This window comes from Columba livia, chromosome 2, assembly GCF_036013475.1.
Source record: "Columba livia isolate bColLiv1 breed racing homer chromosome 2, bColLiv1.pat.W.v2, whole genome shotgun sequence".
Lineage (NCBI taxonomy): Eukaryota > Metazoa > Chordata > Aves > Columbiformes > Columbidae > Columba > Columba livia.
Window position 1 is genome coordinate 57,941,348 of NC_088603.1, and position 72,089 is coordinate 58,013,436.

At 41.1% G+C, this 72,089-nt stretch overlaps 1 long non-coding RNA gene across 1 annotated transcript; it reads right to left on the minus strand.

The window, feature by feature from the left end:
- Nucleotides 1–7,811: 7,811 nt before the first annotated feature.
- LOC135578501 (uncharacterized) lies at nucleotides 7,812–45,831 on the minus strand. Its single transcript, XR_010470212.1, has 3 exons — nucleotides 45,445–45,831; nucleotides 10,293–10,362; nucleotides 7,812–9,878 (listed from the first exon to the last, which is right to left on the minus strand). It is a non-coding gene; the product is annotated as an uncharacterized LOC135578501 (long non-coding RNA).
- Between the last annotated feature and the right edge of the window lie 26,258 nt (nucleotides 45,832–72,089).

Here is a 72,089-nt window from a genome sequence, read left to right on the forward strand (position 1 = left end):
AAAGAATAATCAAATTTAAGAGCTAGGTTGAAAACTTAAGCACCTAAGATCAGGAAATACAAACGTGCACACTGCCTCTGCAATCCTAATGCATCCACTGGGACCCATATGTTTCGACTAGTCTTTAACAGGAAACTTAAGAGTATGTGTGCTAGAAATTATGAATAAAACAGGACTGTGCTGCTGTGAATAGGGCTGTTGCCCTGTGAGTGTGCCTTGGCCTGGACCTTGCATGTCTACCCTTGTTTTATTTGTAATCTTCATGGGTGCATTTCATCCACACACAGATAGCTGCAGCATTAAGAATTTGCCAGACTGAAAGCCAGGCCGATATTTTTTCACCTATAAGCTTCTCAAAGTCTCATTATTATGAATTTCAATAGCCGTTGAGCAAGAATGCACTGAACGCTTGTGCCAAAAATACATTCAGTAACAGCTTGTGTTTCTGTCCTTTGGACCCACCCCTCACACCAGGGGCTTGGCAGAGGCAGGAAGGTGCCTGCAAGGGAGACCCAGTTTGCCTTGCCATCCCCTCGTCAGGCACCTTCATTAGCTGACCGCAACCTCCTGAACTTTTAGGAAGCAAGAAGTAAGTCTGCTACCACACCTCTGCTTTCTGATTCTAGTGCTGTTGTAATTTCAGGATTTCTCAACTGAGTTAGATGACCTGAACACCAGACGAGAAGGTGCTCCCTCAGGCCTCAAATCCGGTTCCACCCAATTAATGTGCAGACCTTGTAATTTAATCCTCTTCAATATATTATCAAACCCACATTTTATAGGCAATTAGATTTCTTTCTTACCATTCTCTGAGCCTGTTTTGTGAGAAGGAGCTTAACTAGGTGAAATGTAACATGACAAAGACATCATATGGATAGAGGAAGCTGGCTGACACATGGCAGGCTATATTGGTATGAAGGACAAAAGTAAAAGAGAAGAATGACAGAGCAAAGCAGTCACATACAATGCTTCTGAACTACCTACTGCTGTAGAATTTAACTAAAGCAAAGCAGGTTACCAGAAAGACTGGATACACCATCCATAGAAACAGTCAAGGTCAGGTTAGATGGGGCTCTGAACAACCTGGTCTAGTTGAAGATGTCCCTGCTCATTGCAGGGGGGATGGACTAGATGACCTTTGAAGGTCCTTTCCAACCAAAACCATTCTATGATAAGAAGGCAATTAAATATATTTTTGTATTTGAAGAACTTGTGTGTGTTTCACAATAATCAGTATTTAGGTTACATTGAGGCCAGGCAGCAACATTCACAATATGAAGGATGCAATCTTAAGTGGAAAAAAATAAAGGCTTTTCACAAGAGTGCTGTAGCATGGCTAACAGTTACATAGGTATGTTGGTCAAAAAAAATCTCCGGTGACAGACCTCACAGAATTTTATCAAAATATATGCTGGAGCTGCTTAAAGCTTTTCATGGTTCCTCATACCACCGCATGTTTCAAAAAGATAGACACCATCTGAAATCACGATATCTCTGAATCGCCCATGAATGAAACTCCTACTGCTTGAAAGGATGGGCTTAGAGTTTCACATGATTACTGCTAGATGCCTCTCCCAGCGCACAAAGAGCCCCTCACCTCAGTCATTTGAAATTCGAGCTTTGAAATTGGTTCTGTCTTTTTGAAACACTCTGTATATTTTAAGGACTTCCAAAGAAATGATATTACAGTGAAGAACACTTTTCATATAAATAATAAATATGAATCTGAAAAAATCCACAAAAATTTTATTAGAATTTTCCTGAAAAATCGGTCTTTCCACTTTGACAATTTGTACACAAACATCGGTACAGGAGATTTATCTGAAGAGAAATTGCATGGGAAGGGACAAAATTGGGATGTCAGATTTTTAGTTCAAGAAGTAAACATCAAAATAGTTTAGTTTACTGTTTCCAGAACTGTTCCCCCACTTAATCTGGAGACAAAACAGAATGCAGCCTTATTTTAGAAAGCTGTAAACTTTATGGTGGTAATAATTTTCCCTGGACGACTCCAAATAAAGATCTAAATTAGCTAAGCTGAAATTTTATGGTTGCCTCCTGAAAGGAACTTGACTATCAAGTAACAGTAGCTTGAACCTGTAAGTGCTCTTTGTTCTGTTTACTTCACAATATCAATTGACTGAGGAGAGACCTTCTTGGATTTCTAGCCTCAGCTGTTTCAGACCACTCTGCCTGTTTCACAAATATCACACAGTTTTTGAAGATCCACATGCCTCCTCATGATTTGAGGCTCTTAGCAAAGACATCTGAAAACTTGTTGGCTATTTAAGGTCAGTATTTAAGACTAAATATGAGGTTGAGTGTAGCCAGTAAGACTACAGGAAGTCTATTTCCTTAACAATGCACACTTGAAAATGGGACACACATTGCACAGAACTAGCCAAAAAAAAACAAACTCGGAGAAAAAAAGTATTTTGCATTAAACAATGTACATACACTGGGAATTCTAAGTAACAAAGAAGTACCAATAAGATAAGGGTGACTAAAATACTTGAGTTGAATGAAAAAGTGCATAAGCAAGCTCAGACTTCAACTGATCACAGACTCAAAAATTCTGTATGGAAGAATCAAGACAGCAGGAGACTTTGGCTAAAAACACTAGAAGAAAACACAGGGGCTGATAAGGTATAAAACAAGTGTTCAGGATACCATCATATGTTTCAATGATCAAGTGAGAAGAAAACAACAGAAACAAATAATTAGAATGACTCTGAAAATCTCAGCTTTATTTTCCCTTCCTTATGCAGTGGGCATCTAACCTCATGCCAGTTTGTCTCTATAACCACCCCACTCTTCTTGTCTCATCTCCACTTCTCAGTTATTTTCACCCTAGCGAGCGCTCTGCCCTAGTTCCCTTATGTGGTCTTAATCACATCTGCCACCACCACCTTCATTGTAGGTTGAGCTCGTGCCTCCTCTGTATCTTAGTTGAATCTCTTCCTCCTTCACCCTAAGGGGTAGAAGGCATGGGAAAAGTGACATCCTAGCCCACAATTTGAAAGTTGTTTTCCCTTCGCTTCAGGCACAATTTTGGGGAAAAATCCATTTCGGTCACCAGGGCTCAAATCTGGACCACACTTAGTCACACAAGAGCAAGTAGTTTGGGGCAGAGTGATCATAAGGACAAACACTGTCAAGTGTGCCAGGGTGTAACGAGGGCAGTTCGTCTCTAGAGAAATCTGGTGCCCTATTGAAAATGTCTGTTGATTGTACTCTAAAGCCTCTTCCAGAGGCTTTTGACACAGCTAAAAGGAGATTGCTTTTCATGGAAAAAAATAGAATGTTTGCAGATAATTATTCATGACCTCAAGTGTTGGCACTATAACATGGGGTTTGGTGGGTTGATAGGAGGAGAAAACACTGCTGGTGGTTCTTAAAAATATTTTCAGATTTGTTCTTTCAAGTGATTTAAACATAACATTTTCTCCTAATCATCATCTTATAAATAGCTGTACCATGTTAGTCTGAAGTTTTCACAAGGAATTGCTGGATACAAGCAGCCAGAGGCACACACACAGCATGAAAAACACTAACCTGAGGAGTCTGCAGTTGATAAAATCCTCAAACACTAAAAGCAAGCTTATGGGAGGCAAGTCAGGCTTGTTCTCTTAGCTAAGCCTAGGCTGTGCCACCCACAGCCACACAGATTATGCAGAGAACACCCACAACATGCTCTCACTCAGAGTCTGACTGATGCTTTCCTGTTCTTTTATTCTCATAAACAGAATTAAAATTCAGTCAGGCTGAAAGGAACCTTTCACTCTGTGTATGAGAGGAAATAACAATAACTGTGCAGTTCATAAAAACCTTATATACACATGCATGCCTTCACTGATAAATCCAAACTAGAGTTAAACATAGAGGAGACAGTAAGTTATCTTTTCCAGTAGGGAGAGAAATCTGTATGACAAGTTTATTGAAGCATTTTGCAGAAATCTAGGATACTTTTTAACATATACAGTAAGTCCTTATTAAAGGCTGCATTTCACCATAAACAGCAATTTTGGAAGACAATATTGTGCATTCGTCATCAAACATTATTGTTGTTTGCAAACACCAAGAGGGATCCACCTGCCGTTATTTTTTACAATGATATATATAAGAATATCGAAGTAGATACCCATTTTATACAAAAATATACCAGTTTGAAAAATGTAAGCCAGAGAATCAAGATAAGGTGAAATAAAAATTTAAGCCAGAAAATACAGCATTTTTAAGTGAATTTTAAGGCAAACAGCAAATTATTTTCTGAATAAAGTCAATTCTGATAACAAATGTAACATACCTGTCACTTCCTAATAAAGACAGTAAAAATGTCCTGTGGAAATTGCAAGAAGCAAAATATGAAAGCACTTGATTTCCAAAGAAGGCTTTGCCTAGGAACAGAGCATCCAAACCCATAGCATTTTGATTTGAATAAGCTAACACTGTGCTACAGGGTAGTTTTAGTTCAACTATTTCAGCACCCAAACTCTTTTAAACAACAAGTTCTCTGGCCATGAGACACTGGAAAGAGGGAAAAGGGTGGAACATCGTGGGAAATAGCTAAGGAAGCTGGGTCCCAATGGAAGAGGACACAGAGATTTCAAGGTGCAACTCCTCCAGAACATCCTTGCAATGTTTCAAGATCAGCATTATTTTCTTTGCTGAAGGTGCTGTTTCCTATGAGAAAACCTCTTCAGAATTTCCCCCTCCAACACTTTCTCTGGGGAAAACAAAGACATTTTCTGACCTGATACTTAGCTTGCTCTATAATCATAAGGCTTGACAGTAGAAGGAGCTGAAGACCTCCAAAAGTCATACTGAGATATTTTTCCTGCAATCAGTGAAAATCCAATATTGTCCACAGATCACTTTCTTGCAAAGATCAGTCAACAGATCATTAGCATGCACATATTGGTAGTAAAAGGCTCAGATGACATGGAGAAATAAGTTTCTAATCCAGGACTGCAAACAATTGTTATCTGACTACATGCTACTCTGCTGCTGAGGGGTATTGAGTACTTAACATGTAACAGGCTTCACAAAGTAGCTATTTAACTTTTGTCTTGGTGATGATTCACCATTTCACGTGATGCCCTGAAAGCAAGTTGGAGACAGGAGAGCTTTCCATAGTTTCTGTTGGTTTTGAGAAAGCTACTACACAGATTTCTCAGCTTTACCCCGTATTCTCTCCCACAAAGAGAACACACAATTATAATGAAGACAAAGCACAGTCTACATGTACAAACCAGGTTCACCTACTCCCAAAAGCATAACTATGCAAAGGCAAAAGTGAAAAAAAGGATACTTTCAAGTCAATGAGGATGTACTCTGTGATTATGTGCTTTGGGGCCTGCGTTACATCAGGAATTCATCTTCTAAGCATGAGAGGGATTACAAATTTGCTTGCTATGGTAGCATGTGTTTGCCAATTAACTGCATCTAGCTTTTCCAGAAGAAATGTACTGCCAAAATATTCAAAAGATCTCTTGATATAGCTTAAGGCCATGTCTCATACATCAGAGAAGACTGAAAAACCTGTAAATTGCAATACAATTAATAAAATATCAGCTTCAACACACACAAGAAAGTAACGACCTCTAGTTGTATATTTTATTCTGTTGGGTTCTAAGCCATGTCCGTTATCCAGCCTGTGTATTGTATCTTCCTCAGGTGGCAGTGGTATTTGGACACTTGGGCAAGTTCTTACCTTACTGGAGAAGTACCCCGTCGACTGAGTAAAACACTATATTATAGTACAGCAGTATGCGTGACACTTCTGCTCTGCTATCTCTTTGAGTTTTCAGAAAAGTCGAAGTGTTGTTCCCCCCAGAGAAAAAGTTACAGCTAGAATTGAGTTTGCTATAAAGGACTCTGTTATACCCCCATTGATAGTACAGAGCAAGAAATACTACAGAATTAAGGCCCTGAAACAAGTTGCTCCCCTGGTAGCAGAAGGATTGCTGTTACCTTAAAAATCTAAATCTGCCTCTGTCTTTACATAAAATTCCATTTTTTCTAGACTATCTTCAGAAACATCAACTGGCAGATGTGAGACACTGAAAAGGATAATTTCTCAAACATTGTGGCAAAACCAGTTCTGCAACATCTAGCCACAGGAGATGGGACACTCCTAGGAGCAGGAGATGGGACATCAAGGATAAGGTGAAGTACAATTTATATATAGTTGATAACAAACCAGTCACAGACAAAAGCTGGCTAACTGATCCAGGAGGTAGGGGACATGGAAGGACACAGAGCCCTGTGTTCTGATGGGCGCAGCGCGGCACCAAGGGAGAAGCCTCCAGACAACTCAAGACTCTTCAAGGTGGCACAAGACCCTTTGGGACCCTTCTGTCTTTCACAATCACGCCCTAATGATGCCTGCGCAAAAGACCAAGGATTTTGCAAGCAGGCAATCCAGGGGACTATAAAAAGCCCACCTGTGCAAGCACTGGTGGTGCACCCACCACCCTGAGGATTCCTCTGCCCACCAGGCTCAACACAGGAACTGAAACAGACACTGGAGGATGCTGCACAACTACGAACCCCATCATAGACATTGCAGAGCCATACAGGTGAAATCTCTCTCTTTTTCTTGCTTTCTTATATTACTATTATTTTGCTTTTCTTTTTATAAATAATATAGTAACGTAATATTTACAGCCCCACATGTGCTGCAGACTTTTTATGTTCACCAATTGATCCTAAAATAGCATAAATCCTTCTGCCATCAAATCATTTGCCAATCTAGACAAGCTGCAAAATAAATGTCTTTTGTTTATGGACCGTAAGTATCCTCCTTTCCAAAAAAGGGGGCTGACAAATCTGAGTCACTTCTCCCCCCACCCATACCTCTGGGCAGGATGTGACAGCATATTCTACTTTTTATTTATAATTTTTAAATAAAAGCTGAAGGAATAAGATTTGAACAAGTCAACTTCTCTACAGTTCCTATTAAAAAAAAAAAAAAGATATTACAGATAGAGAAGACTTACTGTTAACCTAATTGCATCTTGTTCTTTCCTTTGCCAAAGTAACATCGTTCTACAAAATACATTCTGAAGTACTTGACTCAACGTGATCTTAAAATGTTTAAAGCAGTAGTATAAGCTTTACTTGGGAGTTGCTCCCAAAGCCAATAAGGCTTTTAACTGAAACTTTTCCTCAAGGTTTGACTTCTTTACAGTCAAGAAATTAATCTTCTTCTTGATAAGTGAAAGATTCTGCCTAGAGGTAATGTTTTTTCCTAGCACAAAAGTCACAATACCTAGTTTGGACAGGAGATTATGAGCCACAGTCAACCTCCTTTTATCGAACAGCAGGTAAGTATCGCTTCCAAAACTTACTTCAAGTTCTAGCATGGCAACGCAGGATGGAAATAGTTTCAACTGGTCCTTTCATCCAATTTCTAGTTGCATATGGAAAAATTAGTCAGAATTTTAAGAGTTTTTCTTTTGACAGCTCTTCAAAATCTGATATTCAGAATGATATTTCAAGATAATTTTGTTTTACCTAGAACAGAACAATAATTAACACACAACATTCTTGTTATGCAAGTCAGGTTGTTTTCCTATACAGATGCACTGGTATCCCAGGAACTTCTTTCCAAAATGCCAAAGGCTGAAAGTTTACTTCATCCAGTCAAAACCCTTGAATGAAATTATAGTTTGTTCTTTTTTTTTGTTTGTTTGTTTTTTTTCAAAGGATGTTGCCATAGTGGCACATGCTGTGCTTATAAGAACTGCCACCATAGTGCCATTGATTGAGCAGTGGTAAACAACGAGAGAAGCAAAACAAAATGCAGGCACGGTCAAAACTGTCATTTTATTAAAAGAGATGCTTGATGACATATTCAGCCCTACAAAATAAACACGCTTAGGCCACCATATTTACAGGTAACTGCACAGCGTGAATGAGGACAACTCAGAGTCTGGCAGCAGAAACACAACTTTTAAATAATATTTATGATCTTTAAGGAAACAAAAAGGTTACCCATGAACATATTTGCTCCTAGTCCTAGAAAAATGAGCCAGGAACAATAGAAAAAAATAAACAAAATCTATTACTTTCATGCAAAAAAAAAATTCTAATAATTAAGTTTCAATTCACATTTTTTTTAAAGCTTCAAATGTCATTTATTGCTTAAAATGTCCAAAAATGTTCCATATCAGCTTTTTTTCATGTAGGGGTAAAAAGGAGAAAATTGAACACATACTAAAAATCACCAAGAAGTGCTTTCTCAAAAGTTAGAGTATGCATACAGCTACATTACCATGTAAAGCTTCTGCCTAAAGGATTCTGAAGTTGGCTAATGTAAGAAAAGCAGCATCTCTTTAATCTACTCTTTCTCCACTACCTGTTTGTTTTTCTTGTACTCTGCTGTATTACTACAGTGCCTCAAAAGGAGGCTGCTTAGGACTTTCGTGTTGCTTCCTATGAAGTGCTTCTGCTGTATCCACTACCTGGATTATTCTGCACCCTAAATCACACCACCTTTTACTTCCAAGCCTGTCTTCTCAAACATGTCTTTTCCCTGTCTTTTCTGACATAGAAGCTAGTATCAGTGGCAAATTTTGCCAATTGAAGCTGTACTGTTCTTGACAACATAAATTGACCGTGTGAAGCCATATATTGCATGTATTCACTCACATTAGTGTGCCACGTTTCTGGCAGGCAGTACACTCAGAATTCAGCATAAAGACTGCAAACCAGTAAAGGCTTTTCTATTTTTTGCCTAATAATCTCCATGAAAAAGCATTTGTAAGCCAAAAGCTGAGCCTCAAGCTCTTTCCTTCACTTCCTGAGAACTGGAGGTTTTGGCTGCTAGCTTTGGGATTAAAGAACGGATTAGAAGTTTTTACCACTGAAAATGTCCATGTGTAGTCTCATCCTCTAAAATCTCCCTGGTGAGGTACTGAGTACATTTGTAAAATTTTCTTCCTTCACAAGTTGCAAAGATAGCTGCAAATCAGTTTTGTGGGGTTTTTTTTGTACAAAAGGAATTGTTCTGGTGCAGTTGTACTCAGGCAGACCAAAAGAAGCTTCATACCTAAAATCACTCATCTAGACTCATTAACAATTCCATCCCTTCTGAGGAAAAAAAAAATTGACAGCTTTCATTTCTGCAGCAATTGCATCCTGTGTTAGCTACAGACAGAAAGGGTACATTTTTACCTATGGCAGCCACAATGTGATTGAAATTGCAGCCTAGGTGTAAACTACATGCAGCCCTTTCACTGTTTGTCTCACCTGTATCCTGTTTCTTGATTTGCCTGACCTTTTATCTCATTACAGGCCTGCATTCGTTATTCCTCATTTAATTGTATTTAACTTTCAGAGGATGACACAAAGAGCGTGCAGCCCAGACCAGCTCAGTCAGACTGACTGCTCAAATTACACCGTATCTGCAGAAACACTTTCCCCCTGCCCCCTCCGTCTCCAGGTCTGCTGTGCTAAATCCTGAACAAACTGTGCCAGCTTCATATTGAGGCACTTCAAATGGAGCAAGAAGTAGCACAAAGCTGTCCAAAGGCACTTTTTCCTTTTCATTGTAAGGAGCTCGAGAAGAAGATTGGAAAGACAACAGGGAATACGAACAGGAGAATCCTAATTAGAGTAGGTGTAGAAAAGTGAGCAGAAGGTAGAGAGACTTTCAGTTGCATCTTCTATGGGGATGGGACTGTCTTCCTTGATAAGGTGTTAGTACAGCACTTGCCATGGAGGTGATCCATCTGATGACCTGCAGGTGCTACTAAGTATGCAGTATACATCCCTCACTGCCAGTTCATAGGTGATGCGGTCTTGCTTCAGTGCCCCTCCACAGCTTTGGCTCGTCAGATAGAGATGTTCTTTTTCTTCAGTGTTGACAGAGTCTAAACAGAAAAAGACAAGAATAACAGAGCCAGAAAGGGAAAAAAGAAATCATACAAAGATGTTAAGTGGTCCAGTTAGCATGAGCTGTGGTTTATTGTGGCCATTTGACTGAGGTGTGAGAAGAAGATCAGACTAATCTATTTGCTAGGTTTGTGGATAAGTTATTAGTTTAGATGCTATTACTTAGATGAGCAGTTATACAAGTGAGGTTAATCTTCAGATTTCAATGAGTATGTCAACCACTGTAATAGTATCTGAGTGAAGACAGTCTTTCCTAATGATGTGAGCTCATCCCCACTCATCTGAACTAGTATTAATACTAAACCATAAAGATAATCTATCAAAAAAGTAGAAAATAAAGAGAGAAAAAGAGAAAAGAGAAAGGTATTGATATGGCATGATGATAGGCCTACCTTGAAAAGATAGTTGCTTCTTAATTAGGCAGGCAGGTATAGGTAAAAGGTGGTAGGATATCACTGATTCCTGATAGAGAGGAAAATATGGTAAGTTTGTTTGCTTCCACACACTTAATGTCTGAAGAATTCCTGGCTTGTAGGGAGACATCAGGAATCCCTCTGAACTCCAGAGACGAACCATTTTCGACTTCTGACTTGTGCAAGCTTGCTGCCTTTGTTGTAATACACTGGCTAATTTCCCTGTGAGGTTTGTATTTGTTGTCCATCCAGGAATCAGGAAGTTATTCTTCCACTTAGAGTTTAGTGGGTTTGTTTTCTTCAGATGGTTTGATCAATCTGATCTCCACATCCAAGTCAAGCCAAATGCTACTGATGGAGCCACTACTGAGGGCATACACAGACCTACTTTTTCTGCTCTCATTCCATTCCTTAACATCACTTGTTCTTTTCACTGAACAACATAAAAAATCAAGGAAGATTTTTCCATGTTGTAAGTTTTAGCTGAAAGATCAAAACCTTATCTGCAGCAGTGAGAAACAGCCTGTCCTTATTTACAACTGAGACTTGTTTTTCTCTACACAACTGAAAAATCAACCTTTAACTCAATTTTCTGCTCATGTTTTCATGAAACCTGTTGCCATCAAACAGTCTTAAGGAGTCTTAGACAAGTTGTTTTGGAGACATGGTACTGTGAAGATCTGGATAACAGAAGCAAGAATATTTTCTTTTTTATTTTTTTTTTCCCTAGGCTATCCCTCCCCTACATAGGATTGTACCTTTCTTCCCCGCATATTTCACGTTTAAGTTTCAACTCTTGAGGTCTTCTATAAACCATCTCCCAAATACAAGCCTGTGTCTGAAAGTTTTTATTATATGTAGTCTCATCTCTATTTTTTTTCTTTAAATCCTGACTAAATCAGAAAGCAATGAAACAATCTTATTCACAAGTTACAGCAGAATCACCAATGTAAAAGTGATCTGTTTTTTCGACTTAAGTTTTAGAAGTGTCTAAGCAGAAGCCATGGTAAAGAAAAAGCTAACAGGCAAATCGAAGTTATCACAAATGCACAAAAAAAGCATGGAAATAATTTTAACCATAGTCCTTGTTAATTACTTGAACAGTACCTTCTTAAATACATGCTTCCCAGCTAAAAACTTCATACTTTCAAAATATCAACAGAGATCAATGATATCAACATTTTGCCTTTTTCTACACATCACCTACAGAGCTAAAGAAACAAAGCAGTATCAGAAAAGGAGCCTTCAATCCACGGCATCATAATCCAAGCCCACAAGTATGGGGTGATAAGAGATCCTTGCAAGTCAAGCACTAAATATTTAATATTTCTTCCTGGCTTCTTGGGGGATTTAGAGCAGACACAGCTTAGGCTTTGTGAGGCCTCCAGTGGGTTGCAGAAGTGAAGGATTTATATCCATGTCTTCCATTTAAAATACCTCTCAGGGACATTGAGAGATGTTGTAAGATTGGGAGAGGTGTTTCAATATGGGGTTTATATACAAAATGGTGAGAAAGATATAGTACAATGAATATATACATAATAAAAACTACTGAAACAACAAACATGCATACTTGAAGAAAGTACACTTGTTCATGTCAGGGAGAAAGTTGGAGACAAAGGGAAAAAGTATAAGGAAGACTAATGCCCTTAGACACACAATATAGAAAAGATATTGTCCTAATATACATTCTTATTTATTTTCCCTTCTTCTGTAGCCTGTGTATTACCTCCTTACATACGGTAGTTTCTTTCCATCATGGAGACAATTCATTCCTGTCCTGTCAGGTTCACTTTTTTCTTTCCTAGTGCCTCAAGACACTAGTTGCTGTCAAAGCAGTAACAAAAATAACCCAAGAGATTTTCTTCTGACAGCTCCTGAAGTGTAGAATCACCACATCAGGTATATATATTTGGGGTCAGAAAGCCCAACTTCTGTTATACGACCTCATCCAGTGAGAGCTTTCTTTAAACTCTTGTCAAAAACACGTTTATGATGCCCAGCCAGCCAGGAGAAACACCATTTGTTCTCTCAAGCCCAGCTAACATGTCTTCAATTATCTCCTTACTAAAGAAAAATATTGCACTTCATAAAGCAGCTCTAGATGATGCAGAATTACTGCTTGAAACATAGCATTTGGAACAACACTTTTTAATTTCAATATTGGTATTAGGATACCTTATGAGTCATGATAATGATTCCCTGTTGCCTTCTGTATTGAGCTTAAACAGATGAGGCGTTTCCAGAGCTCTTAACTAAATTCACATTGGAATCAAAACAACATCTGCAGAAAAGCACACAATATAGCTAAGGAAGACCCTTAGCTAGCCTGTATTCTTATACCACGTTTTGTTCTCCCACCCTGTCCTGTAAACATCCTTCCCAAATAGAGTTGTTTTCATTACTTCATAAAATTTATTTTTAAGAAAAATGGGAGAAATTACATCCAGAGCAACAAAAAACTCTGCAACCATCAAGAACTATAGCAGCATTTTTGACCCAATTATCTTGCATTATTAAATTGGTCCACTTTTGCCTTTTATTTTTAAGATATGTTTTTACCTTTGTTGTTAAGGCATACCAATTCACGTCTACAGTCCTGCTAATAATTGCATGGGCAAACAGTTCCACTTACCAGTATCTCACAACAAAACAAACAAAAACCTTCAAACCACTCCACTTGTCTTTGTTTTCATCTACCCTGTCTCAGCTCTGTGTTGTTTTATCCCATTTGCTTTTTCCTTGCATAGATGCTAATTCTCCACGCATGAGGAAGGTAGCATTAGATACAACAGGTATTTGTCTCCCCATCAAACACAAGAGAATTTAAACATAGTGAACTCAAGCTATGTCAGTTCAAGAAAAATAGAAAAAAAGCCAAAAAGGTAAAGTCCACACATTACTCCTATGTGTAGATATTCGCAAGTCAATATCTGCAGTGAAGTCTGCTTTTGAAAACAGAACACCAGGGACCAACTCAAACCAACATAATTAGAACCAGGCTGATTTCTGGTTACCTGTTACCCACACTACATGCATGCACTTTGTAGTTCGCAAATAAAATTCACTGAGGTTGTAAAATGAATCGATCCAAAAATACACACATGCATAAATAATACTGGTTTAATATCACCAGTGAGAAAGCTAGATATCTCAAGACTTAAAAACTCCGAGTTGAGGCCAGTTCCAGCAGTTTCAATATTTGAAATTTACTCAATTTCATTCAACAAATTCTTTCTAATAGGATTTAGCATTACGTACCTCTGTCTCTCTTGCTATATTTTTACACACATATGTACAGAAAAGTATATACAAACTGACATTTTAGGATATTTAACTCCTAAACAAGCATAATTTGTGTAAGATAGCAACAAAGAATAAAAAAATAAACAACTCGCAGGCAACAAATTACCTCACTAAAACTAGTTTACATTTTGAGGTATAAATGGACATACACTTGCCTAGTTTGCTATATACTGCTCAGAGTAGTGGCAAACATGCCTTTACGGGAGCTCAGGGCTCCATGTGGTCCAAAAACCTGGCATCTGTTTTTTTCCAGTTGGCATTTTTCAGGCCATACTGCCTGGCACATCCCTCATTTCAAGTTGCCAAGAGACTGGTGGAAGATTGAGACACCCTGGCACCATGCATTTTCTAAAGCAATACAAAAGAACAGCTATGGTGATTTACAAGTAGTTATACCATCACACAATGGGTTTTTGTTGCATTTTACATGTTAACCAGCTTAACTCCTTCAAATCTACTTTATTATGTTCTAGTCACAGAGTTGAAAAGAGAACAACAAGTAGATGGTATGCACTTGTTTTATTGTGCCAGTATTAATGGATGTTTTTACAGTTTATGTCAGAAAGTAAAAATGTTGTCCAGCACAGCTGTTGACATACAAAGAGAAAGAATAACACATTTTGAAAAGAGAACTGTGTTAAGGAATAGAGCGTTGTGTGAGAATTCCTCTATTCCAAACACATGTCGAACCTGTAGGAAAGGCAATGATTCCAAACAGCTTTTTTGGCACTGTATGCTAACTGAAGAGCTGTAGAGGGTGAATCACACAGCTATCAAATGTCCTAGTGTTCTGCGGCAGTTCATCAGTCCATGACACAGCTGCTTACAGGGGAGAGGCCAGAGCACTCCCTGCAAGTACACCACAGGCAAAGTGTGACAAAAGTGAAGTAGGGAACAAAACCTTAATGGTTTAATGTAGTGCTAAGCCTCAAGCCACCTTCGCCTTTCATATTACACCCTCTTGCAAAACTTCTATATGAACATCTGCTTCTGAGACATGCAATGCCAAGATTTCAGGCTGAGTTTCTTTATAGATATCACATCTGCTGACTACACTACAGGTCTGACTCTCCTCTTGTTTGTACCTTCACTAACCCTGAACCGCAGCATGAGGTATAGAGTAGTACTTCTGGGATTACAAATTGCACTCCAGAGGTTGCGCTCCATTCTTTTCCATTGGTATCTGTTTGTTGTCCATCAGATTCTCTACACAGTAAATATTTTAGATGAAATTACCAAGTGACCTTTCAAAACACTATTCTAAATATCATCCAGTGGTACATAAAATAATCTTAGAGAAGTAAAACACTCCTGTTTGGGAGTCACTAATATTTATTTGTTTGTTTGTTTGTTTTTGACCAAGGTTTACAGAACTGAGACAGTTTTGAGAAAGTCAAGTTGATGGGAACTCTCACATTGACTTGAATCCAAGTCCAGTTCTGGGAAAATGAATTCAAAGGGGAATTTATTTTTATATAAATGCAGCTCATGGTTTTACATCACCACAACCAACAAGCTCATGTTTTTCTGTTGATGCTTAAGGTTTCTTATTAGTCCCCTAGTCTTTGGTTACTAAAATAGTCTGAGTATTTAAAAAAACACTGAATGATAAAGAAATTTCTATGAGAGAAATACAAATAAACTAGACAATTAGGCATTTTACATAAAACACAATTTTTACTGATTATAGGTTTCTCATCCGTTATCTCATCCAGACAGGAAAGGATGCAATAGATAGCCTTCTTATCAATATACTGCTGACATCTTTAATTTTCCTTATTTTTAAAAAGATTATGTTACCTATAATCTATTTGCCAAAAATGGAAATTTATCCAATACAGTGGGTTGACCCTAGCTGGATGCCATGTGCCCAAAGCTGCTCCGTCACTCCCCTTCTCATCTGGACATGGGGGAGAAAATGTAACAAAAGGCTCATGGGTCAAGATAAGGACAGAGAGAGATCACTCACCAATTACTGTCACAGGCAAAACGGACTTGACTTGGGAAAGTCAGTTTAAATTATTTCTGATCAGATCAAAGTAGGATAATGAGAAATAAAACCAAAACTTAAAAACCAACTTTCCCACACCGCTCCATTCTTACCAGGCTCAACTTTACTCCTGATTTTTCTGCCTTCTCTTGCCAGGCGGTGCAGGGGAACAGGGAATGGGGGTTGTGGTCAGTTCATCACATGTTGTGTCTGACACCTCTTCCTCCTCAGCAGGAGGAACCCTACTCTTCTCTCGCTCCATCATGGGTTCCATCCCACGAGAGAAGGTTCTCCATGAACTTCTCCAACATGAGTCCTTCCCACGGGCTGCAGTTCTTTATGAATTGCCCAGCATGGGTCCCTTCCATGGGGTGCAGTCCTTCAGGAACAGACTGCTCCAGCATGGGTCCCCCATGGGGTCACAAGTCACAGTATCACAGTATGTTTGGGATTGGAAGGGACCTCAAAAGATCATCTAGTCCAATCCCCCTACTGGAGCAGGAACGCCTAGGTGAGGTCGCACAGGAACATGTCCAGGCGGGTTTTGAATGTCTCCAGAGAAGGAGACTCCACAACCTCCCTGGGCAGCCTGTTCCAGTGCTCTGTCACCCTCACTGAGAAGAAGTTTTTTCTCAAATTTAAGTGGAACCTCTTGTGTTCCAGCTTGATCCCATTGCCCCTTGTCCTATCATTGTTTGCCACCGAGAAGAGCCTGGCTCCATCCTCATGGCACTCACCCTTTATATATTTATAAACATTAATGAGGTCCCCCCTTAGTCTCCTCTTCTCCAAACTAAAGAGACCCAGCTCCCTCAGCCTTTCTTCACAAGGGAGGTGCTCCACTCCCTTAATCATCTTTGTTGCCCTATGCTGGACCCTCTCCAGCAGTTCCCTGTCCTTCTGGAACTGAGGGGCCCAGAACTGGACACGATATTCCAGATGTGGTCTCACCAGCGCGGAGTAGAGGGGAAGGAGGACCTCTCTCGATCTACTAGCCACCCCTCTTCTAATACACCCCAGGATGCCATTGGCCTTCCTGGCCACAAGGGCACAGTGCTGGCTCATGGTCATCCTGTTGTCCACCAGGACCCCCAGCTCCCTTTCCCCTACACTGCTCTCTAATATGTAATTTCCCAACCTATACTGGAACCTGGGGTTGTTCCTGCCCAGATGTAGGACTCTATACTTTCCCTTGTTAAATTTCATTAGGTTATTCCCCACCCAACTCTCCAGCCTGTCCAGGTCCCGCTGGATGGCAGCACAGCCTTCTGGCGTGTCAGCCACTCCTCCCAGCTTAGTGTCATCAGCAAACTTGCTGATAGTACACTCTATTCCCTCATCTAAATTGTTAATGATTTAGACGAGCAAACCTGCTCCATCATGGGCTACTCTCTCCACAGGCACACAGGTCCTGCCAGGCTTCCCACAGGGTCACAGTCTACTTCTGGCATTCACCTACTCTGTCATGGAGTCCTCCACACACTGCAGGTGGGTATCTACTCCACCATGGACCTCCAAGGACCGCATGGGAACAGCTGGCCTCGTGGTGGTCTGCACCACAGTCTGCAGGGGAATCTCTGCTTTGACATCTGGAGCACCTCCTCCCCTTCCTTCTTCACTGGTGTCTGCAGAGTTGTTTCTGTCACATATTTTCACTCTTCTCTCTGTCTGCAATCATGTTTCCTCCCCACCTCCTTCTTTTTAACAATGTTACCACAGAGATGTTACCACTGTCACTGATGGGCTTAGCCTTGCAGCCATAGCAGTAGGTCCATCTTGGAACCGTCTGGCATCGGCTCTGTTGGACATGGGGGAAGCTTCTAGCAGCATCTCACAAAATCCACCCCTGTAGCCCTCTCGGATACCAAAACTTTGTCATGTAAGCCCAATACATTCAGCGATGAGGATTCCCACACTGACATTAACTATTCTCCCAAAGGAATTTGATTGCAATTACTGTTCTGGACTCTTAGATTCACCCAGTTAGACCAGAAGCCACAACAGCTGCTCATATGCTGACCAAAATGGGACATAATTCCCACAAGAACAAGGCAATATAGAAGAAAATTAGTATTCTCTTTCCTGCTATTCATGACATCCAAAACTTTCTGCATTTCCCTGCCCTAGCCTTTCTGCATGTAAGAAAATTTAGAATCATCAGCAAGAAAACTGTGATGGATCCACATTTCTGAATTTAGAGGTGCTGACTCATGTCTTGAAGGCCTGCCAAAAACTATCTAAAGATCTTGAGTAATCAAGCAAAAGTTCTTCAAACTATTTTTACCCTTTTTCACTAAAGTGACGACTTTCCCTTTTGTTACTCTGTTTTATTAGTGATATATTCTTGGATGTGTTTGTTGAAGTCTCACTTCCAGTAAGCCTCTTTCAAAAAAGTGATTGGATTCAAGACCTGATTTACTGTACTCAATTCAACCTTCAACCTAGGTAAAGGCTTTGGGAAAGCTCTTTTGTTACTGTGACAGGAACAGGCATTTTGCCTGTATCAAGTAGCTTCCCTTGGCAAAGAATTAAAACTTGATACAGTGATCAAATTAAAGGCAACAGATTATAATTTGACCACCACGTTGTTCTATATTTTACTACCTTGCTAGTATTGTAATAAATTAGCTCAGTAACATGCTTGCTCAACCTTTTTTACTAAAAAAAAAAAATAAAAAATCTATAAACACATGTGAAATTGGATTACTCTGCCAAATCATAACACGGGTCATGAACTCTGAAGGTGTATGTAACATCAGGTGAGAGTTCTGCAAGCTACTTGGCTCTGCTTCCAAAAGAACACCCAAGTACTCACATTGGAGGATTTCTCTATAGGATTAAGGGAAAGACTGGACACATTTCCCTCAGGTACTTATTAACGTCAGGTACTTATTAGTGTCAGTCGCCAAAAGGTTTGCTAGCGAAAATATACTTTCTGCTCATCCCTCAAGAAAGAAGGCTCATAAGCATGGTACTTTTAGGCAGGGAGAAAGACAACAGGTCTGGCCTGAAAGCCAGACATCCTCAAGCCAGACATCCTCAACTGCAAGTAAGGTATCATGTTCTCAGTTAATGGAATAAAAAGAAAAATAGCACTAGATTGTAAAATCCCAAGCTCTTTCTCCATTGCAATGCAACATTTTGCAGGTGCATGTAACAGTTTAGTAGCAGCAAGTGCCAAGTAACTCCATGGGAATGTAGGGCCTGCTTTGGGCTTGCTAGACACCTGTTGGTGAGCCATCCAATCTGTGCCCTGAGCTGCAGAGATCTATGTGTAGGGCAACTGCAGTCAGCAAGCGTGTAAAGGACAGGCATCCTAGGGGATATAGCTTCTATGAATTGCTCTTCTTAAGGAAATAGGTGGCTAAGCAGTAGAATTGCTGTTGGTGACACAAGTATGTGTACAGGCATGGTGGATTGAAACCAGCATAACTGAGGGTCAGCCTTTTATAAATGTGAACACCTGGTATTATATTCAGCTTGAAACAGCTTATTCTAGATATCAGAATCAAGCTGACTTACAGAATAAAATTGGATAGACACAATTAAACAGTAATATCAATAGAAAAATTTGGAACCCCTTTATCTCATTGGGTTGTTTTCCTACATAAAAGTTTTTCAGTTGCCACAGTGTATATTTTAGGAGCTTATTACCAGGAAAGTAATATGTTCATCTTTATTGTTAACAGGAAAATTGGGCTGAGCATCAAGACTTTTTTCTGTTGATTTCTTATTTCTAATCTGTGATTAAAAAAAAAAAAAAAAAGAGTTGTACATAATAAATTCTAGTGTAGTTTCCTAATAGTCAGGCTGTGGAAATAGGAATAATGGAGCTATTAATGTTTAACAAAATGGCCATCTAGCTTTTTTGATGGAACAGGGACTACATATGACTTCTGGGTGAGCATTTCAACCCTATTTCTTATTGTAAGTGCAATAAAGTATCGTTATTTTAATGTCATCTCAAAAAAAAAGAAAAAAAAAAAGCTGTCCAGTTAACTGTGAAAGAGTGGAAGACAATGGGGAGGGAAAACAGGTTTTCTGTTCAGACTTTGATAAAAGCATGAAAAGGATTTCTCTGTTCTCAAAGCAAAAAGACATAAAAGGCTGGCATATGCTCAGCAGGCACCAAGATGGGGGAAAGAAGTCAACAATTTGTATAAACAAAACCCACGTAAGAAAATCATCATGATGAAAAATTGTAAACTAATAGCAGGCTTGTGTAAAACATCCGTATTGCCAGAGCTAATTTATTTCCTTTAGCATTAGCTTTATAATTCTTCACTAAGATGGATTTTTATTTTTTTTTTAAGCATGAAAAATATTCATTCTAACCAGTCGAGTTAGATTAGCTTGTGGCATTGGGGATGGTGGGTTTGTTTAGTTTTGTTTTATTTTTACAAAAAAAAAAAAAAAAAGAAAAAAAGAGATTATTTTCTCTCTGAAGCTTAAACTGTGACTGCAATGGGTTTCTTGAAAGAAAGAGATTACAAAAGAGTGCTTGCCATCCTCCATTATTAAGCCATAGAATGAAAGAGAAACACTCTTTCAAAACAATAAGCAAAATAAGAATCCTGGGAGAATGCCATTCTCTGAGCTCATGGAAGAAGTGACAAGGTTTCTAAGACCTGATACATAGTTAACAGATAATGCCATACACTGAGGGGGACAAGAAATAAGTTGGGTGAAGAGTAATAATTCTGAATAGTCTCAAGGGAGTCAGACAAGATCAACTGCTAACAATCAGTCTTAAAAAAGCCGGAGGTTAATTTAAGAGTGAAAAACAATAATATGTATGAAGCATGCTGCCAGGTAGGATCCTGTGAAAGACATCTCAGTAGAGCAAATGACCTCTAGTGAACTGACAGGTCTTTTAGGACAATCCCCAGCATAAGAATGGTCCGTCTGATGTTCAGAAAAATTAGCAAGTGTAGGCATAGGCTGGCTTTATCAAAGAGGGGCTGAGCCCAATGACTTTGTGGCTAGAAACAGGGTGCAAGAAAGGGAGCTACTATTAGTGTGAACTGATCAATTTTGGAATATCTTTTAGAAAATCTTGATCCATACATGCTTCCCAGTAGCAGAAAGACACCAAAAAACTGAAGCAAGTGCTGACTGCAAAGATACTCATGAGGTTGAATCACTTGCTCTGTGACGAGAAGCTGAGGAAGTGAGGCTTTTCTGGGGACACCTGACAACACCTTCCCATTGCCTGCACGGAAATTAAGATGGCAGACTCAAGGTCTTTACAGAGGAGCACTGTGGGACACCAAGAGAAAATGATCCTGAATTGATACAGTGGAGTTTTCAACTAGATAAAAGAAAAAAAAAAAAAAAAAAAAAATCAAACAAACCAAACAAAAAAACCCCACTAAAAGGATAGCTGAACAGGTTGCACAGAGATGTTATGGAATCTTCTCTGGAGGTTTTCAAGACCCAGCTGCACAAAGTCCTGAGAAAGGTAGTCTGAAATCAGCATTGACCCTGCTTTGAGTGGGAAGTTGGATGGGATGACCGCTCAGGGCCTCTGCCAAGCTGAGTTTTGTGATTAAGACTCGGTTCCAGACAAAGATGAAGTGTGAAGAAATGTACAACTTACCACAGAACTTACCACTGGCATATACTGACAACTAAGGCCTGTAAAGTGTAATGTAAGTTGTAGATAACTGACTTCATATGGATACTCAGGCATGAAGTTCAGCAGTAAGTTGCTTTTGAAGTTCTGGGTATTGCCTAATACAAGTAACCAGAATTATGCATTTTACAGTTAGTATATTACATTTATATAATATTTTATTATACTTATAGGTATTCATATATCTTTCTATCAATACAAAAAAATTAACTCAAGCTTCGCTGTGGAATATTAATAGTTAACCAATTGCTCCTAATAGTGGTGCAAACTGGTAAAGAGTAAACCACTGAACAAACAGGTCTTCTTCTTGCCTTTCCTTTTCAGATTTCATTAAGCATACAAGCACTTGAATTTCACAAGATGCCCAAAGCTTTAAGAGCTCAGGGCCTCATTTTAAGCCCTTGGGTTTGAAGACATTGATCCAAATTTATTGACATACTCAGGCAGATCACATCATCTCTTCCACAAAATGAAAATAACTATGTAAATATTCACAACATAATATCCTGGAGATTCAGGCCCAGGAGAGTGCATTCCCATTCTTAATAAACAAAGAGAAAAATCACAGAATCACAGAATGTTAGGGACTGGAAGGGACCTCGAAAGATCATCTAGTCCAATCCCCCTGCCGGAGCAGGAACACCCAGATGAGGTCACACAGGAAGGCGTCCAGGCAGGTCTTGAATGCCTCCAAAGTAGGAGACTCCACAACCTCCCTGGGCAGCCTGTTCCAGTGTTCTGTCACCCTCACAGAGAAGAAGTTTCTTCTCAAATTTAAGTGGAACCTCTTGTGTTCCAGTTTGTACCCATTACCCCTTGTCCTATCATTGTTTGCTACTGAGAAGAGCCTGGCTCCATCCTCATGGCACTCACCCTTTATATATTTATAAACATTAACGAGATTACCCCTCAGTCTCCTCTTCTCCAAACTAAAGAGACCCAGCTCCCTCAGCCTTTCCTCATAAGGGAGATGCTCCACTCCCTTAATCATCTTGGTTGCCCTGCGCTGGACTCTCTCCAGCAGTTCCCTGTCCTTCTTGAACTGAGGGGCCCAGAATGGGACACAATATTCCAGATATGGTCTCACCAGGGCAGAGTAGAGGGGAAGGAGAACCTCTCTCGACCTACTAACCACCCCCCTTCTAATACACCCCAGGATGCCATTTGCCTTCCTGGCCACAAGGGCACTCATTATCATCCTGTTGTCCACCAGGACCCCCAGGTCCCTTTCCCCTACACTGCTCTCTAATAGGTCATTCCCCAACTTATACTCAAACCTGGGGTTGCTCCTGCCCAGATGCAAGACTCTACACTTGCCCTTGTTATATTTCATTAAATTTTTCCCTGCCCAACTCTCCAGCCTGTTCAGGTCTCGCTGGATGGCAGCACAGCCTTCTGGCGTGTCAGCCACTCCTCCCAGCTTGGTGTCATCAGCAAACTTGCTGATAGTACACTCTATTCCCTCATCCAAATAATTGATGAATATATTGAATAATGTTGGCCCCAGTACTGACCCCTGAGGCACTCCACTAGATACTGGCCTCCAACTAGACTCCGCTCCATTGACCACAACTCTATGGCTTCTTTCCTTCAGCCTGTTCGCAGTCCACCTCACTACCCATTCATCCAGACTGCACTTCCTCAATTTAGCTGTGAGGATGCTGTGGGAGACTGTGTCAAATGCCTTACTCAAGTCAAGGTAGACCACGTCCACTGCTCTGCTATCATCCATCCGTCTTGTTATGTCCTCATAAAAGTCAATGAGGTTGGTCAAGCACGACTTTCCTTTGGTGAAGCCATGTTGACTGCCCCTAATGACCCACTTATCCCTAATATGCCTTAAGATGGCACCAAGGATAAGTTGTTCCATCACTTTCCCAGGGATGCAGGTGAGGCTGACTAGTCTATAGTTACCCGGGTCCTCCTTCTTGCCATTTTTGAAGACTGGAGTAACATTTGCTTTCCTCCAGTCCTCAGGCACCTCTTCCGTTTCCCAAGACTTGGCAAAGATGATGGAGAGTGGTCCAGCAATGACCTCGGCCAGCTCCCTCAGCACCCGCGGGTGCATCCCATCCGGACCCATGGATTTATGGATGTCCAGATTGCCTAACTGCTCCCAAATCCAGTCCTCATCAACTGAGGCAAACTCCTCCATTGTCCTGCCTTCCTCTGGGGCCTCAGGGGTAAGGGGCTCCTCAGGACAGCCTCCGGCAGAGTAGACAGAGACTGTGCTCAGTAACTCTGCCTTCTCTGTGTCTTCTGTCACCAGGGCACCCACCTCGTTCATCAGTGGGCCTACGTTGCCTCTGGTGTTAGATTTATCTGCCACGTATTTGAAAAAGCTCTTCCTGTTGTCCTTGACCCCTCTCGCCAGGTTTAATTCTAAGGAGACCTTAGCTTTCCTAGTTGCTTCCCTACACCCTTTGACAACAGCCTTATATTCTCCCCAGGTGGCCAGCCCCTCCTTCCATGATCTATAAACTCTTCTCCTCCACTTGATCTTACCCAGCAGCTCCTTCTTTAACCATGCAGGTCTCCTGGCTCCCTTCCTTGACTTTCTATGTGTCAGGACGCTCTGATCTTGTGCCCAGTAGAAACAGTCCCTGAACACTAACCAACTATCTTGGGCCCCTTTACCTTCAAGCAGCCTTGCCCATGGGATTTCCCCCAGCAATTGCCTGAAAAGGCCAAAGTTTGCCTTGCTGAAATCCAGGGTTGCAATTCTGCTTGCTATTCTGCTCCTACCACATGAGATCTTGAACTCCACCATCTTATGGTTGCTGCAACCAAGGCAGCCCTCAACCTTTACCACTTCAGCCAAACCCTCCTCGTTAGTGAGCATGAGGTCCAACAATGCACCTCTTCTAGTCGGCTCCTCCACCCTTTGCATCAGAAAGTTATCATCAAGGCACTGGAGGAACCTCCTAGACTGTGGCTGGCCAGCCGAGTAGTCCTTCAAACAACCATCAGGAAAGTTAAAATCCCCCACCACAAACAGGGCCTGTGATTGTGAGGCTGTTCCCAGCTATCTGTAGAAGGCCTCATCAACTTCCTCAGCCTGATCTGGTGGCCTGTAATAGACGCCCACAATAGTATCACCCTTGCCAGCCTGCCCCTTAACTTTCACCCACAGACTCTCAACTCGCTCCTCATCCATGCCTGGACAATACTCAATTCATTGTAGTTGCTCCTCACATAAAGAGCAACTCCACCACCATGCCTGGCTGGCCTGTCTTTTCTGAAAAGGACATAGCCATCCATGACTACATTCCAGTCATGTGAGCTGTCCCACCATGTCTCTGTAATTGCCATCAGATCATAATCTCCTGCCCTAACACAGGTTTCTAACTCCTCCTGCTTATTCCCCGTGCTGCACGCATTGGTGTACAGGCATTTCAGGGAGCAAGCTGAGCACTCCGATTTCACCTCAGGGGTATGGGGGGCCTCCCAGCCCTCATGAACTCTAGAGTGATGCCCTACTGATGCAAGCCCAGCTTGAACGGATTGACAACTGAAAAATACACATGTTTAGACACAAAGTAGAAGAAAACAATTATCAACACTGGTATTGAGCTTATTGAGATCTAGACTACTTAAAGCCTCACTGAAATTATAATTTGCTAAGTATGACTAAACTGTGTTATAAATCCAGGAGAAAAGCACGTTTGCCAAGCACAGTGCACACTGACAAAAAAATCTTTATAAAAGTAAACAAATGGAGCAATAAAGCATAAATCTAAACCAATTAGAATACTTGTAATTATGAATAATTTAAAGGCAATGATGGACCAGGGACTGCATGCTTTATAATGATCTGTAACTAACTGCCACAAAGAAGATTAAGGAGTCTGCCACGCAGGGATGTACATTTAGATAGTACGAGCAGTCTGTGAAGGACCAAAGTGGACAGCAGGGAAGAAGGACCAGTTTAAAGTAAGGGCAAGAAATGCGCCTAGGCCCTATTCCTATTTTTGCTGAAGCCCTTTGCAAGATATAAAGTGATATCTAATTACTTTTTATCCTACAGATAAAAATATGGTCTGAGCCATATCACTAGTCTCAATTTGAGACAGTGACCTTAACTCTGAAGTTCAAAGGATATAACCTTTGGGATTCAGCTTGCCACAGAAGTGCAGTCCCACAGGCAGATATAGAAAAAGGCTGTTTCATGAAACCTTCCTTAATTCAGATTTCTATAGTGGGCACAGTAGATTACATTGCATTACATATTCCACAGTTACACAGAAGGAAAAATGAAGAGGACATAGCCATTCTTACACAGAAATCTAAAAACATACGTACATAAAACAGCTGGCATATGCAGTTTATATAGCAGCTCTCACTACAAACCTAGCTGTACATCTAGTAAAAAAGGGAAGCTGTACATGTCTGAGTCTCATTGCTTATCACTTTACTATTGGGGGTTTTTTTAGAAGCAAGTTGTCTCCCATAGATATAAGCATCCTTCTAGCCCCCCATCAGCCCAAGACATTTTCTCAGTCAGTTGAAGAATGCTATCATGTGCTCAGAATTACAAGCAGTTTCTTGAAAGGGTGAAAACATCCAACATGTATATTTTGCATTTATCTTCAAGGCAACCAAGCATTTTCATAAATAATTTCTTTAAAAAGAGAAAATATCTGAAATGCTCTAATTTCAAAGAAATTTTAAAAATATTGAATATTCCAAAACTAGAAAGATGGTTTATTACATGTGCATTTTTTAAAACTGTAAGGCTATAAATTAGAAAGCACTATGTGTAACATTATGAAAACTGTTTAGGATGTTTAGGAGCTTAAGGTTTGTTTTCTGTGCAGTAAATTTACTTTAAATTAGGATGTGAACCCACAGCGCACGAACTTCCCACGTAGACACAGCAGACATTAAGGACACTAACGTGCAAGGTAGCCAGTTCCCATTTTCATGACAATTTTGCTTGAATAAAACCTTCTGTGTTGGAATGCCTTGGCACACACAAGGGACGGAAAGAAACCAAGTGAACCATGACTATGAAGGAGGAACCTAGAATTCAGAAAAATGGGATTACGAATGAAAAGGTGAGAGAGAAACAGTGCAAATGAGACTCAGCACAGAAAAATAAAAAAGGCAAATACCATTAATAATCAGGGAAGAATAGGTGCAACAGCAAAACAACAACAAAAAAAAATGTGCTAATGAGTCCAAAGGAAAAAGGAAAATTCAGATAAAGCTTGTCTACAAATTCCCAACGCATGCCAGTAAATCCAAGAAGTCCAGCTATAAATTTGTGTAATTTTAAGATATTTAGGCAGCCTCCTACATTTTAAGATGAGCTGATAGGCATGAACTTTTGGAACCCCATATAGACTCAAGGGCCTAGATTGCATTTCCTCTGATGCATGAAAGTCCTTTCTCAAGGTGGGCTGCCTGCAGCCATGAAGGTCCTGTTGAGGATGTCAGCATCTCAGACAGGGCAGGGAGCATGTCCTTGTTGGAGTTCAAATGAGGCACTGCAGCAATGCAGTGTAGCACAGGTTATTATCAAACTGCAAATGTCTTGTTTTGGCCTGAGACATTGGCATTCTCAAATCAAAGCCTTTTGTGACACTGAAAAGTTGCGATGTCTTGAGGTACCACTCCAACACGGGAAGAAAACCAAATATCTCAGAAATTCCCCTGGCACAGACATTTCAGTTCCCATTAGCTCCTAAGGGACAGAACCATTACCCAAACTGAATACAAATGTACCCTCCCACCTCTCTGCTATTACTGGCAACACATTTGCTCCCTTTTCATCTCCCTGGATATGTTGTTTTGTTTTGGTTTTGGTTGGTGTGGTTTTTTTGCTGCTCTCTACAATCTGACACACACGTTGTTGCCTCTTTTATTCCTCACCTTGTTTTATTTAATCCTATTTTCCCTTCCTTGATGTTCTTCTCTGTCCCCTTGTTACTCCCTGTCTCTTGGGACTGTATTAGTCAGCTCCTGGCTGAGTCTCAGGTGACCAGCCCCTTTGCAGGCATGGAATCCCACAATTATTTTACTTGTGGGCTGAGACTGCAAGCCTTGACACAAACAGCTGACCTGGGAAAATATACATTTACAAGTCCTGAATTGGATTTATTACAACTCACAAAGAACGTGTGCCAAGGATTTTGTCAGGGGTTACTATCTGTCTATGCTTTTATGAAGGACCTAGGGTTTATTTGTTTTAAAAAAGTTCACATCTATCAGTGTCCAAACAGTGTATTTTCTTAATCAAGCTAGTAGGAACAAGTTCAAGATTGTTGGTACTTGACTGTACATATGTATATATAAACCTCGAAGTATGGTTATAAAAGTGAGGTGGGTATATATTTAGAAGGCTTTATTGATCCCATCTGCTTGGTGAACACAAAGTACGTGCCAATAACTGAACTCTTAAAATCTTGTCCCAGCATAAAACTTTGAGGGCAGGCTACTCTGTCATAATTTTTAAATGGGACACCTTTTTTAGATTCCGCAGTACTCGGAATGTTTCAATTGCTTTTCCACCTGCAGCTAAGAGACAACAAATCTGTGCCATGAGGGGAATAAATGGATGCCAGATCTCACTTACTGGAAAGTTCTACCCAATTGTTTCCTTAGCTAAGAGAGCTTCTGCACCAACAAACTGCCTTTAGAGTTCTTCACAGGCTGCACAGTACTGCTAACTTTCCAAGTTGAAAATCAGTGAAAGTGATCTGAATTTAAAGAAAATGAAGAATGTAATCTGAAACAAATTATTAATATATGCTATCTTGATAACAACTTAAAATACTCAAATATGCCGGAGCTAGAAATGCAGTCTTGTGCTTCTTTGCCACCTTCTTGGCACTGTATAAATCCAAACCAAAAGACAAGTCCTGTTATCCTGGAAGGGAACAGGCTCCAATTGTCTAATTTTCTAATTAGAAATTTGACTAGGCATTTTTGTGCCATAAGTATAAACATATCCCAGGTGGCTTTGGCTGTGTTACTCAGGTCTAAGGGGACAGCAGTGCATATACCTCAGCAACATCTTCATTTTGCAAGCAAGTGGCAGACCAAGTCTTCCTGGGATGCTGTACAGATCAGCAGATGCCCAGGCTGGCTGTAGCCATATTTCAGTCTTGAGCTAGAAGGTCTATGTGATTCACCACAGTCCAGGGTCTTCCAGACAAAGCACCCTGCTAGTCTTGAAGACTTCTGCATAAAGACTCATGGTAGACAGCTTTTTAATCAGCAATTTAATTAGAACAGTGTTACCATAAGGAGCAGCATCTCTGGAATAAAACTTTAGTCTCATTGATGATAAGCCTTCCATCTCTGGTAGTTGTGCCCTTGCTTTCCCATTTTTATTAAGTCTTGAGCCCTGCTTCAGCCAGGTGTGAGGTTTAACTATATGATGTCAATAAATACAGAAAAGGCAGACGCTGCCAGAGGTTCTCCTAGCAGTCTTGAAAGGAAGTAAGAAGACCTTTTGAGATATACAGTTCTGGTCAGCTGTGTTCACATCTGAATTGGTGTTTGAAAGGGAGAAAAAACACCCAGTAGGGACATGGATATTCTATTTTATAGAAGAGAATGCAAGTATTTAAGCCAGAGCTACTTGAAACTGAAGGCTGGTGCTGGCAAAAGAACAAACGGCTATGAGCTAGCTTTGTTTGTGAATTAAATTTCTAATGATTAGAGCAGTGAAGTTCTTGTACAAACTCCTAACTGTTATAATATGTACAGTAAATAAGACCAACAGTAAAATGGAGGTTCAAGTAGGGAGGAAAGGTATTTATGTTGTGCAATTTGGTGGCCCAAACACTCTGCTGCAGTTGCTTTTATAACTTTTCCAAAGTTTATCTGTTGGTCTTCTCTGCTGTCAAATTCTCTCATTGACCACCTCCTTCCACTATTATCCAGCAAGCTCCACTATATACCACCCCCTTCCCCCACTCATCAGTCCTAACTCCATTGACTTCAACTCAGCTGCACTGATGATCTGGCATCTGCTTTCAATGGTCTTTCTCTTGTGAAGAGAGCTCAATCTTCCCAAACTTTAGTGTTTGCTGATGACAAGACTAGCACCACTTCATTTTTGACAACACCCTCTGCTGCTGAATCATCTTTCTCTACTCATGGTGTGTTGCAGTGCTTGAGGAAATTCCATAAATAGGCTGATTTACTCCATTATAAAAAACATATTGCTGAACAAATGTCTGCAATTTGTTCAGCTTAACTGAATCCTAGATGCTGAATCTTTTTTGAATTTCTGGTTCATTTCCCTCCCTATACAGAAAACTGACAGAATTATCTTTGTGATTTCCCTCTTCTACCTCCCTTTCCCATTTCTCTCCTTTCTCTCCACTTTTCTTTTCCCTGAAACAAATATTTCTCAACTGCCTTCTTCCTCCTCTCTCTCTCTCTCTCTTATTTGTTCCAGTTTTTAAGATGTTTTGTATCTGTTTCCTTCCCTTTCTTTGTCTATTTAATCTTTCATTCTCTTCTGGTTTACCTCCCCCCACCCCCACCACACAGTGAGTGTGATTTAATAACTAATTTCTAGTTCCTCCCTACCACCTCTCATTTGACTCTGCCCATCTCTCACAATTACTGTTGCATCACCTCGTTCATTCTTATGAAATACACACTTTATAATCCCTCCCTTCAGTTCCTGATTAGGGTCTCTGAAGTCTGACTTCTGTCTCTTGCACTCCACTGAAACAGTCCTTGGCAAGGACTTCCATCAAACGTAAAGCTGCAAGGGTATAATCTTTCTTATTCCACAATTTATCAGCACTATTGACACCAGCTGTATTCTTTTAATATTTCTTTTTTAAACATTGGCTTCCACATCAGTAAGCTTAATAAGTAACAGCTAACAGAACACTTTCTTGGTAAAGTGAATTAAAATTCACTTGGTTTTCCTTAAGTAACTTTTAGGGGCCCTTTCTCCTTTGCCAGTTACGTGATGCATTGTACCTGGGTGTGCTCCTCAGAAGCACACCTCCATCCTGGCCACAGACAGAATATTGGTCTAATAGAAAAGAGGAACTAGGGCTGATCTTTGCTTATACTCTTATCTCTCTGAGAGCCAAGGGATTAATTCATAGCATTTTCCCCTATTTATGAATTCTCCAAACAGTATGAAGAATCCCCTTATCTGTACTTCATTAAAAGTATTCTCAAATTGCCTCAGTAAATAATTTTGGTCTTGTACATACTTTCAGCCTTCTCTATTAAAATAAAGTATATATGCTGCAATATAAAGTGCAATCTTCTAAATTAACTTGTAGAACTATACAATTTTTAAAACACACTGTACAGCTGACTGCAATACGCACTATCAATGATGTAAGTTGTATTAAGCATTCAAGCAGGATCCAAAAGTAATACCTTTTAAATTACATAACCAACCAAATGCAAGCCATAAAATGCAGATTCTTAATTCAAATATGCAGTTATTAATTTTTCGATGAGTATGCAAGGATTTAAAATGAATACAAAGATTAAGTTTGGTTTTGAATAAACTATAGAAAAATACTCATTGGCTGTTCAAACCCACTGCTTGGGGCCAGCAAAACCTTTTCTTTTAGTTTTTTTATTGTAGAACTCCAGATATCAAACAATTTAGAAAAATTACATGTCCTGCAATGTAAGAGAGAACAACATAATGTGTTGGCAGAGCACATAGCATGGTGAGGTTGCTATCTCTTGTGGTCTGTGAACACTGCCCTAGGAAACATTATTAACAAATTGGAGTTCAACTGTCGAATACCTGTTGCTGCTGTTTGTTTAGCATGCCAGGGAGTGAAATGGGAAGAAGATCCTCATTTGTCATTGGTATATTGACCATACCTTATTTGTTTGATATAAAAGAGAAGTATCATATTTAAACTCATTTATATTTGTGACAATTTTAAAACTGAAACAGGAGCAACCTCACTACAATTTGGATGTGAACCCATCTTTATTTACTTATAGGATTATGACCATCTCTTCCCATTCTGGAAGAACAAAAAAGGTACCCATAGTACCAAAGTTTTGATCAAGCCTTGTATCAAACTTTACTACAATTTTTCACAGAATAATTTAGACTGGAAAGAACTTTCAAGGGTCATCTAATCCCACTCGCTGCCCAAAGTAAGGCTGACTTCAAAGTCAGGTGAGGCTGCTCAGGACCTTGTCAGTCTAAGCTTTGAGGAGTTCCAGAGCCTCTCCAGATGACTTGTTCTGGTGTTTGGCCACTGTCATTGTGAAAGTTCCCTGATAAACCATGATTTTCCCTGCAGCAATTTGCAACAACTGATTATTGTCCTTTCACTGTGCACCTAAGAGAAGAATCTGTCTTCTCTAGCAAGACTCCTACAGGTAGCTGAAGATCCCATCAAAAGCCTTCTCTTCTCCAAGCTAAATAGTCCCAGTGCCCTCAGTCTGGATATGGCACATCCTCCAGCCCCTTCACCACCTTGGCAGGCCTTCATTGGTCTGGCTACAGTTTGTTAGTGTCTTGTATCATGGAGAGGCAAAGCCAGGCATGGTACTTTCAACACTCAAGTGCTGGAGAGAAGAGTCCCTTCTCTCAAGCCCACGGCTACATCCTGGCTAATGCAGCCCCATGTGTGGTTAACTTTGACTGCAGTAAGAACATGCAGCAACTTATCCTCCTTCAGATCCATGAACACAGGTACTCGCACTGATGTACATATAGAGTTATTCCCTCCCAGTCAGGTGCAGGACCTCCCACTTTTGCTGGGCTTACAAGATTTCTGCCAACCCAGTCTTCTAGCCTTTTGAGGTGCCTCTGGGTGGCAGCCCTCTGCAAGTCTCATGAGGATGCATTTTGCCATGCTATTCATTAATCATTTGGGACATTTTTGTATTTAGCATGATTATACTGCATTATAACTTTGTAGAGAAGTCAGAACAAAACAATTTTTCCATACCTAAAAACCTGCTTTTGTTATTAATCATCTTGACAAAGCTATTAAGAATGTTTTTAATATTACTGAAAATCAGCAGCTTCTGACAAAATTATTCTGACAAGAAAACATTAGCTCTTATTTGGATTGAGTTAACACTTATTACACGCATAGGGAATTATGTCCTAGTCTGGACAAGCAGTAGTCCAAGTCCTATTTTTAATATGTGATTTTGGGGCACGATTTAGGATTTTGAGACAAGCAGCTCTCAGGAAGTGGATATGTATCAGAAGGGCAACTGTGAAACATGAACTAATTTCTAAAGTATCTCTGCTTGATGATCTAGTGATTACTTTGCCCTGTATTCCAGATCCCTTTCCCCTACTCCTTCACAAATAGAACTAGGGAAGGTGTTACAACTTCTTTAACATTGTTGAAATAGGACAGAGCAAAACCAGCTTTAAGGCATCATCCTAAAGAGGACAAGCCCCCTCTACTAAATGTGCATTAATATGTTCCATGTTTGTTAATATCTTGAAAGTGAGTTTCTTTCGCAACTTTATTCTACCATACCAATGTAATTTTTTTCCGAAGTTTCCATGCTCAGCAAATAGGGTGCTACCTGCTCTGCACCCACAGCTCTTTAAATCCCTTTGTATGTTACACAAGGACAGAGAAGGCACCCCAGAAGAATGTCTGTTTGTATCAGTCTTGCAGAAGAGAGATCATTTTGATGAAAAGGGTGGGATGTGCATCAGCACTTCATTATAGCAGGGGTCTGTCACAAGCTTTAGATGTGGATCCAGATATCCCAAAATACAGAAGCACGTGGTCCTCCTTTTATAACACATTTGGGCTGCACTCTAATGATAAAGAACTACCATTCAAGTAACAATCAATAAAACACCTGATGTGTTTAATATTAATAGTTACTAACTTTTGCTACCAGGCTAAACTTACAGCATGTTTCTTTTCAGTTAGAGATATAAAATAAGAAAACCCAACATCCAAATTTCCAGGCAATGTCCAACTAAAATAAAGGACTTTTCACATATATTCTCACTTGGCAGACCATAAAAGAGAAAATTGGTCCACTAAAAAGTGATAGTAGTGAATCAGTGACAAGGGTGAAGAGGCAGATCTGTTAATCGATTATTTTGCTCTAAACTTTCCAGAGGGCAAAGAAGATTGAGGTTTGTTTTCTAGTCACAGGACATACTCCAGAGGACCAGAAAACAGGAAACCTACAACCTCCATTGAATAAAAAAACCCACAAAATTTATTGTGCCAAACAAATTATAGTCTAGTTAGCATAGTTAAGGGAGAAGGGGGATAGGTGAAGAAATGTTTTGAAGGACATATTATGAAGACCTCTGTGTGAGTAATTTGATTCTAAATACCCAATGCGGACCTGTAAGCGTCCTGCTTAAACTAACTCATTTTTATTCTTAAGAGATAATACTGCTGCAGCAGGAGCAAGGGAACTTCAGTGTTTCATACACTTAAATTTTCAAAGAGTAATAAGGTTCCACGCTGAAGGTAATTGAATAAGGCATAGAGTTATGGTACATAGGTTAAAATAATAGCGTTAGGATAGAAAATTAGCTCAAAAATAGGCAACAATGAAGAGGTAATAAAAGGTGTGAAAGAAGAGAGTTTACTAGCAAGGTATCTCGGAGGTCAGGTAGCTTTTAACTAAAGCATGCAAACAATTTCACCTCTTCTGTGCCTGCTGCAGTTGTTTTATCCACAGGGACTGAACAAACACAGAATATATAATGGAGACCCAGGATGTACAGAGAACAGGTAAAGGTTGGTCTTAGTTTGTTGACGAAATAAAAATAGTAAATGCCACACAACCATGATTATGCAAAGTTATACAAGGACACCATGTGGCTCCAGACAACCAGGAGTGCAGATAACAGGAAAGCTGAGACAGCCTGCTTGCAAGCCTTCAGTGAGCAGCAGTAAAGTCCTGTGATAGTGCACTCAAGGTAAGTTTTATTACAGCTCTGCTAAGATTTATCACAGCTCTGCTACAGCCTAACAGCTGTTGGTTTTCTCTTTGGTAGATGGACATGAGTAGTCAAAACTTCAGGTCAAAGTCATAGTCCTCAAAATCTGTGCTGAGGCTGAAGGGAGAAAGAAGACAATGAGCTGCAGATGAAGTTCCTGGGAGCTCACATGCTCCTTATATGAAATGTGCCTGCAGTAGAGATGAGGGTAGAAGATGGCTGGGTTACCCAGCTTATGTCTGTCTTCAGGGGACTCCTAACTTTTCTGCTCAGAAAAAAGCCTCTCATGTTTCCCTGTACAAGCTGATTCAGGCACAGAAGCCCTGCAAAAAAACAAAACAAAACCCACAGGAAAAAGCCCAGTAACTTTAGTTAACAAGACTCACTTCAAACTTTCTCTATAGGCAATGTGGTGGGAGATGGGAAGTATGAGGGAGGAGATGCTGCTGCTCTCTTTTAAGGTTTATACTGGAAGCTTCAGATATACCAGGGGCTCCAGACAGGAGGTTTTTTTTAAACTAAGCTCCAGCAGAAATAATTAGCTCTGATATTTCTGTTGACCCACTGGTCAACACCTACATTGAGATTTCAGGAGCAGCTTACATTCTCCAAGAAAAGAGGATGAGACATTAATTCACTTTCCTTATTAGGTATGAAGGCAAAGTGGCTTTGAAGCAACATCAGTTTATATGGAGAAGAAACGAAGCTGGCTCTGCACACTCAGCTGTAACTCATATTGAGGGATGAACTAAGAAGCACCCAGCCCAGAAAACTGCTGGATTCCTTCCCTCTACATTAACTTGCTAATTTAAAGAAGCTGCCTGAGGATTTCTTTAGGCAAGGCACAGAAAAATCTGAACTCCACTTGAGCCATTCTCCAGCATCTTAAAAATAGGGAGCAAGAAGTTCAGTGTCTCAGCAATGCAAATTTGACACTTGTACAAGGATTTTGACATGCATCAGAAACAGTGGAAGCAAGGGGAAACACTTCAGCATGTATGTAAAGCTGGCTGAGCTGTGTCAGCAGGTATTTTAGAGCTGGAATTTGCACAAGGTAGTTACAGAAGAGAGATGGCATACAATGATTTATTGAAGAAGCATTCATGCTTTCAGTTTCCTCCCTCACCAATGAAGTTATCTAAAAGCCATCCAGTCTGCTAACTAGTGGTAGATCTGAAGTGTCTTCAATTTAGAATATCCCACCTTTGTATTGAAGTACTTATTCAACAGACACCCACTGACTTCCATGGAAGGTTGGTCTAGGCAAGAACAATAATTTTCAGCAGAATGTGGTCCTTTGTATGAAGTAGTTAAAGAAAGACTTTATTCAGTGCCATACTTCAATAGATTAATGTAATTGGCTTGCTAATAGTGTTTTCTATAAAAAGAAAACAATGAACAAGTTCTGTTTCCCAGTGTGACAGATGAGATTTTATTATCTTTTGCTTAGCTGTGTCAACAGGCCACGTAGTACTTTTTTGAGGGAAGCCATAAAAATATAGACCTTTTGCTTAGCCTGTTCTTCAAGAATGCAAGTAGTGACCTACCTCCTACACTTTGATAATTTCCTCACTTTGAACCAATGACATTTTTGAGGACTTTGACGTAGCATTTCTTGGTTTAGTAACAGCAAGTAGCACTTCCTGTTTTCAAGCATTATGGATTCAAACTAACATACAAACTAATTGAAAACATTGTTTTATCCTCAAAACCTCTTCTAATCAATTGTCAGAAGAGGACTTAGAAATAATTACTATGCTTATGCAAATTTTGAACGGAATTACATGTCAAAGTGACAGAAAGAACAGCAGTTACATAGCACTATTAGATTAAGGAAGATAAATAAAGATATCTTGACATGACTGATTCTACCATAGCTGCTTATGTTAGAAATAGCTTAATGGAGAGAAAATGCCATCTCCAAATTGGACAGTAATTGCAAATATGGATTAGAATACTTTTCCCTCAAGTCATGTTTAATTGATTTCCTTTAACAGAAACAAGGATATTTGAATATTTTTTCCAGAGGTTTGTGGACAGTTCCAAACAAGTGGCAGTAACTCATTGGCACTTCCATCTTCTGCTGATGAACATTATTATGTATGAACCAAAGAAACATAATACACCCATGGCACATTCTTGAGGCAAGTTTTAATTGTAGACATTTGCGATGGAAACATTAAGATTTGTACATATGAAATATGAATGGCAGTGCATGTGTGTTTACAAGCTTCAGAGAAACAGCATGACAAGGGTTGAAAAAATAGCCTGTTTTGATAAAGAAAACGTCATTCCCAAGACACCGTTCTCAAGATCAAGATCAAGGAAGGTTAGTTAATATGAAGACCAGAAAACCTGTAGTCTGATGAGAGCACAGCAGAGATGTGTCATCAGCAGAAGATGCTGCAGGAAGATGTAGCAGGAAGATAACAGCAAGGTTGCAGCATCTCATATGCTGTTCTTTATCCTGCTAGTCCCTCAGGAACAGACATAATCCTACAAAACAAGTGAAAAATCATGCAAGGTTACCCTTCATTGTCCAAGATTCATGAAGGCCCAAGCAAGAAACATCCTTAAGCAAAGGACCATCCTCTAACAACTGCTGCCTTCTAAAAATAGGCAAGCTTGGTTCAAAAATTAGTTTTATACCAATCAAGAACCAAAGCAATGAATTGAGACTGGACAGCTGGCATCCCTTGTCTTATCTGTAACACAAATTATCTTGGCTATAGCATTTACAACATGCATTTTGTTGATTTTGTGTGTCATGTATGACAATATGAAGTAATGAAGTCTATGAGAAAGTGAGCATGTAAAATCAGTTTACTTGCAGATTTTGTAAGCCAGTATTATGATTTACCTCAGAGAGAGTTCTTAAGAAAATTCTTGACTGAACACAGTTGTACCTGGGAACAGGCTGCCCAGAGAAGTGGAGTTTCCGCTCACTGAAAATACCTAGGACACAGCTTGATGACAGTCTAGATGAAATAGTCTAAGATCCTGCTTTTAAGAAAGGCTGGGAGAGGCTCTATAAATGCCCTCCAACCTAGACTTTATATCTTTTTATGACTCTTATTTCATATGATCTCATTTTGAATCTTATTACACAAGAATCTAAATGTGTTTAGATTGTTTTAGCCAAATGTTGTGAACCTCATATTGGGTAAAGTTTGGAATTAGTTAGAAGAATGAAGTATGGGGGGGTTTTGGGATGGGAATTTTTGTGAAGTATTGGATCCTGTTGAAGAACATGTTTTTGTTCTGAAGGACATATAGGTTTGTTAGAATAGCAAGTAAATTTGTTAGTTTGAGTCTTCTGAGAGAGATTCATATGAAAATATTATGATTTCATCTCATAGGCTTAGCACAAGCAGTGGGCTCACAGATCTGGCCACTTGGGAAATGCTTCTAGGCTCTAGACCTACATTGTAAGATTCCTATGTACCTCAATGCTTGTTATCCAATGTCTTTTCTGAGCATGGAGAGATTAAAAGCAAAACAGATGAGATGGCTGATAGCAAAAGGTTCACGGGAGGGTGATCAGGTTGTCAGTGGTGTTACAGGAAAAGTAAAGACACTACAAGGCTGGAACTCCTCTCTGTGCTATATCGAAGTAGCCAGAGAAAGTAGTGCAGTTGCCAATATAAAACAATGATGATCCAGATTAAAAAAAAACCAAAAAAACAACAAAACCAAAAAGCAAAACCACCATGTACAAAAACCCACAACAAAACATTCCCTGAGCTCACTGTTATTCCCAGAAAAAAAACTTGCATCTATTCACTTTCCCTACATCATCTGTTCCTATTACTGTCTAAAAATATGCATTTTTAAAATGTAACCAAATGAAGCACTCATAAGGACATAAGGATAGGAAGTCTAGGTACAAAGCCTGCAAATGCCAATTATCCACATGAGTAATATTTAAAAATGACTTCAAAAAAGATTGCACACTTCTCAAAAGCAATAACTACCACCCCATGCTATGTTCTGTAAACAGCACAAATGGCATTATACATAATTATGCCTGTCAGGAAATTCTATGCAAGCCCACTCTACCAGCACCTTTCAGACAGAAGGTGCAGTAGCCTCACTGCAATATGCATTGGCCAAAGCTCCTAAAGATTTGGGTTCTAATTATGTAAGAGCAACATGGGCACAAATCTCATTTACCCCCGTGCACCCCAGCAAGGGGGCTAGCATAACTAGGGCTGCCAGGTATGAAAAGATTAACTGCTGTGTCATGTCCATCTCCTCCCAGGCAAGCTGCTGTAAAATCATTATGAATGACTGTTCATACAACCTGTAGGCCCCTAATCTCAATCAAGGGGGCTTTGGGTATAGAAACAGCCAGTAATATAAAAGGCATCATACCTGGTGCAGATAGTAGCAGGTGCATGATGACTTCTGCACACACAGAGGTCACACTGCTGTTGCAGGTTTCAAAAACATGCAGCACACCTGTATTACTCACACCACACCAAGGCTGCTATTATCACCTACTTCCAGGAATAGCCTGGCCACAGATGCAGACGTTTTTGCCTCCTACTTCTTTGAGCATTAAAGATCAGTTTGCACAAGAACATAAAAAGAGGTATCAGCAAGTTCAGATGAAGTGTGTTCAAAGCTGTGAATAAATCTGTCAACACAGCATAGTGCTGCACTCTGTAGAGATACCTGCACTAACTCTGAAGGAATGTCATGTTATTGTAGCCCTACTCTTATGGAGAAATACTAACAACTTGCAATGCTGTCCAAGACATAACCAGAAAGCACTTTCAAACTATCCCAGGATTGTCTTCAATCATTCTTAGCTCACTCTTGTAGTGCAGAAGACTAATCTTCTTACTCTGTAGAATCTGGGCTTTAAAATAAGATGCTACAATGAAATAAGAAATCGAAACAGGTCAACACCGCAATACCTCAACACAACTAACGCATATTTCAAAAATTTCAGAGAAAAAAATAAAGCAAACCATGTTAGCTGTAACTGATCAAAACAGTATTGGGTTCTACTCCTTTCTTTTTTTGCCCTCACACAGAAATAAAATATTTTACACATACAAATATATACTTCCTAAAACATCAGAATTTGAGCTTTCTACTTTTCATATTAAAAGGAGCTTGTCATTTAGAGTAGTCTATACTTTATATTAAGAACCACCTCCAACACAGAAATAATCAGGTGCAATCCTATCTGCTATTCATTCACACCATTCAAAACCAAATCTGCATGAGGTAAATATGTGCATATATTAATAAAGCCAGTTTTAGTTAAATCTTGCTGTAAAACATCCTGTTTAACAGATTTTTTTTTTCTCAGAAATAGCACCAGAGAAGTTTTCAATACTCGAGACAAAGCAATTGAACAAGACATTCTAGAACTGACAATCTGCCATAGCATATTGTATATCTAATTGTTTCTCCAATAACTGTTCTTACATACTAATTGCCGATCTCTAGCTATTTTATATTGGTTAGCGTCATCACACCACAATACAATGGCTTATCTCCTTTGTTTCCATGACAGATTTATAAATGCAACACATAAATACAGATAAAGAGGCCCAAACTCCCTTCCCTTTACTGTTTAACAAAAGTCTGAGCTTAAATGTAGCTAGTTACCTATTGAAGTTACCCAGGCTGTCTTTGGGAGCCACAAATAGCAGCTCTGGCTTCTGAAACACATTTTCAAAGGCTGTCACCTACCTATGTATGGACTCTGGAATGTACAAGAGGTACTATGTTTTATTAGTAGTAAACTACACTATTCGCCTTTTAACTGTTTCTGCATGGGACAGCACATGAGATCTGATCAGTAGAGTTCCTTTATTGTCTATTTGCAGTGCCATTGCTCAGATTTGAATAGACAATGTTTTTTATTACACAGCAACTCAGACTAATGCTTTTGAATACATAGTAAGATTGCAGTGAAATTTCTAAACAGCTGATCCAGTTTTGTTCATTTTTTTTTAAACCAAGATGCTACAGTTTGTGGGTACTGGTAGGCCCCAAAATGGAAGATGTGATTGGGATGTAGTGGTTCTGATCAACCCAAAGGTGAAAAAAGGACTAATGAGAACAGAGCCCCCAGACAGATCTGCCATGCCTTGAAGCTGTAGTAGAGCCTCGTACTCCACAGCACTTCCAACACATTTTATAACCCTAGCAGACACTAGAAGTATTATAGGATTTTTAACAGAAGCAAACCTTTCATGTACTCTTGCAAAGCCTGTAAGTTCAGCATGGCTTCATGGTGAACAGATAACTTTGCATAGAATGCTGTAGTGGTTGCTGCACATAAGCCACACATCATTTTTCACTCTTACAGAGTATCACAGGAGATTTGTGGCCCTAATATGTTGATACTGAGAGCACTGGACTACTCAAAAATCCTGTTCAGAGCAAAGGTGAGGTTATGCAGAGGTTTATAAAATACTATTGTCTTCTAGTTACATGAAGTGTATTCCTTTCAAAAGCTGTGGTCCATTAAGGTATCAGAAAAACCAAGGCTACTTTGTAGTAACTGCACCAGATTAGTAAAGTTTAATAAATACTTAATGACTTAATTAACTACACTGCAACACACTCTTCATAGTGTCAATTACTGCACTCTAGATTAAAAACCAACCAACAACAACCAAAAAAAAAGCAACAAAAAAGCCCCCAAAACCAAACCACAAGAACTCAACCACCCAAAAAGAAAAAAAGAACAACCAAGCAAACAAACAAAACACAGAACAAACACACACAAACAATCACACAGTTACAAACTGATCCAGGAACTGAGTCTTCCTGGCTTTCTAGGACCTGACTTGAGTAACAGCAGTCACAAGAAGATGCTTCTCCTTTACTGATCCCTGAAATTTCCAGCTCCTACATCAGCCTATGCATTACAGCAACATTATGCTTTATACTCTTTGGGTAATCTGGATAAAAGTATTGGCGCTGCAGTCCTGAAGAGTTATTACCTCTTTGCTTTGAAGTGTCACAGATGTGCAGATGAGTTTCCTGCTAGTCAGGTACTTTGTAATAATCCAACCAGGTTAAGATATAAATTTAAAAGCAAAGAGAGAAAAAATGTTTATAAAAAGAGTCAAAAAGACATCGGAAATAAGGTAAGCTGTTACAGGTTAACCCTAGGAGGCAGCTAAGCACCACAGCACTCCTATCTCCATTCCCTCCTACACCTTCAGTGCGACAAAAGAAGAAAAATAGGAAGAGTAAGAGAAAACTCATGGGTCAAGATAAAAATAGTTTAAATAAACAAAGGAGAATTGAAAGAAGAAAGAAAGAAAACATAAAACAAGATGAAAAGGCACTCATTACTTCCCATGGACAGACTGATGTCCACCCAGTGCCAAAGCAAAAGATGCTAACTTCACTAAACTCCCCTTCTCTCCATTCTATTGCTGAGCATGACATTAAAGAGCAAGAAGTAGCTCTTTGGTCAGTTTGGGTCATCTGCCTGGTCGTGTCCTCTCCCAGCCTCTTGTCCACTCCCAGTCTCTTCAATGCAGGGGGCACAGTGAGAAGCAGAGGTGGCCTTGATGCTCTGCAAACACTGTTCAGCAATTCCTAGAAAAGCGTTGTCCACACTGTTTTAGTCATGAATCTGAAACACAGCACCATATGAAATGCCACCAAGAAAATTAACTTCATCTTGGCCACACCCGGTATGTAAGGAAAACCAATCAAATTGCTGTTTCAAATTCAAGTCCCAAACTTGAGGACTTGTAATAGCTACACTACTATGTGCAGCTCAGAAGTTGTTCATCATGTAGTGTAACACAAGTCCAAGGTGTCAGGCCAGGTGCTTTTTCCACCACCTCACACTGCAACCATGTGAGACAACAGCAGCTGAAGAAAACTATCATTTACTGTCCTGCCTGTTATTTTCGGTTCTTCTTACTCCCCATCAAAAAGGGGCAAGATTTTCTGCTTGTTGGTTTGTTTTTCCCTCCTTTCCATCCTTCTTTTAGGAATTGAAAAATCCTCAAGCAAAGTGCCTTAATCAGTGGAAAAAGCAAATCTCAGCATGAAGCTAACCATACCCTAAAACTACCATTTTAAGTAAAAACACTTTCTAAAACATCAAAGAGATCAATGCATGAAAAACAGTTGTCAGATCTTGAAGCTAGCCCTGATGGCAACCAACCATGTGATGATAATGGGTTTGGGGATCACTGACTCCTACTCATCTCTTTCAAGTGTGATATGTTATTGCCTACATGTATAAACTTCTGTTTTTGCTGCATAGTCTAATGATCAGGTAAGAATAAATGAAGTTTTATGAAGTATGATGTTTTACAGACTGCAAATTCATCATCGTATGTTTATTTGCTTTACCTTTCAGAAAAATAATTCTGTGTGCTTTAATGGATGTTATAGACAATTCTCTCCTTCCACAAATACCCATGTAACATCTGATGTCTTCCACCTGACGCACATCTGCAGTTATTTCCCATGTTCCAAGGCCTCCAATCCGTTATGAAGCATTTTCTTTCCCTCTTAACAGCCCCAAACAGATGACCTATTCTTAGAGAATAATCTCACTTTGAAATAGGGTTCAGCATAGTCTTACAAATAGATAGCACCTGAGAACAGTCATCTATGTCTCATACAAGCAGAAGACCACACTTCAGAAAAGTGTAGGTCAGTCTGAAGCCCAGAAGAAAAGCTTTCCTTTATCCAAGGACAGCTGGACAGTACAGGTGATCAAAATCCTTTTGAGGATTACAAGTACCTAACTTATTTTCAGGGTCAAAGTAGGTAACAGTTATCTCAACTGATCCCCATCTTCCTCCTTACTTTAAAGCCTGGATTTTACCAATCAGACATGCATCAGTGGCAGAAATACACTTCTTCACTTGGCAACACGGAACTGTTGATGGATTGCTGTATAAGCCCTGCTGATTTACATTATTTTACCATTGAGACTAAAGGTAATTTATTTTAGGTGGCTGGGAGGACATCAGATGCTTGCAGCATGCTCTGAAGTTTGCTTTACCTGTCCTCAAAAGAGATTGAAACTATTCCATTTACATAGTTATTTTAAAATTGGGCCTCCGTTAGTTCTCGTCTCATTCTGACAAAGCGCTGAGTGATTTCTGAATATAGGTCATTTTGACAACACACTATTCTTTCAGTTCACCCCATACAATGCTTTTTCTAAACCACAGATTTGTATTTGCTACATTACTATAAGAAATACAAAAAGGTCATTAAACCAAATAAATTTCTTTAAGGAACATCCATAAAAATGTATGAAATCTACTGTCTTGGCTTTCAATTAAAACTAAAATCTTGTAGGCTATTTTTACAAATGGGACAGATTCAAGCAAGAAGGGCAAGTTGTGCACAAGTGAGATTAACCAAAATTCGTAATAATTCAGACTGAATGCTGCTTTGCTAACGTTTTCCTGCTGTGCTCTTTTTGAACTTTACATTAAGCTTAATAGGATTCTTTTGAGATATAGGATTCAAGAATTATGGGCATTTTTTACAGAGGTTAACTGAACATTACAGGTAGACCCAAGACATAAGAGTAATCTCTAGAAGCACATCAGGTTATACCACATTTTAGCATACTGTCACCTGGAGCTTATTTTCCGGTTGTACATTCCTAAAACATTCTTACCTAGAAGCTAGAAAGAGATTCAAAAGATTTGATGAAACAAGATCATATGGACATGTACTGCACTAGTTATAATTTTACCCTAAAACCCACAACACCCATAAAAGACAGCCTAGTCTTGTCAGAGTTGGAGATATTAAATGGCAAAGAACTGGGCCCAGGGTGGGGTGCTATCAATGGCAGCAATATGGAACATTTCTGCAGCTGATAGTCTGCTTGCCCAAAGAAGGCAGCTTCAAGGAAGAGAGATGACAGCAGCTGTGCCCAGCAAGACCCTGCTTCCAGACACCCTGACATGTCTCTCTGTTGTTTTACCAAGTCCAGAATCAATAAAAGTTTCTTAGCTCTTAATGGGTCCCCAGGAGACAGGCAAGGACAGACAAATGCCAAGACCAGCAGAAGTGCAGCTGCCTATATCAACTCAGGAACATAGAACTGGATGAAGCAGAATTACCAAAATCCTCAAGGAGAAGATCAGAAAAAAGGAAAAATTGAATGTATTGAGTATAAACTGCAGTGAAAGGTGCTACTATTTGGATCAGTCTATAGGCATGATGCTACCCTTCAACTTCACATGCCTAGACTGTTCTCCAGAGTCAATTTGTCCTGACCCAGTGACAAAACACGACAAGACATCTCACATGTATTTAAGAACGGAAATGCATATGACAACAAAGCTGCATTCTGACTGGGCCAATTGCCACAGTCATCATTACGCTCTCATCATAGTCTAACATTTAATTATAACAAGGATCCTGCATATATAATGGAAGTTCATAAAATCTTCTACCTTACATTCATTTGCAATATTTTTTCCCTTGGTAACACAGCAAAAGAAAGTCAGGGAAACGACCCCGAGCTGCTTGTAGTAGCAGTCACAAAGCAGCACCAAAAGTTCCCTCATTGCTCTTTTAAGTACAGGCTGCTGCAGCTGCTCAGGTAAGCTGTAGCAAGTGTGGCTATTTATGTTGTCGAAAGGACAAAAGAGGGAAGCATAGAGTTAACACCAAGATGGCTCTGCGTAGGGAAGCAAACCTTGCAGCAGCTGGAGGTGCAGCAGCAGCTGAACACCCAGAGGAGTAACACTTACAGAAAACCTTTTCCCACACAAGAGGGAAATCCAGGACAGTGATGCAGCATCACAGACTGTTCAGCCAGATATGCTCGCAAGGGCAGGCATGACAAGCTAACAGGCAAATACACCCTTGGAAAGCCACACACTACTCCAGGTTATTTTCTTCAGACATTATACAGTTCCAGCCATACACGAGCTGGAGTCACATCACCAAGGAGTATAAACCTTCCCAACTACAATCTGAATCCCACTGCTCACATTTGTCTTCCACCTCCCCAGAGTTAGAGCAGCTGAAAAGGTGGCAGCTTTTAAGCTACACTGAGCTGACTTTGACTATCAGCATACTGTGCATTTTCTGAAAGACTAACTCTGCTATTGCACTCCTTTATTGACATTATATTGCACTATTCAATTTTAAGAGCAACTGCAAGTCTCTTGTCTTTTCTCAGTGTTTTCAGACATTAAGTCTCTGTATGAAAATTGATGTGAAGGCATTGTCTGGTTCTTCTGAAAACACATTCTATCATACAGTCACCAAGACTAACACAAAAGTCATCTCTCCCACCCTTTCATGTGCTTACCATTGGGTGGCATGACTCCCTGTCCACAGCTCTGCAGTTTGTTCTGCAAGACATTCCGGAAGTGTAGAGGCCAGCTAGGTATTGAAGTGCAAAGTTTCAGTTTTTTTCCTTGGAGGCCAAGTACAGCTGTATGGGCCCAACTTGTATCTTCCATCTTCAAACTTACACAGCTTTCTCTGCTGCCATATGAAGAGGTATGTCTGTGGCAGACAGGGACCATGAGAAACAACTAGTGGTATGCTGACTACACTGGCAAAGCCAGGTGTCAATACAGGTCTAAAGACAACGCTACCTACAATATATTTCTGGAGTACATTCAGAAAACACAGGCAGTAAGCCAGGAGAGCAGAAGATATGTGAATAGTGGTCCCATGTGGAGCCTCTTAAGGGCAATTAAGTCTTGTTAGCACCCTCAGGGCCCTGTCAGCAGATTTGCTGATGTCTTCTTCTGGAGAACTCCACAATAAATGCCAACAAGAGTGCAAAATCATCAAAGTTTGTCATCAGAAATCTAGAAATGGCAATACCATTAGGAACTTGCTCCCTGCATGCTTGTAAGCAGGTCCTTTCTGCAGGACTCATTTCAGTCCACTGAGTAGCTTTCTGAGTTGCTACAAACCCCATGTAACGCCCCTTGGCACAAAGCTCCTCTGAGACAAAGCTGTTCACTCCCTGCTTTCCTTCTAGCAATCCTGTGTTCTTCCTTCAAGCTCTTTGCCACTTGTTCTCCTGCACCCCATTGGCCCTTTAACTCTGATAGATAATTTTTGTTACGATTTCCTTCCCAGGTACATAGATTTGTCACCTTTCCTATCCCTTTTTCTGTGAGCTTCTGAGAAGCTTTCCTTATAATTGCCTGCATTTCTGGGAAGGTCCTCCTGGCTCCCTTTGTTGGGACTTCTTGTTTGCGTCTTGCAGGGATTCTGCTCTTGGGTCTCCACAAAAATCTTGAATCATATTTTCTGTGTTTTCTCTCTGTCATTTAGGAAATCTTGGCTAACATGTCATCTCTGCTTCTTCTGTCCCAGCTGTTTCCATCTGGATTGAGACTCCCCAGCCTTTGGCTAAATGCCATGCTCACAGAAAGAGAAATGTTCATGGGTCTTTTTTTCCCTCTGGGGAATGGTGTAGCCTATACTTCATCACCCGCTTGGCTGCCTCAGGCACAGTGACAGGGTGCCTGCCCCCTACTTAGACTTTTACTGTTTACAGTTTTACTGCCAAAGGTTAATGAACGCATTGTTGTTCCAGGTCTAGAAAATACATGACTCCTCCTGCAGTTTCAGCCTTTTCTCCTTTAAATAATTTCCAGCAGGAATTCCCACACTAGTAGACACTTGACAGGTGCTATCCTCTTTCATTTTTGTCTGCCTAAATCTTGGGCCATGGTACTCCAGCATTATTTCAGACTGTACAGCAAGGCTTTTTTTGCTATGCTTTAAGGTCCTTTAAAATGTGTTTTAATCAACTTTTAGAGACTTTCTCTGCAGGAGATGGTAGGTACTTAGCCTTTTCCCACTCCTCAGCTCTACGCATCAGGCAAAACTTTTCTCTGGCATTAAAAAAGACTGTTGGTAAATTATTTTTCTTAATACTTTGGAATATAGATTGCAATATCCATCTGGGTATTCAAAGCTGTTGCATGAATGCTTCTTCCATCTTGAAGCCAGCAGACTGACCCTGAGGCAAGGCTGCTGATCACAAGCCCAGTAAGACTCCCTGTGAGTGTTGGAAGCAGCATCTCAGCTCAGCCTCAAGCCTACTGGGGTAGTTGTAGTGCCCTCATAAAACTGGCATATATTCAGAATAACATATGCTGCAGGATGGGGTGAGGCACTGTCTTTCAGGAGACTGAGAAACACAACGTGTTCTCTGCTGAAGAGCAAGGCTGGTGCCACGGGCGCATTTTGTAACACAGACCCACCTATGAGTTATCCTGTGGCTGCAGATTTAGCTACGGAGAGGCAGCACTGGAGGAATAACAGCCTTTTACTGCTAGGAATGACTGAGCCTGAACAGCTATTGGTATCTGAAAATGTCAAATGACTGGGCTTTGAGAAAACTAATAACCACCCTCTCTTGCCCAGGAGATTTTTTTTTTTTGCATGAATATGTAAGCAGGTAACACAGAGTTCGAACAAGACATTCAACCTCTCAGATATAAAAGCTACAGTTCCAGGTTTTTGTTGGTGTTTTGTTTTGGGGTTTTTTGTTTTTGTTTGTTTGTTGTTGTTGTTTTTTTGTTTGTTTGGTTGTTTTTTTTGTTTGTTTTCCTTCCCCCAAACATACTGCTATTAAGCTTGGATTTTTAAAACCTCGATCTCATTTTGGTGAGCTTCGTGCTGTCCAGGATAGGATGTCAAATGTAATATGATTTCAGTCGGTATTTTAGGGATGTACACACAGATCAGACATAAGAAGACACCAAGCTGCTGAGCTCAGCTTAGTCCAGGCAAGAGTCTGGTATGTCTGGGCGTGTACAAAACAGATTATTAGTAATTTAAGTAACTGCTGCTAAAAATGGGTGAAAGCTTGTGATGATGTTAACTCAATGTAAGAGGTTAGTGCCTTCTTCAGCTGGAAGTGACTGGTTCCTTAACAGAGAGTAGCTGGCAGTTGGCATGCTCTTCCTTTCCACCAACTGATAAAGTTCACTTGAAAAGTTTTCAGGGTTTATTTTGCATTGTAATAGAAAAGGAGCTGTTGTTATGTCTTAGCTGGGAAGAGGTAACTTTGATTAAGTGTGTAATAAGTTGTATATGTGCTCTTTTCTGAGAGGTCATGGAAATTGTCAGATTTTTTTTTTTTTTAAGCTGGTTCTTGTCTCATAGCCCAGATATCAGAATCCCAGAAAGGAGGCAGGTTTGAAAGACATATGAATCTTATGTCCTCTCCCGGCATTGTGTTTTACACAAAGCATCAAATATATTTCCTTGCACAAGCTATTAATCAGACTTACATGCTGTTAAAGTTGCTATTAAGCCTAAACGGAGAAAGGACACTATGTATGTTTTATTTATCCCTTCTCACTGGGATTAGTTTTGTTCATAAACTCATATGCTTTGTATAATATATAGTAAAATGTGCATAAGGTACTCCATTTGGTGAGTCATCTTCACCTTCATCCCTCCTAATCATTTCTGATTAAGAGACACATTTGATGCCAAAGAACAGAACGGACTTTTAAAAATATTCTATCTCTGTAAAGACTAAGAGCGCTGCATGAATATGGAGACATATCAAACGATCAGATGGAAACAGGTGCAGGTAAGCTCACCCATGTTTTTAAACAATCAGAAGGCAGGCAATCTGGTTAGATTGAAACAGCATGTAGAAGTGTCCCAAATGTGTCTGTACAATAGAAACATCAGAATTGGTTCCAGACAGGAGGATAATATGAAAGTTTCAATTTATTGCAGTAGATGCAACTGATAAAGGCAGATCAACATTTATTACTTCAAAGAAATGGGATGCACTGGAAATCATCTCTAAAAGGGAAGGGGGCCAGCTAAAGCAATACATTCCAGAAGACTACCCTAGAGTCACAGATATTATTTCTAAAATGACAGGAGTGCCCACAAGCGTGTCCAACAGAAGCCTCCAGGTTCTTGTGTAGTCACCTTGAAATCTTCCCTAATATGATGTTAGGATTTACGAATTATCCTGTGCTCCTTTGTATCTTCGACTGTGCCACATTTAAGCAACAAGTGCTGCTTTGAACTCATCTTCTTGAGACAAAACCCAGTATGATCCAAATGACAGACCCCACCTTCTACAGATCTCCAGTCTTCTTTCTGGACTTGCTTCACAGACTCATTACTGTGCAGTTTTCACCAATGAGCTACATAAAGTTCAGAGCACAAAATCTGTGAGCAATGCACATCCTCTGAGGATCATTTATCTGAATCAGGAGGTGATGAAATTAGTACCCTGTGACCTCCACACAGGAGTAAGGCAAAAAATGGTGGTAACTACTCAAAGCAGGAGATGGTTTCTTCCCTACCCTGTTGGTTCCCACTCCATCACGAGCCATCCTTGATTTTACAATCAATGTCTGAGCTAATCACAGGGCATAGAGGAGGTGAGCATCCAGTTTTTGGAATTGCATGCACTGGGGGAACACCTGGTGCCCCTAAAGACAAAGCCTTTCTTTCATAAAGATGTTCCTAGGTGAATAGTGAGTATACTTCTCTGCAGGTCTCTCTTCATCTGCTATTCAGGCTTATCTCTAATCCTGTGTGTGTTGTCTCTGTGATGGATATAGTGAATTCAGGTGCCCTCTCCCCAGTTGGAACAGCCAGCACTGTTCCGTGACCTGCTATCAGTCGCACCTCACCTGCAGAGGTGAGCGCACTACCTCAGCCAGAGATGTCTCACTGCATTGCCCATGGAAGCAAAGCTGTAATTACTTCCTCACAGTCTGTGCGGGCATGTAACACATGGGAGCAAAACAGCACACACACACATGGAGGAGGCAGGTATGTTAAGCAACACAAAGAAATGTAGGAAAGAACCCAAAGATAAATAAAACTATCCAGGTGGAGAACAAACCATGCCCTCTCTCAATGCCTCTGTGAATGTCATTCCTGGTCATCGGTTCTACTTCATCTTTCCCCCTCCTCCTGGCAGCAAAATGCTGCCACCTGCAGTAACAAAGCTGACAACTTTAACTGATGGTTTCCAAAAGACACCCACCTTTTTCCAGGAATGATTGTTGTGTCTTTCCTTGTTTCTCCGGGGAACCACTAAAGCTGGCAGGAGAGCTGTGCCTGCATGGCTACAGCAGTACCACTAGTGCCATTCCTTGGTTAAAGGAGTGCCCTGGAGCCCTTGGTGGTGGCAATAGTGCCTTGAAGTCTAGGGCCGGCCAAACAGCAATTCTAAGGGGCAAGGGCCACAGGCAATCAGGAAATACGGAGAGGAATAACTTCTGTAGTTCTCTTGAGCTTTGCATCACTGGGACAGGGACAGCAAATGTCCCAGAATGAGCAGTGGTAGAGTTGTTTGCTTGGCTCAAGTTGACAGGACTGGATCACAAAGTTATCTACAGCTACAGACATCCTGCATCTCATAGCTGTTGCTCACACACATCTTTTGTCTTGGAATCCTGCTTTCATACCTAACTATTAAATGTCCAGTATATCTACACGTGGTTGTATCATGCAGGTCTATGCATTGCTTCTCTGGTGCCCTTTACATTGTTGATAATCAGATTTACCTAACATGTGCAAAATTCATGGAACACCCAGAAAGAGCTGTTTGTGTGGTAGGGAAAGATAAAAAGGGAACTTCGTTTCACACAAATATTCCATGAATAGCTTTCTCTTCATATTTAAACTTTATAGTGGAGTATGAGATACAGCATTTCTTTTCATATTCAAAGTTTACAGTGCAGCTTCAAATACATGTTAATATAGAAGCTGTAATGTATTCTGAGTTAAGCTGTCATAAAACCTAGGGCTTTTCACATCATCACTTTTGAAGGTCAGTGCCACAGAGAAAAAGAAGCGTCTGTATTGGATCATCATGAACGTTTGTAATATATTGCAATAAATACTGCAATATATTTCATTTTTATACGTTTTTGATGAAGAGGCAAAAATGCATCTTCAACAGTTGCTTTTCAAAAATTGCTCATCTGTTTGGAAAGGCTGTAAAGGAGATTGAAGCTAAACATTATTCATGGGTACATTACGGCTCCTCACCGAGACCACAGCTGAAATGAGAAGAGGATTCCAATGATATTTCATTTGGAATATTGATTTTTCTGAGCTCGTCCCACAAAACTATTTCATGTGTGTTCCAGGCAAGTATGAGAAGATGTAATTATCGTAGCTGACATTCTTTCCTAAGTTTGTTTTTCTTTCTCCAACTTGGTTATACATATTTTGTTAATTTTGTGCTTTGTTTCTCTCAGAATGCTAACAAGGGCAAAGTTTGCGCCTTTGTAGATTTTTAAAAATAAAACTAACATTGTGTGTTCAAGAGAGTACCTCAATCAATTCAGAAGTGATGTGTGGAATACCTCTGCCCCTCACTGCACAGTAATGAAAAGTAGCAGTTATTCAACTGTGAAACACCACTTGTCAACAATTTACGTTGCTGGGTGCAGAAACCTGGAAAAGTCCCAGTCTAAAGCACGAGCATAAAAAATGGGTGCAGTTCCCTGCCTCTACCTGGTGCTTCGATGCAGTCTGAAAAGGCACAGAAGCAGCTGGGTTCAGTTTGAGAAATGATAAGATAGAGAGTCCACAATACAGCTTTTACATTAGATTTAGTTATGCAGCCTGGAGCCTACCAACATGCAGTTTATATAAAGCAACACTTGACACCAATGCTCCAGAGCGTATGCTGGCACAGCAAAGTGCAGACTACCACAGCCATGCCAGTAACATCCCCGAAGGACTGAAGAGGTGGGAAGAGGTTGTAGACATGTTAGTAGAGTACTCCATTTGATCTGTCAAAAGTCCAGCCCTGACTTTTTAATTACAGCAGATTCTTCCGTAGTTAAGGTACAGATTTCACTTTAAGGTTGCCTAAGGACTGGACTGTCTCCGAAACACCCCTCTCATCTTGTCAAGTGATCTCTTCAGGTTACCATGAGGCACAGTGACAAAGGAGCAAGGGGGGTTTACTGCAGTTACTTTTCATGATGCTTTAACCTTGAGGAACTGAATTCAATCTGACTCCTGGCTGTGTAGTCAGCTCCCAGAGTAATGGAAATTACTGCTTGTTCTGCATTCCCATGTGCCTGGTGGCTGCCAGTAATAAAACTGCATATTTTGAATGGTTTCAAAAAAGAAAAAATCCCAGGGGAAGTGCTGGGGGTGCTGGTTGACAGCTGGCTGAACATGAACCAGAAGTGTGCCCAGGTGGCCAAAAAGGCAAAGAGCATAGTGGCTTGTATCAGAAATAGTGTGGCCAGTAGGAATAGTGAAGTGATCGTCCCCCTGTACTCAGTGCTGCTGAGGCCCCATTTCAAATACTTTTCAGTTTTGGGCCCCTTGTTCTAGGAAAGACATTGAGGTACTAGAGAGAGTTCAGAGGAGAGCGATGAGGCTGGTGAAGGGTCTGGAGCACAAGTCAGATGAGGAGCAGCTGAGGGAGCTGGGGCTGTTTAGCCTGGAAAAAAGGAGGCTGAGGGGAGACCTTATTGCTGTCTACAACCACCTGAAAAGAGGTTGTAGCATGAAGGGCCTTGGTCTCCCAAGTAGCAAGTGATAGGATGAGAAGAAATGGCCTCAAGTTTGCACCAGTGAAGGTTCAGATTGGATATTAGGAAACATTTATTCACGGAAAGGGTTGTGAAGCATTCTAACAGGCTGCCAAGTGTAGTGATGGAGCCATCCTCCATGGGCATGTTTAAAAGGCATATAGATGAGGTTCTTAGAGACATGGTTTAGTGCTAGATTTAGGTTATGTCTGGACTCTTAATGGTCTTTTCTTGATCCATATGATCTTTTCCAATAAAAACTGTTCTATGACTCTATGAGTTACTTCTTACCCCTCTCCAGAAAGGATTTGCCAGGGCTATGGATAAGATCTGAGTGTTTTCCCACAAAAATGATGCAGCCAAACAAATCTAAGAAAAGTTAAAGGGGCAAATGAGCTTTGAATTTTTTAACCCAGGGCTGAAGCAGATTTTGGATCCCAAATAAACACAGACAAGTGGTGTGTTTAACAGAGGAGCTGTGCAGCTTGTTTTCAGAGGAACAAGGGGACATGATGGAGACAGCAGCAGAAGCATTGGGCTATTATTTCAGTTTGGGTTGTCTATCTACCACTCCAGGGTGACCTCTTCTCACTTGTCTTTCAAAACCTCTCTTATGTTCCTGGTGGTCTGTTGGAGCCATACATCCTAGCTTAAGGCTCTGCTTACACATAGGCTTTTCTCCAAGCACTGACTGCCAATATCACTCCCTTTATGCCACAAAAAAAAAGATTGGTGTCCAGCCAGATTGAGTACCTGGACTTTCTCGCTGTGGGGCCTAATGAGTCATATCTGTGGGTAAGAGAGGGGATGGCTACTGGGGTGACCTCTGGGCTACAGGGCTGGTTACTGATGTGGCCTGAGAGAAGAGAAAGAGCAGGAGGTTTGTTCTTTGGAGCTGAGTGGCAGAGTTGACATCAGGAACAACCAAAAGCTCTGCCCAGTGTATAGCTATCAAGGGCAAGAACAGCCCCCTGGGTGTCGCGGTTGAGTCAGACAAACGACATGGACCAAGTTCTTTCAAGATGAAAGTAATAGATGCCATTTATTGCTACAAGTGCATTTTTATACAATTCTACCAGTTCATGTGTCTTTTCACTATTGGTTACAAGTTACAGCACTAACATCTCATTGGTTAATTTTTCTATCATCCATGTTATTCTTCTATCCCCTTCTCTCTCATGGGTACATCTCCCCTCTCTCCGGATACTCCTTTACTCCCATCCTTCTCAAGGGTAAATCTTAATATCTCAAGGCTGATCTCTACTCTCATATTTTCTGTCAAGGATTCCACAGACCCGCTGCAGTTTCCCACACCTGGGGCACCTGAGCACAGAACAATCTATGACATACTACCTGAACCAACCTAAATCAACCTCAAGCAACCAACCTAAAACAAAAACAAACAACTAACCTTCAATTACATAAAAGAACTGAGCTTAAACAACAAGAAAACTCTGAGAAACAGACAACCTACAAACATGCAACCAACCTCAGATGGGATAGGATGGGATGGGATGGGATGGGATGGGATGGGATGGGATGGGGAGGGGAGAGGAGAGCGGAGGGGAGCAGAGGGGAGGTGAGGCGAGGCAAAGCGAGGCAAGGCGAGGGAAAGGAGAGGAAGGGAAGGGGAGGGGAGGGGAGGGGAGGGGAGGGGAGGGGAGGGGAGGGGAGGGGAGGGGAGGGGAGGGGAGGGGAGGAAGGGAAGGAAAAGGAAAAGGAAAAAGGAAAAAGGAAAAAGGAAAAGGAAAAGGAAAAGGAAAAGGAAAAGGAAAAGGAAAAGGAGAGGTGAGGAGAATCGAAGATAAAGGAAGAGAAGGGAAGAGGAGCAAAGGGAAGAGAAGAGCTAAAAAGAAAGTAATGAGGAGAGGAGAGGAGAGGAGAGGAGAGGAGAGGAGAGGAGAGGAGAGGAGAGGAGAGGAGAGGAGAGGAGAGGAGAGGAGAGGAGAGGAGAGGAGAGGAGAGGAGAGGAGAGGAGAGGAGAGGAGAGGAGAGGAGAGGAGAGGAGAGGAGAGGAGAGGAAAGGAAAGGAAAGGAAAGGAAAGGAAAGGAAAGGAAAGGAAAGGAAAGGAAAGGAAAGGAAAGGAAAGGAAAGGAAAGGGCCACAAGACAAAACAAAGTAAGAAATAAAAATACCAAAACAAAAGAAAACATATGAAATTAAATATAATAATATAAATATAATAAAATAAAGTAAAATAAATGAAAAACTTGTATCCATTGTGTTATGTGTCCTGTGAAATTCCCCTGTCCTTTCAGGCAAATAGTGTTTTTGTTATTTGACTCACTGTGGGGAAACAGAGAGGTAAAGGGAAAGGGAAAAAGAGGAGAGGGCAGGAGAGGGGAGGGGAGGAAATAAGGCTGAGCTGACAACAAATGCACACTGTGTTTTTGCCAAAAAGGGACATGGTTAGGTTGATTAGTCCCCTGTCATGTAGGTACAGGGGCTGATTTGGGGCCAGCACCTCAAAGGCTTCCTCCAAAGGGTGCTGGGAAGAGGCGGGGCAGGCGGGGCTGCACATGTGGCCTCTGTCACCCCCATGTCACAATGCCAGCACCTGGCAACGCTGAGGTCACAATCACAGTATCACAGTATCACAGTATGTTTGGGACTGGAAGGGACCTCAAAAGATCATCTAGTTCAATCCCCCTGCCAGAGCAGGAACGCCTAGGTGAGGTCGCACAGGAACATGTCCAGGCGGGTTTTGAATGTCTCCAGAGAAGGAGACTCCACAACCTCCCTGGGCAGCCTGTTCCAGTGCTCTGTCACCCTTACTGAGAAGAAGTTTTTTCTCAAATTTAAGCGGAACCTCTTGTGTTCCAGCTTGATCCCATTACCCCTTGTCCTATCATTGTTTGCCACCGAGAAGAGCCTGGCTCCATCCTCATGGCACTCACCCTTTATATATTTATAAACATTAATGAGGTCCCCCCTTAGTCTCCTCCAAACTAAAGAGACCCAGCTCCCTCAGCCTTTCTTCATAAGGGAGATGCTCCACTCCCTTAATCATCTTCGTTGCCCTACGCTGGACCCTCTCCAGCAGTTCCCTGTCCTTCTTGAACTGAGGGGCAGTATAAAAGGGAGCAGCCTCCCGTGTCCACAGCCAGAGCTGGCCCGCGGGCAGCCCGGACACATCCCCGAGGAAGCACTGGAGCAGCTGGTGGAATCACAGGGCAGGGGCTGAGGGAGGAAGACCTTGCATGAGGCTGCTGGAGGTTCTCTACTGCAAGACAATGTGCTGGCAGAGCCACCTTCCAAACTCACGTGATGCATGGAAATCCTTCTCAACCAGCTAACTGTGGCAAGAGCAAAGGAATGTTGCCTTCTTGAGAAGCACGGCAGAGCTCATCATCCTCATGCCCTACGGAGCCAGGCTCAGGAGCCGTAAGAAAGAGGATGTAGAGGGGTTGCAGTGCTTTGGAACACCCACTGGTGTCCTGACAGGCACAGCAAGGATTCTTGTCCCCAAGGTCCATGAGCTCAGAGGCATTTGGGCACTCTCGCAAGTGTGGGAGATGGCTCCAGGTCGAGGGAGGATAGAATAGGATAGGACAGGGCTTGGGCAGGTCCTGGGAGGCGTGAGCAGCCTGTGGGACAAGGAGCCAGGTCTGGCTCACATGCTCAGGGAACAGCCGATCGCCAGCACTGGGGTCAGGAAGGAATTTTTTCCCCCGGGGCAGATTGGCCCTGGTCCCCGGGGGTTTTTTGCCTTCCTCTGCAGCATTGAGCATGACCACTTTGCAGAGCTCCTCTGGGCCCTTTTGGCTCGGTTCCTGCCTGCAGCTCAAGCACCAGGAACATGGCCTCTCGTGCCCTGCAGCTGGGGGGAGGAAGGCTTTTTTTTTCCCCCAGGTGGGACAGCAAGCGTCTCCGGGGGTTTTTTGCCTTCCTCTGCAGCGTTGAGCACGGCCCCTTGCCACGGCTTCTTTGGGCCATTTGGGCTGGGTGCCTGCTGCTCCACGAGGTGGCCCTAAACTTAGCTAGAATAGCCTACGTAAACCAGCATAGAACAAGGAACGTAAAGCAACCTTAAACAACTGCAAACAAGAACCTTCAAGAAGCTAAAGCAATCTAGCTTGCAAATGTTGAAAGAACTGCCCCAAACAACAACCTAAAAAGAAGCTTAAGGAATGTAGAAGATAGCACCTGAAGCAAGGTAAATGAAGGTGAAGCAAAATCAAAGTAGCAGCCTTCAATGATGTCAAAGAAGCGAGCTTAAAGAACATGAAAGCTTTGTGAAAGGGAGAGTCTCCACAGACACAAGCAGCCTGAGAGAGCCTAAAAGGTGTGAAAGAAGACGTGCCCAATACCGCAAGCATGTTAATGCAAGGAAGGGAGAGGAGAGGAGAGGAGAGGAGAGGAGAGGAGAGGAGAGGAGAGGAAAGGACAAAGGTGAGGAGAATCGAAGATAAGGGAATAGAAGCAAAGGGAAGAGAAGAAGAAGTTTGCTGTGGAAGCCATAGTCAGTGGGCACCTGTAGGAAAGTCTCAGTCCACTGGACACCTTCAGATTCTTCAAGGAGTCCAACCACTTCTGCATGTCTATATAAATAGTTGTGACCCTTCCAAAGACAAAGACTTAACTTCTTCCCACATAAACTTCCACAACAGCATTCCATGAGGCACAATTTTGTCTGTCTAGGTGAGTATAGACACTTGCATATTCATTTCACTTATGCTTAAGACTGGGCAGAGATGAGTCAGCTCCCATATTGATATAGCCTTATTGTGTAGTAACTTTTAACACGAAATTGTGCCCAAGTGAATTGGGCCCACAGAGAGGTCACACTTCCTCAGGATAACTCAGAAAGATGGCTGAGTGAACTTACAACCTGTCCAGGCCTTTATTTGTCCTGGTCCATGCTGTAATAATGAACACTGATGGATGAGCCACATACATTCTTCTATCAGCAAAGGTGAGATGTCATCCCTCCTCCCACCACATGAATTAATTGTCTGCAAATGCACAGAAGAATTGACTACATGTCTGTGGGGCTTTTTAGTCTAATGCTTCACCCAAACACAGGAGCACAAGCTTACTGTACAATGTACCGCAGGGTGAGTTGTTGTAGTAGCAGCACCCCATCTTTTCCTGGGTTCTCCCGTTGTCACACTCCACAGTGTCATTTGCATCATGTTTGTCAAGGGGAAGAGAACTGTGCCATCCCTTCACTCCAATGCACATACTCATGGCAAGGTTTGGTGAACGTGGCCATCTGAGCACTGTGATGAGACACTGGAGTATGTAATTTATTAGTAAGAGATTTGCAGGATCTTTTAACACACCCAGAGAGCTTCAGACTTCAGGCTAAAGACCTGCAACCTACTCCCAAGTCAAAGATTACTACTGCTCCAGCATGAATGAGTGCTTCACAGCTCCTTGAAAAAACACTATATGATTCCTCTCCTAGAAAGCTGTACTTTCACGTCTGCCAGCTTAGAGACCAGGGGATTCTGTCTTCCCCAAACATGCATCTTCTGTGAAAACATACTGCTGTTCTGTCTGGCAAGTCAATAGAGTGCTTGACAATGAACATTTCAAGTGACAATTATTTTCAGCTCAGGAAGAGGCTAGTAAGCCAAACAGTAAGTTTACAAGCTGAAAAGTCATAAAAAAAAATGAGCAGGCATTCAACAAACCAGAATTATAGGCCCCAAACGTGAAGCATGTTCCTGTCATAACCTGTAAACATTAATGGCTGAATTCATCCTGAGATTCAAAATGTACTGTATTTACTTTTGGAAAAGAAAGATATCTTTGAAGTGTTAGGTGCAAAACCTTACTTCTTTAAAGTGATCATAAGTGTTTTCCACCTATGACTGCAAAATTTTGTTTATTCATCTTATCAGTCAAAATTATTATTGTTCTCAGACCTACAGGATCAGTGAAGCTTATGGGGAGGAAAACAAACAAAACCCAGTACCCTTCTGCTTCATAAATTATAAACAACAACAGCTTCATAACGAAAAACAGTATGATCATGGACTTCTTCGTGTTAGCAATTTCAAAATGACAATAGATAGAGCCAAAAAGACAGAAGAGTTTGATTTTCATAAACTAGCCTGACCCTGCAGGGCTAAGAGTAGCAGGAAACAAACAAAAAATCATTTCTAGTTTTGCTGGCAAACTAAGCATGACAAGGAAATAGTATTAGATGAATGTAACCTCAAAATGTTACATCTATCTACAGAAGAAAAGGCCTTGCCAGCCTCTTTCTGGAAGACTAGATATCAAGTTGCTACAATTTTGAAGAATGCTTCCTTCATATTTAGAATTTTTTCTGCAATGTAGTCTTAATTACAGGTTATGCCAATATTTAAACTGTTGAGGTTTCCTTTCAGCAATAACAGTGCGATATTCTTTTATACAATCAGGATTCATTAACATTTGTTAAAGATGTCCAGAAAAACAACAGTTGTTTCACCTGTCAGATACTAACATTCCATCAAAAAGAAAACAAGCAAAAACCTAACCAGGAAATGAACTACGTATGGCAATTTTACTAAACTAACTAGAAAAAAAAAATGCATTCACTAAGCAGAGGATGCTGATTTCTTTGCTAGCGCCTTAAAATATGAGCTCAATTACTTTTGCAGTGTGCAGATTAAGCTCATATATGTATCTCGCTTCTGAGGGTTAACTTGGAGGTCATCCTCAGCCAGCATTCTTTGCTTTCCCCCCCATTTGCACTGTGCTTCAGAGCCTATACCTATTATCTTTCATATGATACTCTCTTATTTCCCCAGCGTGCACGCCGCAAAACACAGCCCTTCCCAAAAAGCCCATTTGTTCTTCCATGTTTGCCTATGCCTATGGACAGCAAAGAGGAAAAGGGGCTACAGAGAAAACAACCTGAGGCTCTGGAGTAATGGTGGCAGACATTTCAAAACTACACAATAAGAATACATTCCAAACAAGAGGGCTGTGCAAGGAATCGGAGTTGATCTCATGCCCTGAATTTTACCATAATTTTTAGGCTCCAGGTAGAGAGCATGCATCAGTTTGCTTACCTCTGGGAGATATGCATATAGGTTTAAAATGTAGAGATGTTGATAGCTTTATTCTGGAGGGTGAGTACTTACCTCCCTCTGAAGTCAACAACAAAATTGGCTTTGACTTCATTTGCATGAAGAGGATGTGAGACATTTGCCATAGAAGCATTAATTTGCATCTAAGCATATGGATGTTCATATTTCTAACTGCTTGGATTTTTATAGCTGATGGTTTCTTAAGTAAACAGTAGCAGCACCTAGTTACTGACTGAATTTGTTAATTTGTGGGGGTTTTGTTTCTTTGTTTATAATTAATGTTTCTAGGTATGGATGTTTTCTAGGTATGGATGGCTAGGTATGGATGGCTATGCCCTTTTCAGGAAAGACAGGCCAGCCAGGTGTGGTGGTGGAGTTGCTCTCTATGTGAGAGAGCAACTACAATGTACTAAATTCTGCCCAGGAGTGGATGACGAGCGAGTTGAGAGTGTATGGGTCAGGATCAAGGGGCAGGCTGGCAGGGGTGACACTGTTGTGGGCGTCTATTACAGGCCACCAGATCAGGCTGAGAAAGTTGATGAGGCCTTCTATGGGCAGTTGAGAGTGGCCTCACAGTCACAGGCCCTGGTTGTTGTGGGGGATTTTAACTTTCCTGATGTTTGCTGGAAGGACCATTCAGCCAGCCAGCCACAGTCCAGGAGGTTCCTCCAGTGCATTGATGATAACGTCCTCATGCAGATGGTGGAGGAGCCGACTAGGAGAGGTGCACTGCTGGATCTCATCCTCACTAGCAAGGAGGGTCTGGTCGAAGCAGTAAAGGTTGAGGGCTGCCTGGGTTGCAGTGACCACGAGATGGTGGAGTTCAGCATCTTGGGTGGAAGGAACAGAATAGCAAGTAGCATTGCAACCCTGGACTTTAGCAGGGCTAACTTTGGCCTTTTCAAGCAATTGCTGGAGGAAATCCCATGGGCAAGACTGCTTGAAGGAAAAGGGGCCCAAGATAGCTGGATTGCATTCAGAGATTGCTTCTTCCACACTCAGGATCAGAGCATCCCCACGCGTAGGAAGTCAAGGAAGGGAGCCAGGAGGCCTGTGTGGTTGAATAGTGATCTGTTGGGTATGCTCGAGCAGAAGAGGAGAGTTTACAGGTCATGGAAGCAGGGGCTGGCCACTTGGGAAGAATATAAGGCTGCTGTTAGAGGATGTAGGAAGGCAGCTAGGATAGCCAAGTCCTCCTTAGAATTACAGCTGGCGAGAGGGGTCAAGGACAGCAAAAAGAACTTTTTCAAATACATAGCAGATAAAACTAATACCAGAGGCAATGTAGGCCCACTGATGAATGGGGTGGGTGCCCTGGTGGCAGAAGATACAGAGAAGGCAGAATTACTGAATGCCTTCTTTGTCTCTGTCTACTCTGCTGGAGGCTGTCCTGGGGAGCCCTGTACCCCTGAGACCCCAGATGAAGCCAGGTCAATGGAGGAGTTTGCTTTAGTCAATGAGGACTGGGTTAGGGAGCAATTAAATAGTCTGGACATCCATAAATCCATGGGTCCAGATGGGATGCATCCACGGGTGCTGAGGGAACTGGCTGAAGTCATTGTTGGACCGCTCTCCACCATCTTTGCAAAGTCTTGGGAAACGGGGGAGGTGCCCGAGGATTGGAGGAAAGCAAATGTCACTCCAGTCTTCAAAAAGGGCAAGAAGGAGGACCCGGGTAATTATAGACCGGTCAGCCTCACCTCTGTCCCTGGGAAAGTAATGGAACAGCTTATCCTTGGTGCCATCTCAAGGCATATCAAGGATAAGAGGGTTATTAGGGGCAGTCAGCATGGCTTTACCAAGGGTAAGTCATGCTTGACCAACCTCATAGCCTTTTATGAGAATGTAACAAGGTGGACAGATGATGGCAGAGCGGTGGATGTGGTCTACCTTGACTTCAGTAAAGCCTTTGACACAGTCTCCCACAGCATCCTCACAGCTAAGTTGAGAAGGTGTGGTCTAGACAATAGAGTAGTGAGGTGGGTTGCAAACTGGCTTAAGGAGAGAAGCCAGAGAGTGGTAGTCAATGGTGCGGAGTCTAGTTGGAGGCCAGTATCTAGTGGAGTGCCTCGGGGGTCAGTACTGGGGCCAATATTATTCAATATATTCACTGACGATTTAGACGAGGGAATAGAGTGTACTATCAGCAAGTTTGCTGATGACACAAAGCTGGGAGGAGTGGCTGACACGCCAGAAGGCTGTGCTGCCATCCAGCGGGACATGGACAGGCTGGAGAGTTGGGCGGGGAATAACCTGATGAAATTTAACAAGGGAAAGTGTAGAGTCCTGCATCTGGGCAGGAACAGCCCCAGGTTTCAGTATAGGTTGGGAAATTACATATTAGAGAGCAGTGTAGGGGAAAGGGACCTGGGGGTCCTGGTGGACAACAGGATGACCATGAGCCAGCACTGTGCCCTTGTGGCCAGGAAGGCCAATGGCATCCTGGGGTGTATTAGAAGGGGCGTGGTTAGTAGATCGAGAGAGGTCCTCCTTCCCCTCTACTCCGCCCTGGTGAGACCACATCTGGAATATTGTGTCCAGTTCTGGGCCCCTCAGTTCCAGAAGGACAGGGAACTGCTGGAGAGGGTCCAGCGTAGGGCAATGAAGATGATTAAGGGAGTGGAGCACCTCCCTTATGAAGAAAGGCTGAGGGAGCTGGGTCTCTTTAGTCTGGAGAAGAGGAGACTAAGGGGGGACCTTATTAATGTTTATAAATATATAAAGGGTGAGTGCCATGAGGATGGAGCCAGGCTCTTCTCAGTGGCAAACTGATAGGACAAGGGGTAATGGGATCAAGCTGGAACACCAGAGGTTCCACTTAAATTTGAGAAAAAACTTCTTCTCGGTAAGGGTGACAGAGCACTGGAACAGGCTGCCCAGGGAGGTTGTGGAGTCTCCTTCTCTGGAGACATTCAAAACCCGCCTGGACATGTTCCTGTGCGACCTCACCTAGGCGTTCCTGCTCCAGTAGGGGGATTGGACTAGATGATCTTTTGAGGTCCCTTCCAATCCCAAACATACTGTGATACTGTGGTACTGTTATATGCTGGCTAAAAGAAAACCCTGAAAGCGCTGAAATGTCTAAGTATTCCAACACACTCTTAATATTCTAGCAAACAAGTAGAACACTAGTTTTACAAAATATACTGTGCAGCTCACCATCCCTGATCCCTCATGTTGTTTTTAAAACAAAGACCAGTATATTGATATGCTACTGAAACACATGCCCAAGGGTGTTTTATCTGTTGAGCACTACTGTTACATGTACCTGATGAGGTAAAAACACCATGCTGAACTTGCAGACAACTTGTCTGCAGTCATTTGGTTGGCAGATTCAACAAGGATAAAAGAAAATGTTACATTCTGCCTAAAGATTTGCAAATGCTTGGATCTCTTCAATACAGACTGAATGAGTATAATTTGAGTCCCCAAGCCTGTCCACTGTCATTTCCTCCTAGAATCTTAGCCAGTTTCCTTATTCCTTTCTGTGTCATGCTGGAAAACTTCAGCACCTCCCTTTACTTCTCTGTCATAGTGTCCATGATGTCATGATACTAAGTTCTGGCACTGCAGCTAAAATTATCATATTTTGAGTAATCCTGCCATTTATTTACTAAAGTTTGTTCACACAGGCATACACATACATCTTCCCGCTGGTTTGATTAATCTCTTCATTGTGTTTTACCAATTTTGTATTTCTTGTACCTTTTGAACATAGCAAAGAAGCTTCAAACAACAACAACATTTTAAAAGCTTCAGAAATATTCCTAAAAATTTACTCAGACTAGAATGGGCAGTCATAGAATACCATAGTACACTTATATAGACTGTTTGTTCCTTTAAACACTTGTCAGTTTGAACTGAGTTATGGGCATCTCAGTGTCAGCAGTATTTCTTGATATTCCTTTATATTTACTGTTGGAAATACCATGAATAATGCAAATAACAAGGTCATCTCACTGAAAAAGCTGAGTTATTTAAGGTCTATCATGGTAATCCTCTTCTAACAGAAAGAAGTTTTTGTCATTATTAATGTCAACCATAGGTCACTTGAATATAAGACTTCATCAATGTCAATTAAACTCTATGACCTTCAGTAAAACTGTAGAATCAAAGTTAATTCAAATGCTAACAAATATAATTATTTTCATCATTTAAACACTAGTTTTATCTAAAAATAATTTTTCAGATAATAAATTTAATGGTCAATCTTATCATAAAATTTCCTGTTGTGTTAAAGTATTAGACTTAAAATAACTGTAAATTATTTCTAGTAATTTTCCAAATTAACAAAGATTAACCACTGCTATCTGCCCAATTAACCTCACATGATGATTTGAATGCATTATCATAAAATATTTGACAATATGTATTTTCAGAATTTAAAGTAATTTATGGCTTTGTAAGTAGTGTTACTTAACTTATATGAAATTCCAGGCTTCTTTGTATAAGACTTCAGTATAACTTCATACATAAGACAGGTTTATGAAAAATAACTAATGTTTTGACTTTCCAAGACCTCAAAACTTCTAGCAAAATATATAACCTAAGAATGCATTGGTTGTATTAACGGAAATACTTAATGAACAGCATATTATCTTACATGTAATTACATGTTTTGGTTTGTGTAAAAAACTGTAACACCCGGAATAGTAAGACTAGGAGCTTTCTTACGTTTACTAGCTGTATTGGTCAGACTTGCAGTACAATATATACATATGGTTCATGAATCATTGTTGAATTGTGTTGAATTACATGGCAATAAACATTTCTTGACATTTCAATAGACAAGCAATTTAATTTCTGTCATAATATTCTACTGTTCTTAATAACTGGTTTTGCTTTCCAATTTGCAGAATATAAACAATGTTGCAGAAACACTTTCAAACGTAAATGCCCAAAGGAGATGCTCAAACCCTATAAGCTTCTAGTACTCAAATAAGGTTTGACTGATCTTTAGGGGACGTCCTTATGTTCATTCGAGCTTCCCTTTTGAACAAGACCTCTTATCTTCAGAAACATACTAAACAATTTATCTATCTGTTATACATGTTAGCAATTAATTATGAAAAGCTACTGCCTTCTGTCCATATAAAATATCCTGTTTTAAAGGGACTATACACAGTTATTTGAGCCATCAGCTTATCCTCCCATTATTTTCCCATCTTTTTTTTCTTCAAGCTCTTACAATTCCTCATATGTTTTTGTTGAAGAGCAGGGATTAGTTGATTTTAGGAAAAGGGGGAGCTCTAGATCACTTGAAACTTGCATCACTCTGAAATCAGTAGTAGACTGAAATCAAAAGCAGGGGGGCAGAATGCCTTTATCCTGAATTCACAGTAGGGGCGGGATTACTGCAAACCAGGAGGAAACATTCGCCACAGGCACAAAACACTGCCTGAGGAAAGCTCAGGAGGCAGCAGGACATTCTGACTTGTGGTAGAGGAAAGAACATGTCCATCAGCTGTAAAAGGCAGCAGATGTTGGACTGTAACTGCCAGTAAACTGCCATCCAGATATTCCTGGTACTGAGGAAGGAAAGTGTGATAATCTTATATCTCGCCTTTTGCAAGCAGGGTAAAAACTGGAATTAGGCAACCGGACTGAGCCGGGATCTCTGTAGAGGCTGCAGCATGGCTCACAGCAGGCTAGAGCCCACAAAACAGAATCTTGCCTCCCTGTCTTCCATTTTTCTGCTGAGCTGAGGCCTCTGTTGGAGCTTTCATCTCTGAGCTGTGAAGATTAAAGATACAGACAGCAGCATTTTGCCATTGCCAGAAACCCTGTCTCCTAATGCTCACAAGTACTTGCTGACAGCACTTGGAAGGCAACAACACTCTGTTCATGCAAGCAATGGACCTTACTTACACAAGTGTAGCAGAGATACAGAACCCTCTGTGTTCTTCCAATTTGAGAGTGAAGGTAGGTGAGAACAAGTAAGAGCAAACTTATTAAGTGGTCCTTTCCTGGACTGTAAGTTTTAGAGCACAGGTGTCAGACACAGCCTGTGGACCGAATCCAGCCCTCCACCTTGTTTTATCCATCCCAGCACCTTGTTCCTACCCAGCAGCTATGATAAGCTCTTAGTCTCTCTGCTCCTGCCAGTGTGTGTGACACATGTGCAGCATGTGTGACACGTGTTGCGCTGCAGGAGAAGGAGTATGGCGGGAGCTGCAGCCATGGCTACAGGAGAGCGATGAGTCTGTGTAAGAAGAGTAATGGGTGAGACTGATGGGGGACACCAGTAACTGCCTTGGGGCACTGAAAGACAAGAATTACAATGGGGGTGGGAGGGAGTTGGCCTTAAAGGGGTACTCTCAACTGGGCAAATATTTCATTTATTTTTTTTAATAAATTAGCCAGATACATGAACTTTGGCAATAACATGTTCTTTTTAAACAGTGCCTGTAAAAAGCTATTTTGCAACCAGCAGCCAGGGTCCCACTCGTGAATTCTACATTGTTTTCCATGGATATGGCCAGCCCTGCAGTCCAGCAGTGGTGGCTGCACCTTTAGTAGCATACGGCTCTGGGGCATGAGCAGTAGTTAGGCATAGTCCCACAGTCCTGGCCACTTGCTAAAGTTCATGTATCTGGTTAATTTATCAAATGAAATGTGACTGCCCAGGTGGGAATACACCTTTAAGAGGGGATGGCTTGAGCAGATGGGGTAAGAAGGAAAGTGCCTGCTAGGATCTGTAATGGTGAAAAAAAGTGAATGTCTCTGCTGACTGGGGCAGGGAGAGATGTTGGAATAAGGAGAATGTTCCTCACTGGGGTGATAAAAAGAGAATATCAGTAGTCAAGTCCACCTCCAAAGGTACATTCTCCTTATTTCACCATGGAAGAATGAGGAGAATGTTCATGCCAGGGAATGGCATTAAGGATAATGTTGCTGCCCAAGGAACTGGCAATGGGGGGAATAAGGAGTATGTTACTGGGATAGATGGAGGGGAAGAATTATCAGAGAAAGAGTGACTGCTGCTTGTGAGGAAGGGGAGTTGAAGGAAAGTTGAGCCTGTGTGAGAGGGCCTGACTATTATTTAACTTGGTCCTAAAAGACATCTTGGCCTTTTACTTAGGTGGTGCACCATACCATCTTTGATGGAACAATTTGAATCCCAAACTGTCCAATAAGAGAAAGATTGATGCAGAAGGAAGACAATTTAATGACAGATGGGAAAACGAATATGTTTGTGTTTCAAGAAGAAAAAAACAGTATGTCTTTTGTGTTATGAGACAATGTCAGTGATAAAGGAGTACAATGTACATAACCAAGTGGCAAACACAAGGCCCGTGGGCTGAATCCTAAAATTACATTCAGCTCTTTGAAGGCAACCACAAGGCTGATGTGGCCCTCAGTGAAAATGAGTTTGATACCCCTATTTTAGAGTCCTGATGCTGAAGTGATGTGCACTGTTCTTTGCCAGGTGTGCAGGAGTTGAAGATTTCATAGATTTTCAAGTCATAAGGGCTTGTGACTACCTAGTCTGATCTGCCATATAACAAAGGACATAGAAGTTAATGAAGTTACCTGGTAATTTAAGACTGAGAGCCCATGTCTGAAAGTCATACATCTTCTACACAAGAATTTGGTCTTGAATTACAGGTTTCTGAGATGAGACTGTTTTTAAGTCTATATTGGGCAGTCAGTTCCTACAGCCAGATACCCTCCTTGATAAAAGATGACACTTCACTTCTATTTTTGATGTATCTGCAAAAGCTTTTTTAGAAATATCTAGAATAATTTTTGTTCTCTTTTCTGAACTGGTTTCACATTTTTCTCAGTTCCTTTAAACTGGTTTAGAAACTTTTCTTTCATGTCAAATTCTTCCACCTGGTATGCAAGTTAAAACTAAGGTTTAGTTATTCTCAGAGGAATAGGAAGGTGATAATATTATTGAAATGTTCAACATAGGATCAAAGACATGATTTGAGAAAAAAAAATATTTTCAGTTACACTGACTTCTAAAAAGTTATTTAAAAAAAAAAAAAAAGTGTGGGGGGTGGGATACAGGAAGACTTTTTTTTTAGGTTCTCAGGACTTTTTCTCAAGATTCGATAAGGATATTATTTCCAACATGAAAAAAATGTTCATTGTTATGCTTTCAGTCTGCTCCTTCCTCACATACTGACATTTTCTCTTCAGAGCTCGTCGTTCCTGTTTCCGAATACAACTTTACATGACAGTTAAAGACATAACATAGATAACAGCTGCAGCTGCAATTTACACTATAATAACAAGACAGCTGAAGTTACCACAGGCTCTTTTTGTGAAACAATTGGAAGTTCAACTATAATGACCAGAAGCAGTAAAAAACATATACTGCCTTTATTTCAAGAAAAGACAGAAAGAACCTTTGTTAGAAAAAGGCACTGAATGACTGAAGCAGCGAAGCTGTTGAACTGCACCCTGTTTACCAGCACAGGATCTGACAATAGCACCAGCCACTGTAGTGTCTGTTTACAAACAAAGCCCTGTCATTAATTTAATGCACAACTGTTGATCATTCAATTTGACCAATCAGAATTAACATGCACATGTATGACCTATGAAGCTCACACATAAGAAAGCTTTGGGATTAAACTTTTTCCAGACCTGTAGGAAAGAACGTTATGCTCTATACAGCTATCAGAGGTTGCTGAAGGCTTGGGCAGACATGGGAAAGGTTTGTAAAATAAGGATTTATTGACCAAGAATGCAGATGTCTACCTGTAAGGTGGTGAACCTGGGCTTCCTTTATAAGCACTAGAAAGAAAGTAGTACTCCTACAGAGTGGTTCATTTGAATATAGGTGTCTAAAATAAGGCAGATGAATCATTCCCTGAAAACGTCTATTTCATTCTTTGATCACAAAGGGACGCAAAGGTATCCAGGAGGCATGTTTCTACCTGTTTTTACCATTCTACATGTCTAAACCAGGTGAGACCAATATATAATGAGGAGAGGGTTTAGGTGATACCATGTTCCAAAGACTTATCTGGACTATAAAGACAGAGTAGGATTTGCTGGGTTTAGGATCTCTTCCCATGATACAGCCTGAGAATGTAAGGGTTGGATGAGAGCCAAGATCCTCAACTAGGGACAGTATGAAGCACTTGCCAGCTTGTTGGCCTAATCATTTAGAAGCTTGTTAGCAGAACAATCAGAACAGAATTTCTTTTTTTGTCCCTATTCACCTGTTCCTTGCAGTCTTGTGGCTTCTTCTGGATTTTGTAACTACCTACTTTCATTTGCTTTCAGCTTAATTTAGTTTGCATTGAGAAATATTTGGGATAAGTGGTTAAATCGTAAGGTCATCCATTCCTTTGAACTGTCAGTCACTGGTATTTGAAGTGACAATCTCCCAATATTTGTTTCCCAGGCTGCCTGAAGAGTTGTGTCTTTAACAACTTGCATGGGCTAACTTGAGAGATGGTCTGCCTTCCTGTTACAACGTCTTGGACAATTAAAAGATCCAATGAAGTGACATGCAAACAAAAGATTAATTTAGAAGTGATATTTGTTGGTATAATTATTCTAAATCATTCGGCATGTTGAAGCTATATTCATACAGCCAGTTCTGAGTTCATTATGAATCACTGCTCACAGCATGGACAGCAGATATTTGCCCAAGGTACGTATGTTCCTTTTGGATATTATATGTAACAGCTTTGTTGTCCTGGTACATAAGGAGATAGCAGGCAGATGCTAGCCAGCCATTGCTGTGTCACACATTACACTACGCTTCCGTAAATTGTGCGTGGTCCCTTAGCCATATGTATCTGACATATTTCTACCAGGCAGATTTTGTGGTTTTGGCAGAAGCTTTTGCAGTAGTAGCTTCAGCCAAAACTAGCCTTTCATTGCCAGAAACTGACTCTAAATATCATTAGAAAGGCAGAAGAGAAGTAGATACTGCCTAGGACTGAAAAGAAGAATTGTTCTCCTGGAAAAGTTTCATGCTATGCAGCACCACTCCTGATCTCAAGAAATAAACTATAGCTAGCTGGAAAGTAATGCACTGTAGTCTTAGAATCATCCACAGTGACTGCAGAATTACAAGTAAGAAAAGATATTTTCCCGGAGATTAGAGCAGGGCTCATTCCAGAGCTAAACCCAAAAATATCTGTATTCAAAGTTTGGAATAAGAAGACATACAGTACTGTGGTTATATATATATATATGTGTGTATATATATATATATATAATTATTTTATATTTTTTAATATTTTATTTTTTATTTTATTTTAGAAACTGAATGGGAACTCCAAAGCCTGGACAAGTGCAGCACCCAAACTTCATTTGGAAAGGATGGGGTCAAAGTAGCCTCATTTCCATCTGCTGAATACTTTGCTGCACAACTGAAATACGCTGAGACATAAGATACTACTGACAAACTATTGCTGCAAGAACAGTGAGAAATGGTCAGCATGAGTGAGAGATTAAGTGACTCATGAAACTGTGAGAAACAAACAGCCTGGCTGCATACTGGCATTTAACCATGTGGTGATATCCAGTCATCACTGACACAGCCGGGCTCATGTTGGAAACAGTCATAGCAGGCAAACCTTCTCACTGATGAAATGCAGCACCATGACACTGCTTTTCACAGAAATATTTTAAACCTATGATGAACATAAAGCAACAGGTCCATTTAGAATGAGAGAGTTGAAAGCAATTACTTCTAAATCCCTTAATATTTTTTATGTCTTTTGAGTCCAGGTAACATGAGCTCGAGAAGACAGAGATTTGTTAGTTAAACTATAAATTTCCATTTACACACAAGAGTACAAAAAAAAGAAAAATGAAAGAAAATCTTTAAAGATGGTAGTTTTTAGTACTTGTTTACATAGAGTACAGGGACACTGTCCCGTTCTGCACAGGTGGGGTCAGGAAGGCCAAGGCACAGCTGGAGGTGAACTTGGCAACGGACACAAAGAATTACAAGGGCTTCTACAGGTATGTCAAACAGAAACGGAAGGTCAAAGGAAGTGTAGCCCCCCTGATAAACAAGACTGGCAAACTGGTAACAACAGACAAAGAGAAGGCTGAGGTACTCAACAGCCTCTTTGCCTCAGTCTTCATGGGAAAGCTCTCTTCACACACTTCTTTAATGCATGAACTGCAAGAGACGGACTGGGGGGCAAAGTCCCTCCCACTGTAAGTGAAGATCAGGTTCATGACCACTTGAGGAACCTGACCACACATAAGTCTATGGGACCTGATGAGATGCATCCCAGAGTCCTGAGGAAACTGGCTGATGCAATTGCCAAGACACTTCCCATGATATTTAAGAAGTCATGGCTATCAAGTGAAATCTCTGGTGACTGGAAAAAGGGAAACATCACATCCATTTTTAAAAAGGGTAGAAAGGATGACCCTGGGAACTACCAACCTGTCAGCCTCACCTCTGTGCCTATGGACATCATGGAACAGATCCTCCTAGAACCTATGCTAAGGCACATGGAGGACAGGGCAGTGATCTGAGACAGCCAGCATGGCTTCAGCAAGGGCAAGTCCTGCTTGACCAACCTAGTGGCCTTCTATGATGGAATAACTGCATCAGCGGACAAAGGAAAGGCTACTGACCCTTTGACAGGGTGCCCCACAACATTCTTGTCTCTAAATTGGAGAGGTATAGATTTGACAGGTGGTGTGTTTGGTGCATGAAGAACTGGCTGGATGGTTGCATTCAGAGGGTAGTGATCAATGGCTCAATATCTGGATGGACACTGGTGGACACAAGTGGTGTCCCTCGGGGGTCCATACTGGGACCACTACTGTTTAATATCTTCATCAGTTACATAGTGGGATTAAGTGCACGCTCATCAAGTTTGCGGATGACATCAACACGAGTGGTGCAGTTGGCATGCCTGCGGGATGGCATGCCATCTAGAGGGAACTAGACAAACTCAAGAAGTGTGTTCATGTGAACCTCATGAAGTTCAACAAGACCAAGTGCAAGATCCTGCACCTGGGTCAGGGCAACACCCAGTCTCTACAGGCAGGGGGATGAAGGGATTGAGAGTAACCATGTGGAGAAGGACTTCGGAGTACTGGTGGATGAAAAACTGGCCATGGGCCTGCAATGTGTGCTCACAGCCCAAAAAGCAACCATAATCTGGGTTACATCAAAAGAAGCATGGCCAGCAGGTCAAGGGAGGTGATTCTTTCACCTCTAGTTTGCTCTGGTGAGACCTCATCTGGAGTACTGTGCCAACTCTGGAGCCCTCAGCACAGAAAAGACATGGACCTGTTGGTCAGGGTCCAGGAGTGCCACAGTATGACCAGAGGGCTGGAACACCTCTCCTGTGAGGGCAGGCTGAGAGAGTTTGGGTTGTTCAGCCTGGAGAAGAGAAGGCTCCAGGGAGACCTTATTGTGGCCTTCGAGTAATTAAAAGGGGCCTATAAGAAAGATGAG